The sequence below is a fragment of the Syngnathus acus genome, chromosome 13, assembly GCF_901709675.1.
Source record: "Syngnathus acus chromosome 13, fSynAcu1.2, whole genome shotgun sequence".
Classification (NCBI taxonomy): domain Eukaryota; kingdom Metazoa; phylum Chordata; class Actinopteri; order Syngnathiformes; family Syngnathidae; genus Syngnathus; species Syngnathus acus.
Window position 1 is genome coordinate 7,834,520 of NC_051098.1, and position 72,089 is coordinate 7,906,608.

Genomic DNA, 72,089 nt, shown 5'->3' on the forward strand with positions numbered 1-72,089 from the left:
TGGTCTGTATTTCATTCTTTGTTGCAGTCTACAAAGGGATAAAAGTTCACAAAAATAAAAAAATCGACCCAAAAAGCAGAGCAATGTTATCTTTGTAAAGTCAGATTTTTTTTCTCTCTTCTGTGGGGATCCCATTAGGTGCACAGCGGGTAGTAAAGTGGAAAGGAGTTCCCTACAAATTCCAAAAGGCATCTATCATTTTGAAGTTGGGCCTTTTTAAAGTTGAACTGATAAGAATGTTAAGCTAAGAAAATCAGTGTTGTTCCATGAAAAGATCTGACATGGGGGGAGGAGGGTCTGGCCTTCTCTGGTGCCATGCTGCCATTTGCTCCCTCCCCGAGGAACAAAAAGAGGGCTGGGACGGCCTGGATCTCCATCTCTGGAACATCTATGGTAGCCCCTTAAACTAAATAAATAATTCATTACAGTTCAGGGTGAGGGGCTTCATTTACACCATGCGATGTAATCGCAAAAATGTCTGCGTAAGTTGCCCAAATCATCTCAAAATAAGTTTTGGATGGAGTCCCAGGAGGAGCAGTTCTGAAGTGTTAGCATGCATGGAGAAAAGAATGGCAACGGAATGCGTGATGGAAGTTTCTTTAGCAACATTTAGTCTGGATGCAAAAACACCTCGCAGCCACGTCAAAGTTCTTCAAAAATATAGCCTCAGACAGTATTTAATAGCCTTAATGGAGGAACCAGACATGCAAGGAATTTGCAAATATTCTTCTTTTCCACCCTCTGTACGAAAAGCAGGGTTGCCACAATCAGGCTGAACAACCAAGCTTGAAGTAATCACAGCGGGTCATTTGGACAACCTCCTTATGGCTAACCATTAATCATCATTCAGACTTGAGGTTAAAGCAGGTCACTAAAGGGTGAGATGACCTGGAGTGTAAATTGAGGAGAAGTTTGTACATGGATAAACTTTTGGGAAAGTCATGGTAGCAAACAACATATCGTGCACTGCTTTGATTAACACATTTTATTTCTAGAACTGTTGACCGATCATTCAAACTTAATGCCTGTAAGGCGCCTCTATAATTCCATTTTTTTTCCAATTCCAAATTTCATCGTCGTAAGTGATCGCTGCACACAAGCATATCAAGCCCTCTTTTGACGAAATGAACGTATTGCCATGGCAAAATCATCCAACAACAGCAATCCATGTCAAGTCTCATATGGATGGCTTTTTTCCCTGCTCATTCCAAAGTTGGGTCAGAAAACGGCAGCGTGATGTGATGCCAGTGTCTTGCCTCCGATGTCTTCTTTTTTTGAGGCATAACAGCAAGCAGTGTCTGACTAAAGGAACTCATTTCTGTCACAGCATTTTATCTTCAGAACTCCTCTCATAGTTGGATGACATGATTCCAGCATCGTGCCTCATTATTTGCAAATTTGGGTTAATTTTGGTCCCACACCTTGTCTTGTCAGCAAGCAGCATTTCATGCACTGTCTTGACTATCCAAGAACCGCAACAGCCGAGAATTACGAGGATTGATATGATTTAAAGGTTAAAATATTAACATGAATTACAAAAACATTCATGAATGGAGTATTTATATCAGCAGTAAAATATCATATGTACATCACGTATTTATCATACAGCAATTTTGCCATCTTTAAGGAATTCGTCGGTTGTCGTTCAAATGTGCTAGAAAACTCGTGATACAATATCCTGAGGAAGGCAACACAGTAGGATCATGAATGCCATTTTTCACTGAAACGGATGTTGGGATTTCCGTCCATTGTTTGACACTGGGAACAATATTATTGACGCTGTTGTTCCTAATCACTGCGCTAGGAAATGCTGCGACAAACAGCGAGTGATGAAAGCAAACCTTTATACCAGATGACCTCTCTTTGAGGGAAAAATACATGCAGTCGATTGACTAGTGTTGGTTTTTACATTAGCAAGTATGGACATTTTTTCCCCAGCTAAAATCGAGCCTGGAGAGTGAGAATGACTTATTGAATTTCAAAGACATCCTGTGCAGTTTGATAAAATCACAAATGAACACACACTAGGAAAAAGTCACAAAGTGAGCTGCCTGTTTCCCGCCGATTGCCCGGCGTGAAATAGCGACCTTGACGGGCCAATAAAAAGGCTACGCATGGGTAAGCGGCCTTACGTGGATTGCAACCAACACCCCTTTGGTGGAGCTCTTTTCTTGGAAGATACGAGCAGTGTGAAGGAAATGAAGTTAGTGAGCTGAGTGGTTGCGGGTTATGAAGTTTGTGTGTGTGTGTGTGTAGAGGGGGGGGGTCATATAAGCAGGAAAAGGGCAAGAAGGGGGGAGGGGTGCTGATAAACTTGTGTCAATGTTTTTGGAATCCCGTAGGAAATGTCACCAAGGGGACAGACAAATACAATAAACTACATATGGATTCCTAATGATGATCTGCTTGCATTCAGCCAATGAGCTTTTAGATGGTTGTCACATACTGTTGGAAGATTTGCATGGGTGTTGCTATGATACATCATGATGTATTAACAGGCAGGCAGTTACTATATTGCTGGGACCTTTAATATGGCCTTCTTATCTATGGCACTCTTGGCACAATTACTAGTTGAATTAAATAATAATGAATTAGTGGATGTTTATTGTTTATATATTTTTACGTTAAGAATCTCAGGCATTGCTGTTTTCAGTTGCTTTCGTGTGGACCACATGGAATTTTCTCTCTTATCCTCATAATTATGGAATCCAGTTGCAGGCCGGATTGGACGGTTCGGCGAGCCAGATTCGGCCCGTGGGCAGCCAGTTGATGATCAGTGATATAATGACTTCTGATAGTTAATGTTCGTATCGCATTGCACAAAGAATTGAAGTTTGGCGTAAGGTCCTCAAAAGTAAAGCAAAAAAATCTGGAACACCTAGAATACCTAAACCTTATCTGGAGTTAATCAGAAGCACACAGGGGTGGCAAGTGTGGGGGACTCTCGTTTGATCTCATATAATGTATTAGAAGTTATTATTTAATTCTGGAAACTGCTGCAGGTGTATTATTATTATTATTATTATTATTATTTTGAATTTGTTTGTTATTTAATGGCAATTGTATTTTTTATTTTGAAGGTGCCAACCAACAAAAGGACAAAAATTTAAGTATGTTAATACACTTATTTTAACATTAAGAAGAGTTTTTACATAACACGTATAGCACAATTATGTCGCTGTTTGAGTGGGTGCATGTGAGTGCGTGTGTGTGCGTGCTTATTTCACGCTCGGTGGCCTCACGGTGCAGACGAGGGGAGGTTTTTCTCTCGCTGCTCATTGGCCGCAGCCCTCTTTCTCATTTCGCAAACATTTCCATTCATACAACTGCTGCGCGACTCTGAACAAAATAACTCGCAAAGAAAAAACAAACGGACAGCTTCTCGTGGACAGGAACTAATTATTTAAAAGTGTGTAAACGAGGTGGAGCAGCGGGAGGAGGAGGAGGAGTGACACCTCCTGCACCGGCGCGCATTAAACGCATCGAGAACAGGTGAGTAGACAAATTCTCTGTTGGAAATGCTGCAGGGTGCACAACGATTTGAAACCATAAATACATGCACTTTCTATTTTAATGATACAGCTCATCATTTCTGTTATAAATCTCAATCATTTTGCACCTTTGAATCGCTTTGTGGGGTGTGAAGCAACACGGAATGTGTATTAGCTGAGAGTCATGATGGATAACAGCAAAAGTAAGATGCTTAAAATGTAACACTAGAGGGGTCCCGGCCCACGGGCCCACGGGGCTGTCTCAGTGGAAGGTTCACGCCGTTATTCACCAGCGCTGCCCTGCCTAATTGGGTGCAGATGCCCAGCTCCAGTGCGCCTTTTTTTTTTACCGCGCAGAAATTGGATGCATTTGCAGGGGAAGGGGGGAAACTCTCTGTCTTCGCCAACAAAAATGTATTTAAAGCAGGGGCTTGTAACCTCCGGCTCGTGGGCCACAGACTGTGCAACTCTGAGTTTCGAGGAAACCTCAATATATGTTTGATACATGCATCATATTTGTCATACTGCCCTTGAAGGACGATAGAAAATGGCCAATGATCAGAAAATGTTTTGGATTTAGCACACAGCAACACCTCATCAGATTGGGGAAATTGGGCTGTAAAAGAAGGAAAAGTGTATTGCCACTACCCACTGCATGATCACTGGTCAAGCATCATAAATAGTCCTGTTTTAGTGTTGTGAGTGCGGGCTTCATTTCACATTATTAGTTCTAATTGCAACAAATCCCCCATCCATTGCATGTCCTAATTGAGTTTATAGTTGCATTAATTATACACTTTTTAATTTAAGAGATCCAATCATCAGGCAATTTAAAGGATAAATGTGTCTTCCTAACTGTTGCCAAAAAGAGGACTCAAATGCACCGTCCTCCGAGTGCCCTTTCACCCCCAGACTTTGTAAGCTGCACTTATTAAAGTGAAAAGTGTTTCAATATGTGGTAAGCTTCAGGCTCGGAGGGGGAAGGGGGTCAGGATGCAAGATGGGGCCCCGGGTCGTCTAACCCCCCTCTTCCATGGGCCACCACAAATAATTCATCCATGTTGATGACATTAAAAAAAAGGGAACAAAACATGTACCGGCACCACGTTGCATTAGGAATGCCAGTGATGCAATGAATTCTCTTTTACCCCTTTAACATCAGGACTCGCTGTTGGACACGTTGCTGCACCCCTGGTCAGGTATACAGTCATGTTCCAAACTGTCCCTGACACGTCGTCTTACGTCAAGGTAAGACTGCACCGCCTCCTATGTCTCTCTCCATGTGTTTAATCACATTTGAAACAACAACAGCAACAAAGAAAAAATATTTACATAGGCCTACACTAAACTGATATATTTTTGTCAAAATTAATCTGATGAAATAATTTGAAGTATGAATTTGTAAAGCAAAAACTAAGCCCTTTTAAAAAATGAAATAAAATTAGCAAGAGGGGTTAAATAAATAACCTCAGCTTGTCTGTGTGTTTGCGAGCGGGCTCTCATCACAATTGTAGTGCGGCCAATTAAAGACAACAATCACAAGCATTCACATGAAACAAAGACAACAACTGCTCAAGTATTTTTCTTTTCCAACCCAAAAAATATTTTTGAATAAGACCTCCTTTCATGCTGCCAAGGTTAAAGAGGATTCTGAACCATTCCGGGTTTGTTTTTAAAGAAATGAAAAGGTAGGAATGTTTGGTGAGAAAATACGCTTCGAATGAGTCTTTTTTTCATCTTGAATGACAGAGGATGGAAACTTCTTTTTGTTTTAAAATAAACATTAGATTCCATGGTGAATCTGTTTTATTTGTAAAAATACAAACTGGAAAGGCACTTTGCTTGCTGAATGCCAAGTTCACATTTTTTGCTTTGCACACTCACAGTCAGATTTTACTCAGAATGTGGCAGAACTATAAGATATAGTATGTCCCCCTCCCTCTTTCCCCTCCTCCTTCAAAAGACTCCACGGTCCAAGCATTTGGTTTTGTTTGGTTAAGGCCAGGCGAGACTGGAACTCTCCAATAAAAATAAATCTCAAATTAATTATGGCCTGGAGCAAGGGGGGCCAGACAGTTCGTGCACATACGTGCTGCCGACGCCACTCTTTGGGGCCCTTTGGTATTTGGACTCGGGCTTCCAGACGGGACGCGGCCACAATATGAGTGTGCATGCAGTCAAATGAATGGCATCCACACCCACTGTACAGTATGCTATGCTAGACCGTTATGATTTGAGTAGGATCAAATACAAATAGTGGTGATGTTAAATAAAAAAGAAATATCAAATTGTTATTTTTATTCTGTCATTTCATTATTAGTTGTGTTCTTTTTATGTGGTAGGTCTTAATAAAAAATACTAATTATTTAACATATAAATAATACAAACATGGGTTTTATCTGCTGTATTCTTTTTACGTGATTGTTTTGAGGAAAAAGGTAACAATTATTTTTAATTTCATTCATACTTTTTTTACTTTTATCATCCACAAGCTGATAAAATAAAGTAGTGACATCATACTACAAATGCAACACAACAAGAAAGTAACACATTTGTGTTTTCTTAATAAATGTTTCATTGCTATTATTTTTTGCAAGCATTCCATATTTGCATTAATACTCATAGGTTCCTCTAATGTTTTTTTTGTTTTATTGTCATTATTATTTTTGTATTCAATCCACCTCTTGAAGAAAATGTTCTCTTGTTTGGCCTTCCGGCTTCACATCCAGGGGTCCTCAGCCACTGCTGGCCCACACCTCGCTATACTTCACCATAGATCATTTGCTCTAGCTGAAGAGATTTATGTTTTTTAATCATGATTTCAGTTGGGATTTATCAGCAGACTAGATTATCTTGAAGAACGACCCTTTCTTAGGACCATATTTTCAAAATCCACTGGGGAGCTTCTTTGGTGTTAGTGGTTCAGAAAAAAAAAAAAGAAAAAGTTGCGGACCCCTGATCTTTACGCCTGAAACAGATGTAAAAGCAAGACCCCCTTCTACAGCAGAGGGTCCATGTGACCCCTACCCAACTCTGACATACATGGCCCATACAGTGGAAGGCCCCCTGTAAGCAGGAGCACCACAGCATGCATGTCTGGTGGCATGTGTGCAGAGGAAAAAATGTCTGCTGGCTGACTCTTTTCAGCGTCAATCCAGATGTTCTGTGGTTGACTGAGTAAACCAACTTGCATCTGTTTATTGGCCTTGCAAAATGTTTGTTACCACTGTATTCATTATGGTATTGGGATAGTGCCCGGACCCCCTGTAACCCTAATAGGCTTCATGGAGAGGAAATCGGTTTTTGGTATAAGATGTTATCTTGTCTACTTGGAGAAATCCCTTTTCTTGCTATTCTATCAGTGGTCACTTTATTAAGCACAGACTCTGGTGGTCCAAGGGCTGTAACCACAATTCCTCAATTGATGGACAATAACAGGTTAAGAAATATTTTTGTTTTAGTGCAATACATATGTTGTTTCCTAAACTATGTCATTAGCTTTATTTACTCCAGCAATTGACTGTGAAATATACAGACAGCAAATATGAATCAGTGCTCTAAAAAGGGCCTCTGTACCAAATAATGTACAGTATTCTAGTGGTGGCTACTGACAGGTGTTTACTGACAGGTGTTTCTGATATTTTGACCCCCTTATGTATCCAAATAAGCTAACCCAAATATTAGAAATAGCTAACAATGATGCAGTGGAGTTCCACACCACTGCAAATGCAACAATAAAGATGTTGATCTGACCTTTAATCGCTTACAAAGGCATAAACTTACTGCTCTTGGATTGTACAGGTTTATTGAATGTGGTTAAATTATTATTATTGTACATACAAAATAAATGTTTTTCGTGCAGGTTTCAGGTCACCTTTTTAATGAAGGTTTCAAACAACAACCATGGGATGACATGGGACATCACTAACTCTAAACAGCTAAAACATATGATTAAAAAAATAGCTACATACGATTATTGAGACTTAAAAGGGGGGGGGGTGGTATCAAACTGGTCAGTGAAGAGTTAAACAAGGTGTCTCCCTTAATTATACAAGTCTGAGCTGGCCTCAGGCAGGAGAAGCCTTGACCCTTAGCAGGATCCAGATGTGGCGGTCCCAAGGGTGGGGCCGTCAGCCTCGCCAGACCCCCAAGAGGGGAGCAGACAGACCGGCCCTGCTGCCAGTGGCACGGTCTCAACTTTGAGCTGGCTGCAAAGAGTATTCATCAACAAGCTGACATTGAATTTAAAGTGTAGTGGATAAACTTCTAAAAAAATAATGATAATAACAGCACGATGAGAGGTTGAGAACCAACAGCATGTGGGCAATGTATTATACTCGAGAGCATTTGATATGGCCCACCATGTAATTATGAAAACCTTCATACATTTAGTATGGCCCTCATGAATGGCCCTTGATTGGAGAAATACTCCTATAGAATATGAACTGGCTTAAAAGTAACAAGTGTAATATGTTTTCATCTCAAAGACCATTGAAAAAATCACAAGCAGAATTCCATTGAGAAAATGTAACATCTTTTGGCCAAGAGGTTAGTGTAACATGGCAAAAAGAATACATTTGAAAACAAAATCTAAATGGTTGTATTTTCTGCAGGGCCACACACGTGTAGAGCAGATTTTTCTTGAGCTTTTGTGGGTGTTGATAGCATGGATGTGATTTATGACCTATCTGGGAAGTCTTCACCTTGACGTGGAGGCTTGTAAGGCAGAGAAATATTGCAACAACCACTCTGATTCGTCATCTTTTAGGTGATTTAAAGCCCAGCCATCTCTCTATCACGCATGCTCACATTTTAATTTAACAGATGTTGCCGATATGATGTGTTAATAGATTTGATATATGTTAAAAATGTTGAGTAAATATGTGGAATTATAATTAAGGTTGACCATTTATTATTATTATTATTATTATTATTATTATTATCATAGCCACACCACCGCCAATTTGTGACATTTTTTGGAAAGAAAAAAAAACCACGTCAAATTGTTCCACAGCAGGCCGCCATCCTGTAAATATTTCCCAGCTTAAACAAATAAAACATAACGGAGTGAACACTCAATTGTTTTGCCCGCTTATCTCCTCGGGACAGTATCCTGCTTTTTTTTTTTCTTTTTTTTTTTGAAGGCAGGGCTTTTGGGTGACACACAGCTTCCTTCTCTCAACCTTCCTTTGCAACAACAGCAGCAGCAGCAGCAAGCGAGCAAGCAAGCGGCGGTGGTGACTTCACTTCCCAAATTTAGGAGGAAAGAAAAAAAAAAGGGGAAAAAACGTGTCTTTCTCCGCGCCACACATACCTGGGCTGGAATTAATTCAAGAGCGTGTCATGTTTGGGATACTGTTGGAGTCCATTGAAAGTTGCGCAAAATGGACGGAACTATTAAGGTAAGGGTGGAGAGTGGGGTGTACGGGATTGTGGGGACCGCTGTTCGCTCCCAAAGTTGCGCCTCCTTTTTTTTTTTTTTTTTAGCGTGAGTTGGAACCTCTAAACTGAGGACAGTTTTCTCTTGCTGTTCCCTTCAAACCATCCCCCTTCGTCTTGTTTTTTTTTTTTTTAAATCATAATTTCCGAGCGGTGTGAGGATGTGCGTCGACGCTTGACTCGCACGTTGGATTTCTCAGCAGCGAGCGCGCAAATTACGCACATCTGGAGCGGCCTTATTTTACCCTGCAACACACTTTTCTGAATAAGAAAAAGTTGTGTTTTCATGTAGGTAAGGTCTTCTCTTTGACTCGAATCTTGGTTTTAAGTGTGATCGGCCGCGCAATGTGAGTGGATTGTACGCGCCGGAGAGGAGTCGCGCAACGGCGGCGGCTCCGGTGGCGGCGTCTCCGGTGACGGGTTCATAAACGGAGCCTGTCATTGGTGGCAATAGTGTGATGGTTCGGTGATGTCGAAGGCACTCGCAGTTTATGTAGCCTCATGGTTTTTTTTCTTCTTCTTTTTTTTTCTGAAGGGGGTGTTGTGTGTTGTTTAAGGAAAGCTGCTGTTTGGCAACTTGAAACCTTGCAACACTTTGAAACCACACTTCACAAAGTGTTCTCTTTGTCAGTATTACACAACTAGTGCTACCCTTATGGAGTGTTTATAAATGAGTTAACAACTACTTGGTTAATGCGTGACAACAGTCATACAAGTGTGGCAGTATATGACATGCATGCTGTTAAAATAGATTAACGTATTCACAAATCTTAAAACTGTGTAACATCATTATTAAGATATCATCATTAGAATTGGAAAGTAGTATTTGGTGAAATTGGTAGTCATCAGGAGTACTGCTGGGCTGAATTAACATTGGCTACTGCACCCCCCTCCTCCTCTTCCCTTCTAGACAGTCACATTCCAGATGGCTGCTGATGCTTCCAGATGTTTGAATGGCAAGTCCCTCTCTTGGCTCACTTTCTAACAAGTGTCAGCTCCAAAAAATGCACCAAAATCAAGCACATCTCACTGAAAAGTGCTGTTGTATTTTGAGGGGACATTTTAAGTAGTGGCGTTGTGGCAGTTGGGTGTGGTTTGTGTGTGTGTGTGTGTGTGTGTGTGTGTGTGTGTGTGTGTGTGTGTGTGTGTGTGTGTGTGTGTGCGTGTGTGTGTGTGTATTGAAGGGGTTTTAACGTTGGCGGCACCCCACCACCAAAAAAAGCCATCCATGCACATTTAGGATGGAGGGTGGATGCAAACACCATTGAGATGTTTGTCTCAAAAACCTAAGAATGAAACAAAGTTATAATTGAAGTGTGGGTGTGAATGGCTGGGCTGACGGGTGCACTCTTAAAGAAAAAACATGCTCTTGAGCCATGAGAGCTTCCTGTTCTACACAATCTTTTCCTGACAGGTTTCCTTTTCCTACTTAAACAAAAGACAGGAATGGAGCACCTTCCTCATTCTCCACTCCACCGCCTTCATGGTGGACGACTGTTGTGTTGTGTGTGCCAAATAGACACACGTGTAGACTACATGTGGAGAACGTGTTGTGATGCATTTAGAGGCCTGATGTAAACAAAAGCAAGGCGGTGGCTGCAGGCAGGTGTTTGACTCATGTGAAGCATTGTGTCCTTTTGGATGACCTTTAAAGTTGTAGCAGAAAAATGAAGCAACCAACAAACTAAATAAACGTCATGTAAAAACACTTTAACTATGTGAGGGTGTAAAGGATTAAAGTAGAAGTCAAGTAAAAAAAAAAATCTCTAGAATAAGTCACTCTATTCGCTTCCAATAGTCTAAACACAGGAACATGAATTTAACAACAGTTTTTTTTATATATCTCGATATACTGAGAAAGTATTTAAAAAAAAATTGTTTCTGGAATGTGTTTTCTGATCAACTGTAATGTCAATATCAGTCGACCGGAAGATGCAAAATGGCAGCCCTCTGAGATGGGTAAAAATGGGTGGATTATCTGCTTAATTTGTATTCCACAAATGCAATAGTATTCAGAATGCATTGTTTAGACTAAATGGAGCACAAAGAACTTATTGTAAAGAAAAATTCTGACTTGAATTGCCTTTAACTCAAATTTTTAGCTTTTTCTTTAGCTTTTGTGGGGTCTTTTTTATGGTCATGACACCACAAATGGGTAGTGATGGCAATGAGAGAAAATATGATAGTCATGGAAACAGAAATGGAACATCGGCGCATCGGACACCAGTACATGTTTATATTGTGGCTGCTTTCAGCTAAACTAAAACAGTATAACAAAACAAAATATGGGGGAGCCTTAGAAAGCTGACCAATTTTTGGGAAGAAGACAACTTTAAAGCCCTGCAAGATTTGAAGCCATGCACCTGGAGTCTAAAACACTTCTGGCCTTCTTTGCCACGCTTTCATGCACTCCTAAAAGAATTCTCTCAGGATCCTCTGCAGCTCCATCGTCCATCATGATGTCACCCACTTCTTTAAAACGGGTCCCTTTACTGATTGCCGTGAACTTGGGAAAAAGGAGAAAAAATTAAACAGAGGTGAGTATGAAGGTTCCTCCAGCATGGGGAAGTTCTTCTTGGCCGGGACCTGTCAGATGCTCAGGGGATTCTGAGCAAGCGCGTTGTCACGATCAAGCAGCCATGAGTTGTCCTGCACAACCCTCGCCCCTTCTTGTGTACTTCCTATTGGAAAAAAAAATCCTCCAAATCAGAGGTCAACCAACATCCAGGAACAGATTGTGTTTGACCAGACGGGTTCTACTATACATACTAGTTGTATTTGTAGAGGAACTTTTTTAGAGGGAGAGATTAACTGAATGATCTATTACTTATTCAAGATCCATTCCACACAACACATTCAAGACAATTGAAGAGTCCTTGAGCAAGGTCCATACCTTGAGAATAAATGTACTGTCATTATTTAGGTAGTTAGCACTGGAAAAGTTCATTTGAAATTGAATAAGTAAGTTTACAACATACATTGGGGTAGATTATACCTTGGGTCCCGGTATTTTTCTACTTTACCATTTTTGCTTACAGTACTGTAAGTTATAGTAAGTAAGATCTAAGTAACACTTTAAAAGGATGTTTTATAGTAAGGGACAACAAAAGAGAAACCATACTGGATCCTTTTTTGGTGTACATATGTTTGTCTGGGTGGCTATGTTCTATTATTTTATCAGTAGTTGAAGATGAAATTGAATGAAGGTGCTTTTCACAAGTCGAGTAGAAGTCGAGTAGAAGTCTGACGCGTTCATTGGTGTTTCCTACTGATAGGAAAGAGAAAACGCTGCAGATTTCTCCTCAGCAGAGAGGAGCTTGCTCCTATTTATAAACACCCTTCTCTTTTCTGCCATCTTGATGGGCACACGCCACTTGCCAATCATGGTTTCCACATGACAGGCTGATATGTCACTCGGAATGTAACTTGCAACAGTCGCAATAGTCGCGTGCGGCCTTATCGGGCCGAAACGAGACGTTCCCTCGCTTCTTGGCGCTTTATCCGTGGTGCACTAGCTGCTGTGTCCTGCTTAGATAGCAAGGAATACTGCCAAGGCTCACACTATATGATGGATCAACTGATTAAATCCCTGGAAAATCTAATTCTGGGAGGGAGGTTAAACGTTCTCGCCAGCTAGCTTTTATATGACCGTTTACTTTACCTGTGGGGGTGCATTTTATTCCGTATTCCCCTCCTATATATGCTTTTTCTCTTGGCGTCTGGCACAGCACTAAGGGTAATGACAGCGAGCTTTGTTTAGCACAACTTATGGAGTTTAATATTAGCAAAAGCATATGCATTACATATATCATCTTAAGTGTATGACTTGAAGTTGTGTGAATAATAGCAATGTTTAGTCTGTTTTTAAAGAGCAGTTAGTGCAGATCCACATAATATTGATTATATTCTGACATTTCTAAGTAAATGAGTTTGGCATCTAACCCTATCTTCAGTTTGGTAGTCTCTGTGGTTGTATTGGAGTATCTTTGGAATAGCAGTGATGTTTGAAATATTGATGTCTTTTTATTCACAAACATATGTGGCATTTCAGAATGATATAAATTCCGTCCTTTGAGGATTAGACGCGTCTCCGTCTAAATCGTGCCATCAGATCCCATCAGATCCAGATGTGTTTCAATCCCGAGTCAAAAGGAGAGACACATGATGAGAATGCCTAATATTCAGACTTATTTTCCTCCAGACATTTGGCTGATTTTAAATGACGATGGCTGGAAAGGCAGTGGCTTACCAAAAAATGATTGTCACGGAGTCTTTTTAACAAACTAACTATGTCTGGAATGTTGACATTTTAAGCATGCAAAAAGAGGAGACCAAATCTAAAACAATTCCATGGCATTTCAAGAGTAACCCGCTGAAATTGTGCAATATGTCGTCCAGTCAAGAGTTGCTTTTGTTTTCTTTAATAAACTTACATTGCTTACATTGCTGAGCCACAGCAGTTAGGTCAGTGTTGCAGTGACCCCCTGTGTGCTTCTGTGAAGTCTTCAGACAGAAGACAAACAATAATTATCTATGGATGAAGCAATCATTTACCATTCAAATTGCTGCCGAGAACTGAAGACATGTAAGAATTGCCATTTGTTTGCACCCTAACTGCACTATGAGCATGATTGAAGTCATCTAACGTCAACAGGAAGCAACAGTAGCTACAGGGGCTGTTTAGCCAAACTACTTAGGATGCCAGACTGTGATATGACCCATAACTGCACGTAATTACAGCTCAAGAAGCTCCCCAAGAGAGTGAATATTTGACATCACAAGTTTCTGTGTAGTTTTAAAAGTCAATTCTGATGTTCTCAGTACCAATGCTTATCGCTGTCATTACCTGACAATGTTGTCCCAATTTTAAAGAAATAATTCAACATTTTGTGTCCTTTATTTGCACTCTTGGTCCGTAGAGTGTTGACAAGATTGATGCCATTCTCATGTGTTGGTAGGAAACGTTGGAGGTGAACATCTGCCAACCAGCCCCCCGAATCGCACTTCCTTGCTTTAGCTTGCGCTTGTTTTTGTAGATAAATTTGCACAATGATATATGCATGTCAAGCATTTTAAACTGCTCCAAAATTAGCCCAACACTAACCTTGCCGCAAAGTACAAATTAGCAACATACGTAAGTCTTTGGTACAATGTTCTATACAGCTAATCATGGCCACTTAATAGTGCAGACCTGACAAAGTGCTTGTCTATCTGTTTGTTAGTACATCAGATGGACATTCCATCTCGACTGTCAGATGAACAAGGATTCCTTTGCCACATCTGTGCATCAAATAATGAAAATACATATCTGTACCCCCGAGGAGTCTGTGAATCCAAAATAATGGGATAATTATCCTCAAATGTGTTAACATAATCTTAAAAAATGGTGATCGAATATTACGCCCATAGAATTCGCTCCTACTGATTTAGAGAATGAAAGGTTGACCAAAGTACCCTTGAAAAGGTCTCAAATAGTCCTTGCAAATCAATTTTGTATTTTTCATCCCTCTAGTGTTTGTTTTGTTACCATGTCAAAAATGACAGCTGTGATTATCATCACCAAAATACAAACGTTAGCTGAAATTTGATCCCTCATGATAAATGTTATTCACCGTGTGAGAGCTGGTTGCTTTTAAAGACAGAGCTTTGCCAGCTTTAAATCCTAAAACATTAATGAACTACTCATGGTGTTAGAAGAAAGACCCGCCACCTCATTGTTGCTTCTCCTTACAGGAGGCGCTATCAGTGGTGAGTGAAGACCAGTCTTTATTTGAGCCTCCGTACGCTGCTGCTGCCCCTCTCCCCAAGACAGACATGACTGCATCTGGCGCGCAGGACTACGGCCAGACTCACAAAATCAACCCATTACCCCCACAGCAGGAGTGGATCAACCAACCAGTGCGGGTCAACGTCAAGCGAGAATATGAGCATATGAACGGATCACGGTAAGAAAAAGAACGGAAAGTTGTTCATGCTAAGGGTAATTACTTTGGGGTGTGATTCTTAATTGGTTGAAGCAGTTTTCCAGGCATTTATTGAGCCTAGGCTCACATTTTACACGTAATCTCGGGGCACAGCACAAAACCAACATGTCTAAAAAAAGGTTTATGTAATATACTGAAATATTGTTGATGAATTTCTTTACTCTTACTCCTTGCAACAAGACAGAGGTTAATTGTTCATTTTGATATGTATAGAGAAGAGTATTTAATTGCTCTTCCTGTCACGAAAGGTCACAAGCATAAATAAATTATAATGAAAAAAATGAAAAAAGATACATTTTCCATTTATCCATCTTCTGAACCGCTTATCCTCACGAGGGTTGCAGGTTTATAGTGAATAATATATAGTTTGGTAAAAACTCAATAAAAAAAAGTTCAATTGGATAATTTGCCACAGCATGCACACAGCACACTTGTTTGCCACAGCTCAGTTTTTCGGAAGCGCTTCTTTGTTCTATCTATCTTAAGTGTATATTCTTATGTTTTTTTTGTACTATTGTGACACGGACTAACGGCTTCAAACATACTACAAACATAATTGGCAATGCTCACGGCAATGACAAACAGCATTTATTCAAGTGGAGGTCTCTATTAAAAGAAATATTGTATTTTACTCAAGAAACAGTGCAGATCGGTCATACGTTCAAAATTTCGCCATCATTTTGCGGAATAATTTACTGTTCAGAAATTCTTTGCTCGATGCGCAAAGTAACCCAAATGCATGCGAGATTACAGCATTCAAGTTTTTGTAGACACATCCAACAAAAGTTCTCATCCAATAGAATAGCAAAAACATTATTTCCAAGTTGTAAGATGTTCCACTAGAAACAGGCGCAAACAGAATCCTGATGACTCAAACACATGGTGGACATTTTGCACTGAAAAAGTAAGATTTAACCTATCCAATGTCTAAACAATATAATGATTTGTCATTTTTTCTCGTTAAAAAAATCCTCAAGTCCTAATTGTTCTGCACATTTCCATCATTTATCATTTGGAAACCTACCAATTTCCCTTGAGAACGACCTTGTTTCAAGTAAAACAGTCCTTCACTTTGGCCAAACAACCATTTCACAATATGTCATAATATTTTTTTGCAATATACTTTGTGTGTGCTTAGCAGGGAGTCTCCAGTGGACTGCAGCGTGGGTAAATGTAATAAGCTGGTGGGGAGTAACGAGACGTCCCAGATGAACTATGGAAACTACATGGATGAGAAAAATGCCCCGCCCCCTAACATGACCACCAATGAACGGAGAGTCATTGTACCAGCTGGTAAGTCTTCGAAACATAACTACTTCTGAAATATGCTGTACGAAGCTGATCAGTGTCAGATTCGGCAGCAATGACTTCTCAATATTTTCTTCTGTAGTCCTCCTGTTTTGACAGTGCTTCGCCAAAGCAGCCCTATTTTCATTTAGCTGGGTGCCAGCGTTTCATCTCTGCCATGAGTGTGGCCGAGCTTGTGCAAGTAGAAATATCTCTTGGTCTGCCAGAGCTATATTTCTTTAACAGCTCTGGTTTCACCAAGTTAATCATTAAATATGTGAAATGGCACAATTCGTGTAGCTACAAGTGCATGTTCAGCACTGTAACGCTGAAGAAATGTCACGTTGCCAGAATTATTCATTAAAGCCGCAAAGATGAGGAGGGGTTACATTTTTCCTGAAAGCAATCACAGCAAATTGCTTTTATTTAAAAACAAGAAAAAAGATGGAGTCTTGGAGAAGTGTTACAGGTTGATTTTGAATTGATACAGACAGATACAAGTTCAACACCGTTACGGTACACGGAGGCTACACTTTGACTACTATCAGTCTGGCTCCCAGATTGTCTTCGCAGTATATGCAACAGAAACTATAATTTGTCAAGTAAGTCTCTCCAGATGTAACTCTATGTAAGAAATGTTGAACAATGACAGAAAGGGATTTGAAAATGAAGACTCCCCGGTGAAAGACGATTTACCTGAAACATTATCCTACTCTGATGAAACCTCCTTTGGTTTAAGGAGGACAAAGAATTATTTATGTATATCTAAAAACCGAGCCATATCCACCGCTGATAAATCATTCTCTTTTCAACTTGTTCATTTTTTCCTACTCCTTTATGCCATGAGATGCTAGACGTTCAACTCCCTCACTCCTGGTCCAGATGCAATTTCACGTCGTATGTGTAGGCAATATACAACTACTTCTCTTCCTTTTCGCAGATCCTTCATTGTGGTCGCAGGACCACGTGCGCCAGTGGCTAGAGTGGGCCATCAAGGAGTACGGCCTGTTGGAGATTGACACATCCATGTTTCAAAACACGGACGGCAAAGAATTGTGCAAGATGAGCAAGGATGACTTCCTCCGTCTTACCTCTATGTACAACGCTGAAGTTCTTCTCTCTCATCTCAATTACCTCAGGGAAAGTAAGTGTGCTTTCCAAAAATGAACAAGTAAATGTAAACAGCCATTTGATTTAATGATTGATATATCCAGAGTCAGTAGAAGAACGGTTCTTTCCCAGATGGAATTGTGAAGCAATCCATAGAAAGTGGTGGTAGAAAAGACTTGGAAAAAGAAAGGTGCTTTCCAGCAAATCTGGAAGGGACTTTGGATTACATTGTATCATTTCACTGTATTCAGTGAAAATGAAACTGCAGACAAGAAAGAAGCGAATCACAGGATTGATCACTGGTGACTATTTATAAGTTTTCACTTTTGATTTTGCTTATACCACAATGCCTTTGATGCCATTAGTGGTGCTCCTCTCTATCAAGACATCATGTCTTGCTACACTTCTTCTGTGCTATACACCACATGGACTTTGGAAAGAAGTCCAGGTGCATTGCCTCAGGAAGCAGGCTAGACCAGTGTGTCCAGGCAACTAAATTCGAGCTTATTACCTTTGAAGAGGCTCTCAGTGGAATCCCTCTTCATAAGTTTCAGCTGGGAACCCAAAGCAATTTGCTGAGGCAGTATGCAAATGCCTTAGAAATATAAAATGTAACATCTGGCGGGGCTAAGATTTTTAAGTGTAGCAGTTTGGTCTCAGTGATTATCACAGAAACCTGTTGGGATGATTATCAAATACTTTGCATTCTAAGCGAGAGCTGCTTTCACTGCAGCAGAATATCAAGAAACCGCACTGAGTGGAGTGATTGATGTCTCTACTAAATTTAAAATGACTCCCCAAATGTTGTGATGGGCCTCAGGGTGATGTAATGGGAACTGTACTTTGTGGGTGTCAACAGTTTTCCCCGTGCATGTTGTCAGGGCAGAGAGGGATGCTTGTCATGAGTATAACAGTCTCATTGTGCAATGCTTCAGCGGGTGGATCTGTCTGACCGCCACTAGGCACAGCAGTTTTCATTATGGCCGTCGGCTGCAAGACTTAGCAACGGCTTACATGCTGTACCGTGACTTTGCCCAATGCTGCCCTGTCTTTTGATTTAGACCGTGTGTGCTGTGGAATCCTCTCCGCTTGCCCGTTGAAATTGCTTTGGATCCATTCCCGACAAACAAAGCAACGAATGCTCCCTTCCCGTGCTTGGGCTGACCTGCTTTAGAGCAGCTGTCTGGGAAGCACAGCATATTATTGACACTGGAAGCCTACGGGCAAGACGAAGTGCGTTAGCACCAAATGTCTGAGAGAGACAGAGTAGGAAGATGGAGGGTTGAGGCAGACCCTGCAGGGACAATGATTTGGTAACTAAATCCATTCGCTCCTCTCCTGCACATAGTCAAAAGTAAAACTGTCCAGATAATAGACCTCTGGTTCCAATCGCGAGTGTTGGAGGCAGGCCGAGCACGTCAAGTGCCCCAAAAAAAAATGATTGAGGGGACGGTTGAGCCAAGCCCTGTAGGTATTAGTGATATGAGGTCACGTGCTGTCTAATGGACGTCTCCTTAATTTATTATCCCCCACCCACCTCCTGTCATTGATTTAAATGGGCACTGCAATCATTTCATAGACATCTGTGTGCATCATGCGTGAGTGTGTTTATTGAACCTCTGATTAACATTCCACTTCGTCATTAAGGTATGAATGTACACTGGGCAAAGGAGTGGGACACACTTCCCCACCCTGCGGCCATAGTGTAGCCAAACATAGCCGCCATGTCCCGTGCAGATATATCATTCAGGTAGCCACACCGCTGCCTCTGCCAGCACAATGGGAACATGTGTCTGGCCAAGCAGCTGCTTGTAACTACAAGGGTAGTTGCCAGTGCAATATTTTGGCTTTGTCACTTACCCAGATTTTTATAAATGATTGCTGTCCGCAACTCAATGTGCTTTCAATTTGGGCTGCAATTGGAGAATTTGTTCAAATTAGTCTGTCGGGGAGGAACCGTGGACTGTTTGCTTTATCGCACTCCGTCGGTCGGTTTGATACCACACGTGCAGGGAACCGAGCGAGCACTTAGGGGGATAAAAGCCAGGTTAGGAGATATTATAATATATAAAATAATATAAAATATATGTATGTATGTGTATATATATATATATATATATATATATATATATATATATATATATATGCGCATTTATCATACTCAAAACCAAATATATATATATATTAGAGTGTCAGTTCAATACTTTGGGGGAAAGTGCATGAAAACAGGCCAGGCTTGTAATGAGCGAGTCCCATTAGAAAACAGCAACAGTCCTGTTTCTCCACTGTCGCTGTTTCTTTTGTATCTGGATAGATTACAATGGGAGTCGAGTCAAAATGGGCAAGTGGAAGGAAAAAAAACGAGCGATAAGTCTGGGCTTCTACACCGCACGGTTGCTGAGTGGGGGACATTCTCTTACCCTCAATAGTTTATACAGACCATAAACATCTGGCCTTAAAGGCTGAGTAGGGAAAATGTTTCTCTCTTTCTTTCTACCCTCGCAACATTTTTATTGAGCTTCTTGCGCATTAGTTCCTTCTATTGGCAGGTTATCATTGGTGTGCAGGGGCTGGCTGGCCTGGCTCTGCGCCCCGTACTGTTAGCCGTCTGCTGCTAGCAGCCAAACTAAGTTAGTATGCAGCTGCTCAATTTAACGTGGGACTTCAGACACTGAGCGCTACAAGAATATATATCGCTTTGAAATAAGTGAAGATGCAGATGGCTCCTGCTATATAGGAATGCTGATATTGAACAACTGGATAATCAGTTGGACAGACATTATGATGGGCGACTGTTTTATAAATATGATTCACTCCCTTTTCTCTGAACCTACATCCATTCATCCTTTTTCAATAATGTTTATCCCGTATTGGTTCAAAGGGTTGCTGAATTTAATCCCAGGTGACTTAATGGTGAAGTACTGTTTCTTGTTATTTGGTCAAGCAAGCCTTACTGTTTGTTGTTCCAATAACTTCAAATCAATGCAAACATGTGGAAATAGCATCAAATCATTGTGGGGCTGATCTTTAATTTTACTAGCAATTGCGCCGGTTATATCTGCGATTGGCTGGCAACCAGTTCAGGGTGTACTTCACCTACCGTCCAAAGTCAGCTGGGATATCATGCCCGTGACCCTTGTGAGGATAAGCGGTTCAGATAATGAATCAATCAATCTCTTCTACGCTTATATGAGAGCTAGGATCGTTAGAATGAAAAACAAATGAACTGTAACAAACTTTATAAAGGAAAAGATTAATTTGATTCCTGCTTCCTAAAAGGAAAATCTGATTCTACATTATCTACTACATTATCACATAAAATGACGTTATTTCGACAGTGGCCTTATTGTCTCCCTTTAGAAAGTTCAGTACTCTCAAGCGAGTTACTTGAAAGTTTCATTTGTTGACAAAGTCTATGCGGCATGTTTGGGTGATGATATCCTGTGGTTCCACAGAATAAACAACCTGAGTTGACGGAGGTCCATCAAGATGCTTGAAACCGAACTCTGTTAGTATTAGGCCCTGCCTTACTGGGGGAACTTCGTTTTTGCATCAGTGACATTACGTAATCTAGAGCAAGAAAGATGGATTTTTTTTTCTTGTGGGCCACGTACAGATTAGTAAATTGTGTTTGTTTTTGAAGAGAGGAAGAGGCCGTCCAAATAAATATGCAGCATAGTCAAAATTCCCTGTCATTTGCCTCGATCGCTCGCTCTCAGCCCTCCTTGCTCTCCCTCTCCAACATTACAGCAATCCTGGATTTCTCTGCGGGATGGTTTGAGGTTTTTCTCAGCAATGCTGCCTGTTTGCCTGTCTGGGTCAGCCCACATATGTGGCGCACAGTAGGAAAAGGGTTAAACAGCCCTTTTCCTTCTCCCCTCAGTCGCCCTCATTTTTTTGTTCATCTTTTCCCTTGTACACGTTCTCCCTTATTCCAAACACTCTTGTATTGGTGGCTCGCTTGCCTCTTGCGTGCCTGCACTCAGCATGAGGAATTATTTTTGTATGAGGAGCTGCGTTTGATTGCCGTGCAGGGACCCTGCCTCATACAATGGTTCCCCTGTTCGGAGGCCCCAGGTCTCTAAACGAGACCCAGAGCCTCGGGGGTGCTGTGGAATAGGTAGAACCAGAAGGGGTGGGGTGTTGGGAGGCTAGCGTACATTTGTGGAGCCCCCTTTAGCTCTACCCCCTAAAATAACAGAGCCTGAGTTAGCTACTCCAACCCCCTCAACACTAACAGGCACAGAGGTTCTGAATCAAATCATACACAAACTTTTCTCCGCCGTTATTCATTTTGTCCAATTCAGAAAAAAAAAAACTTTCCCCCCAACTCAGCAGCTGTCTGTGTGCTAAATCTTAACACGCTCCACGTAGTAGCAGCTCTTGTGTTTTCCCTGTGCATTTTTTTGGGTCTGTTTTTCCACTCGCTGATTTATGCCTGGGGCAGCTAAAATTAAGAGAGCATTTTGGTGCCGCCCAGGGTGCCTGTGTGAGTGCAGGAATGCAGCGTTGGGTTCTGCTACATAAGGTGAAATAACTAGGCAGCCTTTATTATTCAAGACTAGACTTTGCTATTAAAACGCTGACTGACTTCAAGAGTTGTTCCTATATTTTAGGAGCATCGACTGTGTTGCACCTTATTGCGTTTAGTTTGTTCAGTGTTTCTTACAATATATGAACGTCACTGATTATAGTTGATTATGTCCAAAATGAGATCTGGTTCAGAAAATATTGTGAGAGGCCTAAATGCTAATGGGATTTTCTACCGCCACCTGCTGGTTGTGTACTCAACTCATTGGACAGTAGCAGTCATTTAAACTTGTTTAGGGCAAGGTATCGGCACATTTTTCTTACATGTCCATCCTGCCATCCATTATCCATACCTCTTGTCCCCACGGGGGTTGCGGGCATGCTGGAGCCTATCTCAGCAGTCATCGGGCACGAGGCAGGAGATACCCTGAATTGGTTGCCAACCAATCGCAGGGCACACAGAGACGAACAACCATTCGCTCTCACACCTATGGGAAATTTGGAGTGTTCAATATGCCTACCATGTATGTTTTTGGGATGTGGGAGGAAACCAGAGTACCCGGAGAAAACCCACGCAAGCACAGGGAGAGCATGCCAATGCCACACAGGGAGGCCAAAGGTGAAATCGAACCTGCAATATCTGAACCGTGAGGCGGACGTGCTAACCAGTGCCCTACCGTGCCGTTTCCTTACACGTCATTATTCAAATTTTTATAAAATCTTCCGTGTTAAACAATTTTTTGAAAGCCTATGTCAAAATGCTCAAACCAGATACGAGTGTTCATGAATTGCTTTCAAAAATTCATGATGGACTGAATTTAAATGCTGCCAGCGGTAGCTGCAGGCCCTCATCATAGAAATTTCCCAGTTTAATTGTAAATTCAATCTTTAAAAACTTTTAAAACTTGTTAATTTTCAGTTTTTATAAGCTTTTAATGCCATTAAAATGTGGTCTCCTTGCAGGTAGCTCGTCATTATCCTACACCACCGCATCACACACAGACCCGTCCCCACGTCTGGCTGCCAAAGAGGGTAAGAGCAATTCATGTTCCTGTTTCTGTTTGAAATGCATGTTTCTAATTATAAATGGAAAAGTGACGTGAGCTACAAATAGAAAAAAGAGAAAAAGTAGGAGAATAGGGGAAGTCGATGTCAGCAAATTGCATGTGGGAGTCCAAAGCACTTTTCATGCTCGCTTTTGTAACAAGCTCAGGCGGCAGGTGTAGCTTTTGTGTGTCAAAATGAGACAAGCCATCTTGGAGAGAATAGGAGCATATTAACAAGGAGCTAAAAAGTGGCCTGCTGATGAGTTCCATCCACAGCAGGCAGGGTGAAGACAGACTGTGAATGCAGCGATTGTGGAAACGAGGCGAGTGGCATGAGGTGGATATGCATCAGTGACAGGTGCTGAGGCAACAATGTGTACCGTCAAGAAGAATGATTGGCTACATGTGATGGTTTAAAACGGATGTTTTGCATCTTTTTGGAAACATTAGGCCCAGTGGATATAAAAAGTCTGCACTGTTTAAATTTACTATCAACACTATGTGACCTGGGATGGTCAACATTCAATTTATATGCCTCTTAAAAACTGTTGGCGTCATAAAACCTTGGGGACATTAGCGTACGCTTTGAACTATTGTTTTTGCAAAAACACAAAAAAAGCACCATCTCCGGCTTTCTTTCCTGCTGCAGATGTGTGTTATTGCGTCATATTTGTCCTTAATTCCCATGCAAATTATAATAAGATAAGGAGAAAACACAGCTGATGCTTACTGCTCTAAATGCAAGTAACTTATCTTATCTTCTCTGCACACTGCTTGTTGGACATGCTACTTAAAGTATCGTCACAAAAATCCAAGAAAAAAATCTTTCTTAGCAGATTAAACTGATGTTTTTTGTGGTATGCATGACAACTGTGTTCGACGCCAGAGGCAATTTTCTGAAAAAATTTCAAAATGAACCGAGTTGAACCATCTTTCCAACAAAATCATAGCGAGAAGCTGAACTAAGCCTTTTAGGACAACGCCCAGAGCGACTTCCTACGGATACCTTTTCACTCTACAAACATTACTGTGCTGACACAACGCAAACATGGCCGAAACTCCCATTTCGAAAAGAAAGCTACATATCCTTTACATCAACTATATATGGTGTCACCACCAGAGGAGCAAAAGCACACTGCAATAACAATGATAGCGCGACAAGCAGGATGAGAGGCCCATCCAGGCAGGAAAAGAGGAAACTCTGCGTCTGATAAGTGTCCGAGAATGCCCTCGGACACGTTATCTGCCCCAGGCGGCGAGCGCTAGCCGGCTAATGTCGCAAGGGTTCTATACAGTACATTGGGAAGGCCAGATAAGATTCTGCTCGGTCACCCCTCGACCCCGGCCTTCCTGCTTCTCAGCACCAGGTATTTGGACTGGCACGAATAGCGGGTCACTCCCTTCGAGAGCATTTCCCTTTCACAAGAGGTGACTATTATGAGCCGCCCGACTCTGAATATACATACATGTGATCCATTCTTTAGCCAATGCTCAGCCTCCACCCAGCGAAAAAATTGTGGCTGCAAATGTGTAATATGCTCGAACCCTAATGACCCTGAAATAATGCGACCTACGTAGAACTACCCATGCTCTAGCTTGCTGTTTTTAAATTTTGTGAGTATGGGGACAGATTCTAGTCCAATGATCAAGTGTGCAATTAAGGCAATTTGGGAACGCTTACAGATGCTTGAAGACTTTTTTATTGGATTTGTAAAAAATAGTTTGAGGGGCAAAATGAAGCGTCCAGCAGCCAGTGTGCCTTTTTGTTTGTAATATTGTAATAATTTTCTATAGTAGACAATTACAAAGTTTTGCTTCAATATGTCATAAAAATGTGAGGCAAACAAAGTTAGCTCCAGGATCAGGCTTTACCGGACAGTTTCACAGATCAGCGCTGCCAGATGTTCATGTTCATATTGCCATTCGAGAGGAGCCAAATACTTTGCAGACTCTTTGGGGTTGAGTAAGCACGAGCATCCCGCTGGAGACAACCCTTAATCTGGCCCAGACACTGCGGTGTAAAATGCAATGTTATGAATAAAAGACAGTGTATGAAACGCGGAATGTAGCAGCAAGGAAAGGGTGTGTCTGTGCGTCAGTGCTATTGCGTCTGAGTGTGTGTTTAAAATCCGTCTCCTTGTGGATTGGCATGCGTGTGCACGTGTGGCTTACTGCATGCCTCCTTTTAACAAGCTACATTGCTTTTGACCAGCTTTTCCTAAACTTAGTATCATGATCCAAAACGTGTAATGTTGTGTGTGTGTGTGTGTGTGTGTGTGCGTGCGCGTGTGTGTGTGTGTATGTGTGTATATATACATTAAAAATCAATTAAAATCAAAATTAATTATTAATAATAGTTAGATGTGACCTTAATTTACATGTGTAGTTTACATAAGTTATCACTGAGAAGAATTTTAGTCCGTTTTTAATCATTAATATTTTTAAACATGATAGAAATAGTCCATCCAGGCATTTTCTATGCCACTTATTCTCACAGTTTTCAAACTTGCTGGAGTTTATCTCAGCTGATTTTGTGAACTGGCCAGCAGCCAATTGCAGAGCAGACATGTACCTGTAGACCGGAGGTCAACAACTTGAGACTTGAGCAATGTAGGTTGCACTTTCACCTGTCTGCTGTAGCTTTCTGTGACTTTGGAAAATATATTGGGTTTAATTTTGAATATAATTCAAATATAATTCTAAATTTGACTATTATGTTAAACACCTGATGCCAAGCTTTATTGAACTATTTTAATCGAATAAATCCAAGAAAATATTTTGAATAGAACAAACACTTTATTCCTACACCCAACATGAATTACGTATATTAAGATCAAACATTGCTCACGCCAAGATGAAGGTTTTGTCTATTGCCCTGATTCAGAAACATAAAAATCCCTGAATATTTTAGGTTGTATCGTGAGCTCGTACTTTTCATTTCAGTTGACAGGTGACTTCATCCTCCGCATACAATAAAACGATGGCGGAACACAGACGACAAATGGCATTTTCGGTTTACTACATGTGGATAATTTAAATTTGGCTTTAATTTCGAAAATAGAAAGAGGACTTAAATGGACGTATTTTTAAGTAACCTACAAGTAGGTGAAATAAAATGTTCACTGTAGCAATTTACTGATGTGCAATAGACTACAACACAGAGGAGGGTGAATGTTAGTGGGTAGCACAATGATGTCTCTCTCTCTCTCTCTCTCTCTCTCTCTCTCTTTTGCTCTCTCTCTCTCTCGTCTCTCTCATATCAAGTCTTTCCACCACCTTTCTCGCCTTCTCCGTCTAGCACTCTGGCCTTGTTTTGACTAACTGGTCGCACAGTCCAAAGTCTCCCAGGAGCGCGCACCACACCCCAGACATGAGTGGAAACTGGCTCGAGTCACAGTCAGAGCAATGCCTGGAAAAATGAGGGAGGTGGGAGAGAGTGGGGGAGGCAATTTTGGGGTTGCGCTCTTGGGTCGACGTCTGCCTGGCTGGCTCGCTCTGCATTGCCCCCACATCATTTTTGTGTGTGTGTGCTCTACATCTGCTGCTTCTCCTTCTGTGCTTTCGCTCCCCTCTCGCAACCTCTCGATGTGGTGAACTCCACAGAAACAAGAGTTACAAAAGTAGATTGCGGTGTCACACTTTCTGAAGTGTCGCTACTTCTTTCTTTAGTCTCACTGTTTTGTTGGTGAAGGCAACAACTTTAAATATAATAACCCTCCAAAGTATGTATGAGTTCGGCCTGTCCTAACCAGGAAGTTCATTATTATTGTTTTCCTTCTAAATTCCAAACAGTTAGTCCTCTTTTCCAATATTTGCTTCTCATTGAAGATTTATTTCTTCCCGTCTCTTATTTCTATCGGCCATCTTCTTTGCATGTAGATGGAGCAGACCTTGCGAGGTTCCTTTCAAGGTGCTGTCGAGTGTGTTGCTGCTTTTTTTTGGGGGGGGGGGGGGGGTCGCCTGTGGTGGTTAGAGTGAAGAGGTGGGGAGGGAGGAGAAAGGGCCAGTAAAACAAAGAGAGGTTGTCTACAGGCGAGGTAGGCAGGAAACACAAGTCTCCGAGGACTCGCTGCTCCTCAGCCTGCACCAGATTGGACCTGACAACCTCTCAGCCACGGCAGGCTGCTTGTTCTTTGTCCCGTTTCGCCCCCCCGCCCCAACTTTTCATCATTCTAATGACTTTTTGCAAGTTAATATCCATTGCCTTCATGCTTATATCTGCGCTCTCAATTTCCATTTTACTACACTTTGAATATCACCCCCTGAAATGGGCCCTTTGGTGGAATATTTTAGGGTTTTAAATGTTTAATATGTGGAAAATAATTGATGAGATGAAAAGATTACTCTGCAGCATATATTTTCCCATTTAGAGGCCTCAACAATATATATAATAAAATATCCTTCTTAAAAGGTTTTTGAACTTGTGAATGAAACTTTCGGAGTTGAGGATGATATCAAAGAGAAGTTTGGCTTGCATTTTATTTATTACAGTTGGCTGCAGTTGTAAGAAGATGCTGGTTTGTTTGTCGAGCTCTCAATATATTTTTGTCCACAAGAGGGCAATACCGCACAGTAGTTGCGGGTCTGAGAAGAATGGCATGAGGATGAAAATGAGGATGATGATCTTCACTGGTGCGGGCTAAATGATTTTCAATGCTTATGTTCGTAATAAAATAACTATAAACCCTGGTTATAAACATATTCATATACTGTAATAATACTTTATTCTTACATCATTTCTGGTTTTGGGGTCTTTTGAACTTTATACACACACACACACACACACACACACACACGCACACACACACACACACACACACACACATACATATAAAGTTTAGCCACGTCAACTTGAGAGCTTTTTAAACATTCTGCTTCACTAATGGGAAAAGGGATTGCCTCTTGACCTTGAAAACAGCGTGCGGATCCCAGTCGCGACCTCTGTCATCACACTTACACCTCTATTGCCTTGTGGGAGAAGCACAACTGATTTGAATTGGAAATAGAAATAAAAAGAAGAAAAAATGTGAGGCTGCCAAACACTTTAGAATTCTGTGTGTTCTGGCAACTGTTTGAGCTGCGAGAATAATAGCCATCAAAAGTGCTGGCCAGTTGCACTACGAGTATAGCAGTGTGTCTTTGAGACTCAGCCATGGGGATCATCACATCCTCTGTTTTACCTGTTTGTGTCAGAGTGACTGATTGTTCTTGGAGGCCCTCCAGATACACAGCAAAATCCACGCAAAAATGAGCCAGAGTTGGCCATTTGTCAAACTTTCATGAAGGGAGGAAGTGAACGCGCCACACGTGGAACTGTGAACTTTGGCCGTTAATTTGCTTTTTATTTGTGGTGAGGGCCGTCGCAAGGTGCCCGGTAGTCTGTAATCGTTGTCTAACAGTGTGCCACAATCATCCCTGTGTGCCAAAAACAACAACACTGCCACGGCCAGATATCCTGTCAAGAGCCACTTTAGCCGCATTCGCAACGATTGATTAATGTGCTGTTGGTACTGGATAAATAATCTGGTACACGGCAATGATATACTGTATTGTCACTACGTACAAGGAGGATAAAGCATTGTGAATGTTGACAATGGAATTATAATATGACTATAGAGCGAGCATTGATTCTCAAAGTGTAGTACACATACCAGTAACAATCACTGAATTATGTACTAAATGTTCAAAGTGAGCATAATGTTACATTGTTTTAAAGAAAATGTGTTCAATTGTATTTATCTTTTAAGTAAAATACTTTTGAATTTTATCCTGAAGAATTTCTGAGGGCCCCCAGGATGTTGGGGCCTCTGTGAACTTCATTTTTAAAAAGGGAAAAAAACAGCCTTAAGCAAACATTTGCTTTGATGAATACTGCATTTAGGGCCAAGTTTCCTTTTTTTTCCCTGTGATTCATTAATATATTTCTCTTTGTCGGATCAACTCTGGCACCCTTGCAGAGGAGTTGGCACACACAAAAGTCTATAAATACAGTAAATAAAACTCACACTGTAGCAGGCTAGCACATTGCAAAGAAATAGACATTCCCGTTATTAATGCATTTTAGACATGGTTTAAATGTTGCCCTCCATTTTTTTTTAGACCCTTCATATGATGCTGTACGACGGACGGGATGGTCAAACAACATGCACAGTGCCAAAGGTGAGGACTAAAAGCACTGCAAAACTCAGTTCATAGATGTCAGAGAGTCTAGCCGATAGCTGCTGCCGCCTTCTCCAAGGCAGAAAGTCAATGTGTTGCCAGTAAAGATTTCTTTGTCAATCCCTCCTTCTATCTCCAGGCTCTCCAGTGGTAACTCAGAATGTGACCAAGACTGCTGAGCAGCCCAGAGCTCAACCAGGTATCATTTGTTAATCTCTTTTTTTGGCCATCACTGTAGCAACCCCTATAAATTAGTAGATTGTTTTTGAAGTGAGCCAAGTTTGAGCCAAGTAAAGTGAGCCAAATTTGAGGTTTTTTTTCATCTGTGGCAGAATCCTTTATATGTGTTTTCCTTAATTTTCTTATCTTCAAACACCTCCCTCAAATTGACAAGTAATTTTGCATTTAATTAAAAAAAGGGTTGTTCTGGATCTGGAGCTATCTCTGTCTATCTTTCACATATGGGCATGAAAATAGATTTAGATAACATTTTCTTTTGGGGATATGCTCTTTCTGTGTATAACACAGGGGATTGTTAACCCCGGCTACTCAATGTATCTATTGCAACGACTTTTGGCACCTTGCCGTTGACTAGAAAATACCAGAAGAACCTCTTTTGTACTAATAAAGCCGTCCCTCTTCACAGTTACTTGGCAATGTGAAATTATTGGGGGGAGAATTTATTTTCATGGTGGAATCTACCTTGGAAGGAAAATATCTCTCCTGCTTTCAGTCCAATATCTGTTAAGAGTCTGTTATCCTCCCACGTGTATTATTTCACTCCCTCTGTTCTATGCCAACTAGTACAGGTCAGAGTCCCTTTCATGAGCATAAGGTGTCTGCTTCTGTTCACAGATCCTTACCAAATACTTGGTCCCACCAGTAGTCGCTTAGCCAATCCTGGTAAGAATGTTGCTTAACACGTTTTAAAACATTTTTAGTGCCTCTCTCATTCAACAATGCCTCCTCTTCTTCTGCTCGTCAGGTTCAGGTCAGATCCAACTTTGGCAGTTCCTCTTGGAGCTCTTGTCGGACAGCGCCAACGCCGGCTGCATCACCTGGGAGGGCACCAACGGCGAGTTCAAGATGACGGACCCGGACGAGGTGGCGCGACGCTGGGGCGAGCGCAAGAGCAAACCCAATATGAACTACGACAAACTGAGCCGGGCGCTACGCTACTACTACGATAAAAACATCATGACCAAAGTGCACGGCAAGCGCTACGCTTATAAGTTTGACTTCCACGGCATCGCCCAGGCGCTGCAGCCACATCCCACCGAGTCGTCCATGTACAAGTACCCCTCGGACCTAGCCTACGTCCCTTCTTACCACAGCCACCAGCAGAAGGTCAACTTCGTATCCCCTCACCCTCCGTCCATGCCGGTTACCTCCTCCAACTTCTTCGGACCAACTGCTCCATACTGGAGCTCGCCCACCGCCGGCATCTACCCCAACCCTAACGTCCCCCGCCACCCGAATACGCACGTGCCTTCCCATCTGGGCAGTTACTATTAAACACCTCTATCTAACCACCCACTAGCCATACCCGCCATTGCTGACCTGTACTCCCAATGACGCTATACCCAAAGAAGGCAATGAAGAGGAAATCGAAAAAGATGATTTTATATTTGTTAAGATTTTTGAAACAACTGGATGCTATGGTCCAAAATGGAATACTACTTATCTTAAGAAGACTTGATCTTTTGGACATGTGCCTTGATCTTCCGCATCCTCCTAAAAGCTGCACCGAGTTCTTCTCCAAAACGTTTGCCAAGCCAAAGCCTGAGAACAGAAGAGCAATCATGTCTGCCTCCTCAGCCCAGACATGGCCCTTTATTTACGGGTCTCAATCTCCATCCTCCCGAGTACATTACCGCCATTACGCTTGAAAGCATCTGCTCTTTCCACCATCTACAACCTTGTCGGGGTTTGTTATTCCCACCACATCGAAGCCTTCATCTTTTTTCCCAGCGCCTCTGCTCGTCCACCTGCATCATTTTATGTGTGTGTAGAGAGTCTACTGGAATTTGCTGGAAAAGATGGAGCCCCCCCACACACACCACCACCACCAAACTCAACACACACACAATATGGACCTTTCTCTCCTACGAATGAAAGTTGGCAACTGGAATATGCCATTCACAATTTAATTTATCCTCCAAACTGGAAGGCAAGAGAGGAGTCCAATAGCGAGGAAGCAAGCGCTGTATGTCTGCTGAACTGTCAGTTGTACTTTAAATGCTTTCTGCATTGCGTGCGGAGTTGATGACAGGCCATGTGTACAGCTCTCTTGTGCTGAGGAAGCTGAGTCAACGCGTAATTGAAACAATTTTGCAACAAGTCAACCCAGTCCGACACACTCGGCTATTAAAAGTTTACTGCGTTGTCGCCTCGAAGCCATGTTTTGTCTCTCCACCGTGTCAGTATTAATGTGAATGTTGTTCAGTTTGTGTCTTAAAAGAGGATTTCAAATCAAAGATTGTCAGGTGGTTTCATTTTGTAAACAAGGAAACAAACAAGTAATGACCAAGGCCATTAATTTGAATAGTTTTTGTCATTCTAAAATATGTAAAGGTTTCATCGTGGTGATAAAGTCCAACAAGACAGTAAATCTAGAATAATGCATTCCAGTAAAATGAGCACATCCAGTTTACTGTGATGACATGAATTGAACTCCAAAAGTGTTTGCATCATTCTTTAACTGCTGTCCTGCCTAGTTTTCATTCGACTCAAAACATTCCCTGATGAAAAATCTGACAATTTTTGATTTGTTTAATGACTGCCACTGCGTCTCTTCTCTTTTTTGGGCAAGTCAGGATCCTGTAGGTCACACTGCGAAATGGCTTTCTCAATTTTTTGTGTTAGTCAACAGTGTCAAGTTGCATATTACCAGGGCTGGATCCTAGTTTGAGAGCAGCATGTATGCTTGAATGTTAGTTTCTCACTGATCTAAAGGCCAGATAAACATGCACATGGACTTCCTCCTCATGTAATTGCATCATATCATCACATGTTCATCTTCAGGTGCATAGGCGCTAAAGAGCAAATGCACTCCATGACCAGTAAGTGAAGCAGACACTTGAAAGTAAATGACGTTGGACTAAGGTTATCGGAGAACAAAACCAATTTAAAATATGACGAGTTGAAACAAGGAATTCCTCAGATTCGCAAACGCTGTGCGTTTGTCAGACCTATTTTTTATTATTTTATATGCATCAGTCAACTAGGCATTAAAGCAACTTACTGTATAAATTATGCAGAGTTATTTTCATATGTGACACAGTATTAAAAAGAGACAAGAGAATTAATACGAGTTGACCTCGGTCAAAAAAAAAAACACAAATCTTTGAAGTCCATTTCTGCTCAGTAGTTTTTTCAGCATTTTAAGCGTTTTTATATTTGTACATTTGGGCAATACATTTTTAGCTTTTTTATTATTATTTCTTATTGTAATTATTTTGTATGAGATTGTGTAACATCCCAAGTGCCTTTGTGTACACAAGCTAAGCCTTCTCCCAAACACAAGTGACTGCTTGAATCCAATAACAGGGACCATTTAACGCTGTCTGCAACATGTGATTAGGACAGTTCTTTAATCACCGCTGAAGTCGAATAGTCCGAAAAAATTGGTGGATATTAAGATATTGTATGTAAATGAATGAAAATGGCATTAACATCCATCAGCTTCCACCTGAAATAAAAAGGGAAATTTCTAATGCACCCTGAACATGCCTCTATACTACTTCATGTACTACTATATGTGTGTGTGTGTGTGTGTGTGTGTGTGTGTGTGTGTGTGTGTGTGTGTGTGTGTGTGTGTGTAGGTGTGTGTGTATAATTGTACAATTAATCAATTATAATTATTGTTATTATTATTATTATTATATTATTGTTATTATTGTCATTCCAGCATGTATGAAGTCGTACCTTTTCAAAAATGTTGTATAGGAAAAAGGGCTTATGTATAGGAAAATGTGAGAAATAAATGTTTTTACCTCTCGTGATACCTATAAGTGCATTTAGCCTGTTTCCATGGCAACACAGCCACTTTTCATTTTGAGAACAATTGGCCTCAAGTTTGTGAAACTTTTTTCCAGATGGACCAAGGTGACTATTTTATTAATACTTGTTGTTTATTTTTCAAAAACATAAAACAGCCATTAGGCTTTGTAGCCTTCGTCTTGCTCAATGATGATCGAGTCTTATCTGACAAGGCATTTTAAAAGTACATGCACAAACAGATTATGGAAAGACACTAGTGAAATTCTACACAACATATACACATTTAGCAACTCTTATATCAGTGGGTACGTCTAATGCATTCTTAGGCGATGTTCTTGCAATCAAACTTCACAACAATGTTTTAATACTGAGATCAAGCGGACTGTATTCGGCCCATTATGCTCTAGATATGTATCTATATGTACATAAGAAAGTTCCCATGCTTTTCTTGATGAATAAAAACATAATACTATGATTGCAAATCCTAAGACATGCTCAAACCTCTAAACATTATTGTTATTGCAAATATTAGCTGAATGGTTGTGAATGGTTGATTGTCTGTGTGTGCCTTGCAAATGACGTTCAAGAAAGCGTTCAAGAAAGTCCTATGCTCAAATTATATAAATACATCAAACTATTTAATTCTGTTGTAAGATTTGTATGCAGTATACACTACATGTTTCAATTCTCATCAGGTTAACTTCAAAAGTCAGATATTATTCCTTTTATTTAAAAAAGATTAATACTATTCAGTTTTCATCATGTGGTTGAGCTCACAGTGGTTGAAGAATAAGAGCATAAATGTATGATCATTCTCCAAATCAAATCAAAAACCATCTATCCATCCGTTTTCCGAACCGCTTAGTCCCCACGGGGGTCGCGGGCGTGCTGGAGCCTATCCCAGCCGTCATCGGGCAGTAGGCGGGGGACACCCTGAACCGGTTGCCAGCCAATCGCAGGGCACACAGAGACAAAACCATTTGCACTCGCACTCACACCTAAGGACAATTTGGAGTCTTCAATCGGCCTACCAAGCATGTTTTTGGGATGTGGGAGGAAACCGGAGTGCCCGGAGAAAACCCACGAGGGCCCAGGGAGAACATGCAAACTCCGCACAGGGAGGGCCGGAGGTGGAATTGAACCCGCACCCTCCTAACTGTGAGGCGGACGTGCTACCCAGTGCTCCACCGAGCCGCCTAAATCAAAAACCAGATTATTGTAATTTTGAAAATTTAATGATTCAAGATTACCGCTGTCACGACTCGTCCCCGATCGTGTCATAGTTTCTGTCCGTGTGCTCACCCCTCCCCTCCTGTGTGCCCATGATCAGTGTTAATCATCCTCACTTGCCTCTCATTAGCTGTCTTGTATTTAAGTCCTGTCTGCCCCTCACTCCCCTTTCGGACCGTTGATGTCTTCTTGTCTGACGTCTTTGTTGGTCAGTTCCGTTTCTGTTAGCCCGTCTGTCGATCAGTCCAGTTGTTGGTTTGGTTAGGTCGTTATGTTAGTTTGTGCGCTGTCTGTTTCTCTTCATTCTCCATTCGAATTCCCTTTTCCTTCAATTAACCCATGTCCAAGCTGCATTTGGTCGCCCTGCACCATTCCGATCCTGACAAGAGCTCAGTGTTGAAAAAGGTAAATTTATCTCATCACCTATCACCTATTGGCAGTTTTTTTAATGTGATACTCATTTTTTGTATTTTGTATTTTGAACCATATTGGTGAAAGTCATTTTGTGGCACTCTACTAAAACAAATGTAGAAGAGCAAATAAATGCTGCCATCAGCGCATGTTATCCAGTTCTGTGGTGAGAAGATATGCCAAACAAATGTTGTGTGAATGTGTGTGTGTGTTTTGAATGGTGACCTTATACAACATGACAATATGACACCACTATTATAACCACATGTGTATATACTCATAGAGCACTCAGAGTACTCCAACCTTACAATCACCATGGTAAGCATGAGTGCTTGGAGTGGAATGATACTATAGTGTCATATTTTTTTAAATATTTTTTAATTACAAATGCATGCATTTATGCATTTTATTATTACATTTTTAACCCACCGGTAGATACCTTTATATCTCTCTTGATAAAAGACGAAAGGACATCACATGACCACAATGGGTCAGCCGTGATTACCTGAGTCCTTAGCATAAGTGATGTTATTTTAATTCAGTCGACAGCAGGTGACAAAATGTCTTTTTAATTGTATTTAAATGCATATGAGAAATTAACAAATTAATTTTGTTTTATTAACAAATTAATTATTTTCTTTAAATTTATTAATTTTACTGCCCAGAATGGCTAAGTACACTATCCCTTTTTTTAAAAATCTGGTTTTGGCCGATTCTACAGGAAAAGTACTTTTTGTGTCATCGAGGCTTCACAATGAGCCACTGGAGAAGCGACATTACCAGCATGTTTTGCTGCATTTCTAATTAGCTCTTGTGACTGAGTTTATTCATACAGTATGCGTTATTTTGTGCAAGCAGCGTTTAATATACTAGTCACAAGGGTGTTGTTTCTCGTCGTGTATTAAATTGTTGCTACTTTTATTAAATTATTGTCACTTTTGCTGATACCCTAAGTCACAAAGTGTGCACTCATTGCTCGCTATATTTCATTGGCCTCCTCCAATTACATGAAGAGAAGTGAAGGGGACAGTAAGTGTGGCGCTCTCTCTGTTGACATGTTGGCTCATCTGTTTGCTCTCACAACTTCATTTTGTTTGGATGAAAATCCGTAATAGGGGTTGTTGGCTGGCACTGACGTTTTTTGGTTATGTTAATTTCAGGTGGAGAACAATGCGAGGCAAACGTTATTGAGTGTAAAAATAATTTTATTTCACTTTCCCCCCTGAGATAAAATACAAAAAAAACATAAACAAATTTGATTTCATTCAATAGGTCAGACTGCATGCAGTCATATTTTTAAGTGTTTCAGGAGAACTTGGTTCCACCATCACTCGAAGGTTCCACACTAAACCTGTGCCAGTGCTGGAATAGATTAATGTTTCTAACAAAGAGCCCAAATGTCTTTTTGTGAATGGCAGATATGAATTATTAAACAACCACTAATATTGTTTTGTCATCCACAAGGCACCCAAAACAAGTTCTTCAAGTAAGATCCATACAGATTCATACAGAATAATACAGTCTTCGTGATCCTCAGTAAATCCGATGTGCAGGACCTGAGGTAAAATTATCATCCTTGTGCGAGGACTTATAATCATCTTTTTCAACCAAGTAATTTCCATGACATGGCAACCCTTTGGAAAACATGTTCTTTGGTCGATAGCCAGTGATAGATGTGGCAATTACAATTGTTCAATACATTTCCGAAAGATAATGAGGTTTCCTTCACTTAACATTTTCTGTACATGCGGTTTTCCCAAATAAACTTTGGGATGCTTAAGGGGTTCAACAGTGGGCGGTAGGAGGCATCTACCAGAGTGTCTTGTTCACTGCCTCTGTGCTTTTACATCTTGGTGATACTTGCAGGATCATGGATATCAATCACCTCAAAACCTTGGTTGTCAAGTCCATCTTTGGAGTGGTGGTGGTGCCCTTTGATGTTGTGGAAACAGTAGGCGCAATGCGCAGTGGCCACAGGTACCACCTTGGAAAAGTTGGAGAAATCCACCCGGTATTTACCTTCTTTGCTTCGGGAGATGATGGGCAGGAAATTGTAGCCCCACATGATCTCCTGGGGAATGAAGGAAGTCCGGACTTGACAGGAGGAGCTGGTGGACTCTGCGGTACCGTCCAAGAAGACGACCAGCTCAAACTCTTGCTTGTGGAGTGTGTCCACTGCCATCTCAAAGAAGGGGCTTCCCTTGCAGATGACGTGACGAAGTGTGAGCGGACACACAAAGAACAGGTTGTCCTTTCCGGCGTCTACCATGAATTCAATGTTCACCTGGTCCATGATTATTGTCTCGCCATCTGCTGTATGGGTGGTTCGCAGCAGTTTGCCATAGATCTGACTTCCTATCATGAGGGTCTTTCGAAGATTGGCCACTCGTATTGACAAGCAGAGCGCGCCGTTCTTTGGGCTGATTACAGCCATGTCACTGAATGAGATGGTCTTCGCTCTCTTTTTAGGTGAAGAGATTTTAGATAAAATGATTCCACACATGAAGCAGTTGATGACTGCGCCAAGGAGAGACTGGATGATGATAAGGGCCACAGCACCGGGGCAAACCGGAGTCAGGGCTCGGCCACCGTACCCAATGGTTGTTTGGGTTTCAAGGGAGTACAGGAAAGCTGTGGTGAGTCCGACAACATTATCAACACAAGGCGCATGGTCCTCGGGGGGCTCCTGCCACGTCAGGTCTCCATTACTACGAGCAATCCAGTACCAGAGCAGGCCGAAGATGAACCAGCTCAGGGTGAAAGTTGCAATGAAGACTAAAAGCACAAAACGCCAGCGGATCTCCACGAATGTGGTCCAGTAGTCGGCCAGGAAAGCAAAATGTTTGCTGTACTTGATGTTTCCGTATTCGATGTTGCAGTGGCCGTCTTTGGTCACCAGCCTGGCCCGGCGACGCTTTCGCTCAGCCAGATAGTCCTGAAGACGTTTGCTGAAAGGGCCAAACATTTTCTACGAGTCCACAACCTTGAAAACAGCAAATAAGATATTATCAACACATGGGTCATTTCATTCATAAAACAGTTTGGCAACATGGACCGATAGTCCTAGTTGGCATTAAGGATCGCATAAATCTAATAGTATCTTTAAAACATTATCCAGCCTAATGAGCCAGATAAATCAACCAATGAAGGAACACTTGAGAAAAGTTCAACATCAAGCAGAAAAACCCACATTCGAATGAATATGTAAACCTTGGTAGAAAACAAACTGTTCAGATAAGATATGACTTCGTCCTCTATTAGCTGACAAAACCTTCCAAACAACTTTGTGCTGTTTTTTGCTGAGGCATGCCTCCACAGAAATGTGATCATGCGCCTATCGGTGAGCCTTAATTGGTACAAAACAGACTGTACAGTCAGTTGAGTTTTTGTTTTTATCAACCTTCAAAGCTATTTTTTTTTTTTTTTTTTTTTTGCCCTCTGCAGCCTTTTTTCTCATTTGCAATTATACAGGAAAACAACTCAGTCACTTGAGGTTGATAATCATCCATGTTTCACATCAGGATTAAAAAAAAAAGTTTATAGGTTTTCTTATTAGTATCCTGCAGTATTGTGCTCAGTTGCAGTTTTATGATGCTGAATATTAAGAGGCTATTTTGGTCTTAGTCAAACGGAACAACAATTAGGATTATTAAATAACAGATATTCCAGAATATTTTATGATTGTGTCCTTGGTGTCTAATTTTGAACAGTACAAATAATCGTTTGCAAGTCTTTGCAAATCCACTTTGAATTAAATGCAGGGGTGAATAAACAAAAAAACATACTCAATAATTTATTAGCAATACATATGCAGATTTCACTAATGTGCTATATGACAGTTCGATGAGGAAATGTGGATTACAGTCTATTTCGAACTCATAGTTCCTAAAAAAACGAATGCGGAATTTAGTTAAAATATGTATATATCTAAAGTGGAAAGAAAATGCCAAGTCAACTAAGCAACAGCTTGTGGCAATAGTTCACACAAAAAATGTTAACTTGGTGGTATCCTTATGTTAAATAAAGACAAATCCAACATGCTCATTGGAAAAAAATATATAAAAGCATTAATCTGATAAATATAAGTCTAACATTGATTTTGGTTGTAGAGTATAGAATTTTGAGCAGTGGGCAGTATGCCCTGAGAATGTTGAGATTTCATTGAAATCTTCACAAATTCAAGACTCCCTGTGCTGGATGCAGCAAAACAGCACAAGAACATAAGAGTGCCTCTTTGGGGTAATCATAAATAAAGGAACTCTGGAAGGACTGAAACATGTGGTCTGAAGAAGATACCCTTCAAATTTGAGACATCTGGTGAAATTTCACAAGGAGGGGAAAAAAATATCCATCGACAGATTCTCATTGAGAGTTACAGAAATCATTTGTTTGCAGTGATTGCCTGAAAGTTTTGGGCATATTTTGTATGGGTCAGTTTTATGAAAATCTGTATCTGACCATAAAACAGTGCCTGACTTTCATTCGATAACGTTCAGTAAAATATTATGTATAAATTACTTGTATTAGTTTCAATTTATTTCCGTAACCTGAGAGTTTCTCTCTCTTTGAATAAATTGGTACAATTTTGGGATGAACATTAAAATTATTATTATATAACATTTTCAATATAAGGTCACACAAATCCTAGGAAACTATTCAGAGAGGGTTCAAGTTGGTCTAAAATTAACATTTGTAGTCAATTCATATTTTGACGTTTAAAGCGAATTTTGTCAAAATTGTGTGCTTTAAATAAATGATTCATAATAAGGCTCACCTGTATGGATGTAAAACAGCTTCCAGCACATCCAGCTAAGTGTTGAGCTCCAGCTCCACCTCTTTGGTCCTCTTCACAGTTGAATGGCAGAGTTTTATAGGCGTGTCCTCTTATGCCTGCTCTACTGCACCTGCGTACATTTATACTGTCCTCTCCCGGTGGAGCGACCAGGTAGTGTTTACGCCCACAGAGAGAATCAAGTAAGCCCCCACCCCACCTACAAACAGACGCACATTGCATGGATACTCTTCCCCCGGCTTCAATAAGATGTGTTTACCCCACAGACGCCTGGCACCAAGAGCCAAGCTGACCTCAATCCACTCCCCGTGCTGGTTGCTTTCCCTTTCTAGTTTGATACGATTCATTTCTGGATAAGGGACAAGTCAATATTTTGAATATAAATGGAAAAGCATCAAGTTACACATTAATGTGTCTGAGTAACAAAGAATGTCCACTATTACTTACTATGGATATTAGAACTGCTACCTCAGTAGAAACATTTAAGACACGTTTAAAGACACATTTCTATGATATGGCCTTTAATTAACCTGTAGTGGCCGATTCGGCTGGAGTTTGTTTTCGCTCCCTCTCCCCCCCACCCCTCCCCGGCTGGGGAGGTGGTAAGGTGGCACCCAAGCTGACAGCGGCTATCTGGATTCTCGTGGACCAATTCAGGATGGGGGAACTGCAGCGCAACCTCCTCGAAGACACTGCCAGGACAATTGAGGGCTCCTCCGGCAGCTCTTCGCTTTGACTTGGACATCCACTTTTTCATTGATTTTCATATTATGTATTATTTGTGCCCTCTCTGCATCCATTGTAGCCTGGTGATCCTAAAAGGGGGATCCTTCCATCCTTCTCAAGGTTTCTCATTTTCCCCTGGTAGGGTTTTTTTGAGTTTTTCCTTGCCCTTTTGGGAGCTTAAGATCAGGGGATGCTTTGAGAATAATTGTCAATTTTTGTCTATGTGAAGCCCTTTGAGACTGCTTGTGATTTAGGGCTATACAAATAAACTTGACTTGACTTGATGGACCCAAACATAGCTTGTCGACCTCTTGTTTTCATCTTCTCTTGTGGAATTTATACTAAAGTGTGTTTCTATAGCTATATTATATTCTGATCAAGGCCAAATAGAATATTTTTTAAATGTTAGCATTTTCAGGGCATGTCTGATTGGAACTACAGTATGTATATCACGTCGCAAAATGACAGTTATTTTCACATGAAATGCATCAAAATAGAGTTGTCGCTGTCACAAAAATCAGTACAATCCATTAACCACAATCAAAAGATCTGTTTTGTTGTGATAATACAAGCAACAAGAAAAAATAGCTGAGGAAATGGGAAAAGAAAGAAAGATGCTCCAGATCCTAATACCTACCTGGAGGTATGCTAAATGTTGATCGGTGGAAATTTTTAAATCATAGCCAGAGTTATTTTTCTGCATTATTGTTGCTAGTCAAATTCCCCTAAAGTGTCACAGTCTTACTTTGCGAGTTTTTTCTTTACGAGCAGTTTTCTTTACGAGTAGAACACATACATGTTCCGCACCCAGAGGGCTGCATTGTTTGTACACAGTTCTATTAAGCTTTGTGTTAATCCATGCCCTTGTAAAAGGATGCTAAGCATTAGGCATTCAAAGCACTTTTATTATTTTATTGTTTGATCAACTCTGTCATTTGTGATGCCTTTTATTGAGCCCAATGGGCCTGCAAATAGCCAACTTCACCGCATTGATCGCCGGGCTGGTTTGGCAACTTTGAAAGTAACTTTTGACTGCTAGTTATTCAGGAGAATGGTCAGTCAGTGAATTACAATGAATAATAATAATGCACCACCCCGCCACCCCACAAATGAAAAAAATAACGTTAAGGACATTTACAACCTACACTGCAATCAAACTGAGAAGAAATAGTTATCAAAAAGCAGCAGTCGTCATGCTCTTTATTAGTTGTGAATATTGTGCAAGTGTGAAAAGAAGTCTAATACTAGCTTTCGTTATTTTTTTTAATAAGTAACCTCATTACTTAACTAAGCCCTCATTGATTAGACACATGACAACGCTAGTATGCCCCCTCCCATCTGCCCCCCCTCCACCAATTGGCAAGGGGACTTAGAACAATAGCAGTTTCTGTATCAGTTTCTGTCAGTCAGTTTTATGGCTGCTACTGTATTTTTCCATGCATAATATACTACCTTTGTTTTCTAGTAAAGTACACTCAAAATAATTTGATTTGTATACACTTGGGTCAAAGGATTTCAATTAATTCTGTGACCTATGAATTAGAGAAACTTAAATATGGCCCTTTAAAGTGGTATTTAGTTATTTATTTACCATTTTCATGTTTTAAATATGCTCAAAATAAAGACATATCAATCAATCAATAAAAAAAAGGATCATATTCAGTGATCAGTTGGGCAGACTTTAGACTGGTTACATGGGCGTGCGCGTGCGTGTGTGCGTGGTGAGAGATGGGGGTGATGTTCACTGAGGACAGTCATTTTGCTGGGTCATCATGTCACTGAGCATTTATATTCCATATCCATCATTCACAGTGTAAAAGTGGCATCGTGCTAAATGTCACTCGTTTGCAACGCCATGTAGAGGAAATGTGCTTATGCAGCATTTTCCCCACTTGTGGTAGATGCAAGCAGTGAATCATTTCTTTAATGCATACTGTATCTTCATCCCTTTTCTACCTTGTTTGTTACTTTAGGTCGGATGACTTGTGTCTGCAATATTCAGGGGAGGAGTTGTTGAAGTCACATTATTGTAGGATCTGTGAACCAAGTATTGACGCCTTTGGCTGCAATGTGCATATCAATGGGAGCCTGTAGGCTGCCATGCCTGTATGAGCATACGGCCGAGAATATAAGCCTGCAGGGTTTGTGGGGATTTTCCACTTGCTGGTCCACTCAGTGAAGTCTCCTGGGTGATAATATAGCAATATGTAACCTCAGTTACCCTCCAAATGAGTGTGTTTACTGTTGTTGGTAGAAATATGTGGTTTTTAATGAAAACGATGCAGGGTAATGAAATGGCCCAGGAAGAACACATTAGTAATAATACAGCTTTAAATTGTTGTGCTTACATATACTGTGCATATTTTGTTGTGGGGGAACCAGATATTTTCTGAACATTTCTATTGATTCAAACTGTCTTGGTAAGTGCAAAGGGAAATAATTATTGCGGGCAATGCAACAGGAGCTGTCTATAGACTGTATTTCTTTCCTCCGGCACCAGGTCCCAATTAGTCAACAGTTTTGACAACCACTTGAGAAAAAAAATTAAGACCCCCCCCTCCAAAAAATGGGTAAAACTATAACTGTTTTTTACTCCATTTGTAGATTCTATTGTTCACACACTCATATTAGTTGACTACTTAGCCCATTTGAAGTATTTACTGTATGTGGATACCAAAATATGGGCACCTGCTGGAAAATAAATAAGGTAACCTCTCACAAGAATTAAAGTTGCCTTACCAGTACTTTTCCATTGCCGTGGCAGACGTCTTTGTGGTTACCTTACCATGATGTGTGGCCATGTTTCTGTTTTTGTTTTCTAAGGATTTCCCTCAGCCTTCAGTCTTTAAACTCCCATTGTCACAAAATGATCAAATGTGTAATTTTGTTGCCACTCAATATTCTGGACTCATGTTGTGATTCTATTTTCTGTCACAAATCCCCCACTCAAAGGACTTCAGCTTGATTAGGCTGCTCCATCACTGGAATAAGCAAGTCAATGAAAGAGAAAGGGAATAAAGCGCCACTTCAAATCACTTCTTTCATTCATATCTTACTGTCTACTTGGCCAGTGGCATGTGTGAGATGGTAACCGGATTGAGGAGAAAGGAGCTAAGTGACATCGATTGACAATGCAGAGCTATTTTCCCGCTTGAAGGACAACGACACAGCCATCATCTCATAGTTCACTCATTCTTAGTTTCATTTTTACGACTAGGTCATTATTTTCATTTCCATCTTTTTTTGTCTCAAAGTAATTTTCTTCAAAGGGCATAAAAATGGCACGACGTGTTCAGAAGCAGCTTCTCGGCTTTGCACTGTTTAAAATGACAGTGCTCTGGAGAGAAGAGCAAACTGCTGCTGCGGGGTTACCTCCTATCATGCTTGACTCACTGCAGGAAGGTTCCCAGAGACCTCCAAAATCTTTCTGCCCAGAGGGATACTGTAGGTAGCTTTGGGATTTTTGTCTCTACAAAACCATCACGGCAAATAATGAAATAAAAGAAAATTATTCTAAGCAAAGATTAGATTAGTGTAGTGTGTCGCAATGGCACATATTGCACACCACTAAAACGCATCATAAAAAAATATATACTGAAATTATTTTCCTCTCATCTCAATTGACTCACACTGTTAAGTCTGAAGTCTGGGCCTGTTAGTTAAACACCAAGCTGATGCACAGTGGCTAGTCTATACGTCCATGTTGAAGTTCCAGGTTTTTGTAAAAAATGTATTTGCAGTTTTTAGCTCATCTTTTGATCAATTTTAGAGAGATGTCCTGTTTGTAGTAGATGTCCAGTTATTTTTCTGCACTTGATGATGGCTGTTTACATTGTGTTCCATGGTGCTTTGGAAAATCTTTTGAGCCCTTCTCCTGACTGATGCCTTAAACACTGAAACCCTCCTGATCCTGTGGAAACTCTATGTGAACCAGAGACAACCTCTATGTTGTGGCTACAAAAATGTTAGAAAAGCATACTTGAACCCTGACCAGAGACACTTTAAATGGTGGCAAATCCTGTTTAACATGGGTTTGAATATGATTTGTTTATTCTGAAAAGCCACACCCCCACATATAAGAAGAAGGTGCATACTTGTGCAATGACATCATTCATTTATTTTTGCTTACCCTCATTTTCATTTGAGTTCCACAGGTTATACTCTGGGTCATATTAATGGTGGCAACTGTTTTGAAATGCTTCATCTTGGTGTGTTTTTTCCCCCACAATAAAACATTTCAACATGGAAGTGTACATTTATCTGCAACGTATCCTAGGAATTTAACACACTAAGATCTTAAATGATGGTTTTGGACCAAGTCAACATTTTCTTTACAACATCATCTATGGGTCACCACTAGCCTTAACACAGCATTCTGATTGATATTGATTTTGTGGAATATGTATCTATTTAGCAGAAAAATCCATCAGCGTTTATACATCTCAGGATGCAGCTATTTTGACACTTGATGTCCACTAAAAATTCCATCACAGTTGCTCAAGACCCAAACACAAATTTGTGACCACATCCATAACCAAGCTGTATATACTGTAACTTTATTTCCATATCATGCGGAGAAATCGATACCCACAATGATAGATTGCTTCACATTGCTATGCTTGCCCGCTCCATGTTTAGGGGCTCCATACTGACACCATCTACTTAATTGTATGCCGACAATTTACTATGTATGCACTGTAAGAAAGAGAGACAATCTTGTTGTAGCTCTGCTTCATCACTCATAAGGATGAGTGTTTAATATAACCACTCGATGATCATCTCAAGAGCACAAATCACGGCGTCAAAGACAGCACAAGCACCATTTTTAGGGCAAATAGAAATGAAATGTTGTCATTGCAAATCCTACAAGTAAATAGCAACTGAATTGCAGTTTCAATGTTAAAGGCCAAGAGGCAGGGAGGTTAATGGTGATGCTGCAGCAACAACGCGGCCGTGCCAGATCGTGCTGCGACATACAGTGACTGTAATTGTGTTTGGTTTTGTTTGTTGTCTTTGCAGAGAGAGGAACCAAGTTCATTCAGTGTCCCACTTCCACTCGCATACGTTGAAATTCTGTGCATAAGAGACACAATGTACAGCATCCCTAAATTATGTAACACCGCACTGCTCTGTTGAGCCACACACTCATTTCAATTCATAATTTAAAGCCTAATAGATGTACTCATTCTCTTAACCCTCTTTATGATGATAGAACTATAAGATGGTCCATTGTTTTTGTTTTGCTTGTAGTCCTGCTTCTCCCACCCTGCAATAATAATCATGTTGTACCAATATGTTGTTATTGGAGAGATGTTCTGTTTTAAAAGCAATTGGAGATTTTTAATAATTCACATATTTTTCGGAACTAGAATTTACCCTTGGTGCGAGCTGTTTTAATGCTGCCCAGCATCACCCACCCACCCTTGACTCTCAGCACAAAATGCAAAATGTCCGTTTGGTTAACTAGCTAAATATTCTGCATGCAACAACTCAGCAGTATGTGTGGACCCACGCATTTGTTTCGACAAGTAAATGTTCATGACTGGGCTGATAAGCTTATTGAGGTTGTCCTTCCATATCTATTTAACAGCTTTGCACATTTTTTTGGAGGGTGGTGGGGAAGGGGGTGCGACAAGGCTGCTCACTCCGGTTCCAAAGCCTCCGACAAGAGGTTCAATCAGAGATAATGAATCCTACAAGGAGGTTGAGAACAAGTGATGATGAAAGAAAAAGACCCAGAGCCTTGGCTAGTGAGGTTTAAGGATGACCCAATATTCTCAGTTATGACCTATGAAATGATTGCTTGAGGACCACAGCTTGTCAAACGCTATGGACTGTAAACGAGTCAGTACTGCTAGTCTCAGCACGTCTCCAGCACCCAACCGAGTCTATGAACCGTTTCAAAAAAATGGGGAGGAGGAATTGATGAAATGTTGATACTTTTAATCCACATCCACTGAAGGGTGAAGTGGACATGATCTAACTTTGAAAATTAGAACTTTTACTTATAATAATTTCTTCATCAAAGAGGGTCATACATTAATCACTGATTGTTTCTTTTTTTTTTATTTGGTTTTGGCGAATGCAAAAGCGTCGTCGAGGAAGAAGTCAATAATTGATGTAAAAAGATTTGAACCTTGCCATACACTAATGTAACCAAGCAGATCATTGACTTGAAAGATGGTCAAAGGCAATTTTGGATATGGAAGCTAAAAATGTCTGAGGATGAAAACATGCCTACCATGAATGTCAAAATGTGCTTTTGGATCAGGACTAATTACTCAAGTTTGAACACGGCCGAAGATCCCAGCCTTTGTGACAATATCTGGGATCACGCAGTAGCACTATGAAGGTCTATAATTTGGTGCTGGTCCAAATTAGGATTGTTCATTCCTGGAGGAGTATGATTATGACTCCATATGCAAGTCTGCACTGGTGGATATCGAATTACACTGTAGACACACTGTGGTGTGTATCTTCCTCCAGCAGGGCAGCCAGAGTTTGATCTTTCTAATAGGTTGCCTATTACAAGACTAATAGACCCTATTATAAAGTGATATCCAGTCCTATTATGCAAATACCGCTGAACCGTACACAGGTTTCCTCAGTAATGAATGTGTCAGCAATTTGTCATTGCAAGATATGTGATTAATGTCAGGCAGTACAGTTAAATAGATGAATTTCTCCACAGGGTGAGCATGCAAGATGGGGTATAATTGTAGATACTTGGGGGCTCTTGAACAACAGATCAATAAAGCAGATGAAGGAAGACTTTATTCATTACAATGAAAATGATCAGCGCTTGAGGGAAGGGTGCACATATGACCCAGAACTTGCATCCTTCTGGCAGATCCCAAGCTCCTCATTATTGCAGAGACTTTACTTGATTTCCTATAATCCTGTAATTAGCTCCCTGGCCGTTCGCTGCCGGTACCACAAGCAGAATCTGACAGTTTTCTTCCATTTTCGTTGTGGCAGGGCAATTCCATGGGGTGAGTTTGGGGGGATGGGGCTGTCAGTGGGATACAAAGGCCAAGACGGAGTCATAAATCTTCACCTAAACTCAAAGCGAGAAGTACATGAGGAGACTTTACGATGACAAGCGGCGTCAAAGCGCTTCCCATCCTTTATTCTTTCTCCATCTCCTTCTCCTTTAAACGCGGAACATGAAACCTACTCCACGGTATGGCAATAAAATCTTGACATCCCGAATGTGTGACATCTTTATGGGTTGGGGTATGTGTGTGCGTGTGTGTGCATTCATGTGGACACATATCTCAGTCATAAAGCAAAAATGAGCGTACATTTTGCTACAAGTTATTTAAAAGTATTGGACACATGTATGAGCATACAGTGGTAAGCATGACTTATGTTAGATTTACATTGTGCTCGATCCAACATAGTTGTATTCAAGTGACCCATACCTGCAAAGATAGCACTGAACACCAGAAACAAAGGACAATAGCAACACAGTAGTAAGCAAATAATATAATATATATGGATGTCCAGCTAACGTTCTGATTTTCATTTGATGTGGATCCAAAGATATATTTTCCTCTTCCATTGAACTTGGAATTAAAATCTGTCACTCAAGCCATGGGTGTAAATGTCCTGGCATATGTTCCTACAACATCATGGCATATTATTAGACAATATCAAGGGGAGGAGGGGGGGGGGAAGTAATGGTGGTTCACTGGCCGAGTAGATTCGTTATTCGTAAAATAAGATGATAAATGGCTAGCATTAAAAAAAATGTATGCACAAATGTTATTGTACTCTGTTACTGAGCATTAGTTATGGATGTTGCAATATCTCCTCATCTTTGCTCCAGCCAATCGTATTGTTGCTGCTCTCTCTTCTCAAATAAAACTCTCCTTTCCATTTTTGTTAATTCTAGGTGACAAGGGTTCCGTTTACCACGGTGCAATTTTAAAATGAAAAAACAAGTGCCCCAAACTCTCCCCAAAGAGATGAGCCTTAATTAAGCAGTGGCGATGATATATTAGTGTCTGTCAAGAACAGACTTTTTTTGTTGAGTTGTGGGCAGAGTAGTGAGTATGATACAACACTTTTTGTGTACTTCTCATGAGGAAATCTGGGTCAATATGACCTCTTGCACTTTTAAAGTGTAGGCTACTTGGCTACTCTTCACCTTTCTACTCCCTATGGTCCCACTGTCTTCCCTGTCTATTTTTTTCAAAAAACGTTTTTTTCTTCTTGCATCTCATTCAAACCTTCAAGGCATTTTCTGGCAAATGATTACGCCACACTCCCCCACACTCTGGCACTGCTTTGTCTGCATGTTCAATGCTAAACACACAAACATATCCTTTTCTAACCTCTCCCTGCAAAACTGTATTTGACTTTTCACAACACAAGCAAGCACACGTATATATATATATATATACACGTAAGGGACAAATCCAAAGGGAAATGTGTGTGCGTGGAAGTGGCAAGAGAGAAGCAATCAAGACGCCAGGCGCATATTTACATCCCCTTGTCTTGTCCTCTCTCTCCCACTCTGAGTCTGCCTCTATCTCCCCCACCCATGCCTCTCTACCGGAGACACAGAGCCCTTGCTCACACTTGATACAGAGCTGTGAGGAACAGAAGGAGCAGGGTGACTATAGAGGAGAGGCAGAAGCCGGGGAAAAAAAAGGAGGCACAGTTTTGGAGAGGGGAGTAGTTGTGAAATGCCTCGAAGGGACAACTACTCCCACAAAGACCGGAAGGTAAGCCTGATACATATGACTGATGATAGCAGTAGCATTGTATCGATGGATGGCATCTGTTTTGCATGATGGCTTGCGTTGCATAGCCAACATCCCCATCCGGAGTCGCTTGCTAAATGAAAAGTATACATCACTTTGGGAACAAATTGTACAGATGAGGTGGCATGAGTAGAAGAAGAGTAGAGGGAGGAATTAAAGCCACAAATTTGGATGAAAGCAAGGAAACATCTGACACCTCAAGGGAAAAGGAAAAGTGTTGATGGGGAAAGTGACTGGATGAGCCTCCTCCATCAGCCTGCAATCTCATCACATCATCACATCTTGCTCTTCTCATCTTTTATCACCAGTGTGACTGCGGTGATGCGTATATCAGCCAGCGCCGTGCATCTGGGGTGTCTGTGACGCAAAAACGGAGAGAGAAGCCCCCCTCGTGTAACGCGCGCTGCCTCGTAGTTGCTCTCAGTGCAATGCAGGAGTTTACGGCGTGAATGTACATCTGCGTTACTGGAAGCACAGGAGGAGGAGGAGGAGGAGGAGGAAAAGAAGGAGGAGTGTAGGGACCACAGACACACAGCATGTTTTTTTCCTTTTAGCTATTCAACGGGAGCAGAAGATGAAAGAGTGGACACGGGGATATTGCTACTGGTTGTGCTTTCATGAATATTGTAGGCTACACCAAATCATTGACTAAAAATGATGTACCTTGATTCCCTCGGAACAAGCATCTCAACCACCAAACCCTCGGTACTCACTTGAACACACATCCGGAAAGTAGTCGCTGTAAAACTTTTATGGCAAGGCAGTGGGCTGAGCGGCCGTATTAATCAAGTACAGCTCCCCCGAAGCCTCAGTCCGCCCGTTATTGTCTCAACGGGGAATTTAAAGCCGGTCGTCGTTCCGAATCACTCATTATTTTTTAATGGATTAAAGAAAAACATGAAAAGTGAGGCATCACTGCTCTCTTACTTAAACAGAGGAAAGGCAAGGTATGTTCAAACAGCAAGATTTCAAAATACAGCAACAAAAGCCTTAGACACTTCTCACAAGCTTCTTTCACCAGCATAATCTTTAATGAGCCTGCTCACAGCTGCTTGCGCCATTACTGGCTATTTCAAGTGCGCTGGGGGAAGTGTGAACAGCAAACACATAACTGTTTCTGATAGAAGGCCTTTTGACCTTATTATCTGCATCATCATTGTAGCTGCGACTCAGCGCACCTCTCCCACGAGGCTGGCCAGATCTTCAACCCCAATAAACGGGCAATGGAGGGCAAAGGTTTATTCATTAGGAGACTCTCCAAAGTCATTGTGACAACTGGATCTGTTTATAAATTCAGGGCATATGTCACAAGGGGACATGGGGGCAACGCCAACCTCAAAGGAAGACTACTACATTTGCTTCCACAGCACCCACTCATTTATATCTCGAGCCTAAGAAAAGGAATGGAGACAGCCGTACATGTCCAATTCTTAGATATGCGTTGTAGTTCTTAAAGAAGTTATTTTTTATTTATGTTGTTCAGTATTTCGTCACATATTAGTTAGTCGCTGGGTGTTTCGTCCATGGAAAACAAATTAACAGCCACTCAAATAGATGCATTAGTTTTCACATCAAAGAAAAGAACAGGTAGCAACTGTAATTACCCTAGCTCGCTATTGTTCACAAATAAGTTACTTCTGGGCCCATTTGAACTCAATTGCTAACCAAAACAGCAGCGCGAAAGCACAGCCTGTCATATGAAAAAGATGATTGTGTGGAGCTGTTGTAAATGAATTGATGAATTCCATGATTTGAATGAAATGAAATGATTTAAATAGCATTGCATGTCGTGTTGAGACAGCACCTTCAATGACAACAGATTCAGTTTCTACCAGGACATAAATATGGACTATGTTAAGAAGTCAAAACCATTATAAATTGACTATCAAGTTGCCATCAGATGGTGACGATATACTGCATGTTTCTATGTAACAGTCCAGAATAATAACATGATTAAAATTTAGTTCCTGGGTATTATTGCAAACTTGGTGCTTGACATTGCATGAATATATTAAGCAGTCTAAAATTGCTTATGTAATCCGATCACACCATAAAAAAAAACATTCATAAATCAACCAATGCAAATTTAACTGCGCCCACGATGCCAAGCAAGATTTATAGAACAGCCCACTACTGAGTCGCCAAAAGCCTCACTAAGCTTACGTATATATTTCTGCATAGGTACAGTACAGCATGTGCGAAGCTTCCTTTACCTTTTGACTGATATTTCAGCTTTACTTTCCGTTTTGTCTTTTGACCTCACACGCACACACTGGAGATGCACACTCACAGCAGGACACTGTATTTTCAAAATACTACAATGAGAACAAATGGGTTCAGGTCACCTTTCATACTGCAGCTACTTAACAATGCAGCAATATTCGTGGTTTTCAAGGCTCACGTGCAAAAAAGGCAGAGGTAGTAGGTTGACCGTAAAGATTATAGCCTACACTTATTTGGTTTTCTATGACATGGTCATTGTGGTTATGGACACATTTCTTGGGCATGGCACATTTCTTTATTATTATTAGTATTGGGATTCTGCAGGTTCAAATCCAGCTAGTGATCTTTGTAGATTATTTAAACTCGCACTCAATCCTGCCATGCACCATAGCTGTTGTCATGGTAATGTGTTGTCTGCAAGGGCTAAAGTAATAGTTGATTTTCTTTTCAGCGCTGTCACAATGAGTGGCATGAAGAATTTGTTGAATTGTATTGTCTTGACCACAATGTGTTTGTGTGGAAATTGGAAGGGCAAAAACAGCAGAGAAGTTTACCGCAGCTATGAAGACAGAGCATCTCAAATGGAGGAGAGTCTATTTGAGTGATATGCAGTGCAAAAGTGGCTAATGACACTGAAAGAGAGTCCACTCTTCATTAATTGATTTTACTCTTATCTGCGAGCAGCAGGTTACTGTATGTGTGATGAAATACTATGAGAACATTTAGTCCTGCGGTCAATGAGGATAAGACTCCTTTTATCTGACTTGAATCTTATAATAGTGGTGAATTCTTTGTGTAATTAAAGAGTAGTCTTTTTGTTAAGGTAGGCAGACAATAGCAGAGATGCTTCGGATGTCTAGATGATAAACAATCAGGTTGTGCCAGTTTAGCTAAACCCAGTTGAGAATTCCTGCATCTACACAGTGTCTGCATTACTACATTTCTAATTGTGGGTGCAGGAAGAGTGTAAGACTCACATGTGATCAACAATGCAGAACACTATCGAAATAATTAACTGCAAACAAACATAGCTCTATATATGAGTTGTTGTTAAATTTCCTTATTTTGCATCCAGATTATTGTAGAATGACGATAAATCAGCATAACTAATAAAGGAAGACTAATTTATGCAGATTGTAGATCATTTAAGCAAAATAAAAGACTGCTAATCACTGCAGTGCCATTAAGACGTGAGAAGAGAGCACATACAGTGCTTTCTACACATGGGAAGGTTTTCTTTCACCCCCCACCCCCCTTTTTTTTACAGGTTTATGTAAGCATCGAGTGAGCGTGAGCATATTTTACCCCTGGTGAAATACATTCACATACATTTGCAGCTCATTAACACAGATAAAAGGGAGGAATAGGGGATGGGAAATAGGCGACATCATCTTTTTGATATTTTATAATCTTTTGCTGATTGAACCAAGGGACATTTGGGTATCTTCTTAGCTCAACTTGTATTACAGCTACACCCACTGGTGTAAAATTGCAGTTAAAATAGATTTTAGTGCAATTCATATGCTGACTGTAGAGAAGTAGGCAAGTAAAAAAATATTTTCAAATGCTATTACTGCCCAAATCTACAATCACTTTCTTAAAAATGGATGCACATGGACAGCAAAAACATTCACTTTCTTCGCTAGCATTTAAAATAAACGTATTTAAAATAAAATAAGTTCACACTGATGCCATTACTTACGGACATGCACACGCACCCACACACACACGCACACACACACGCGCACACACATACGTTTTTTTATTCTCCTACATTCCTTTGCTCTCCAGCTATGAGGTGCTGATAGAAACTGAGACATATGCCTCTGGATCACCGTGTCTGACACTAGTAGCAGATTAGAACTTTTGGTGGTTTGAAGAGGGTTTCAGTCTGTGAGAGAGAGATTGAGACAGTTTGACATATCATTAGAGAAATTGTTCTCCAGTCAGAGTGAGAGGGACGTCTCAATGCAGCAGTGTCACTCCGTAGAAGGTCAACCACGAGAAGGGTAAAACTTGATACAGTGGCTCGCTATCGGACATAATGGGAAAACGAAGAGGGAGGGTTGGTGTGAAGTTTGTATATGCGAGTCTATGACCGTATCAGTGTTAGTCCGGCCTGGAGCCAAACTTGCTGGGGACATTTTTAGTCATTTGACCCGCCCGACCTCAAAGTGTCACAAGTGAACAAAGATAGGGATGAAGTCCTTGTCATTTTATGGGCCCATCAAGGCTAGAGACATAATCGTGACGCTACAAGTAACAACTCATTGCTGTTACTTCAAGGAAAGCAGCCTCCACGACTACGATGCTGAGACGCAAGATAAGCGTTGGCATTTAGTTGTGGTGTCTTCTTGTGGTTTGCAGATCAATACTGAAATATCATTCCTTCTGATACCAGATTTTCATGCTCTAAAATCACTACTGAAATCTAAACATTGATATTTTTGATAATGAATCATCTGATAATGTATTATCATGCGGTGGAAAGTAAATAAGACTTTGAGATATTGTCTGAGTGATATGATGTTGAATGTTGAAGGGAACTACTTTTTCGTCTGCGTAGGAGCATGGCACATTGCTCCGTCAGTCACTCAGTCTCACTTTGAGTCTGTACAATGGCATTATGACAGAGTGTAAACTAAGTCATGTGTGGTGATATTTAGGATGAGGGAGACTGAAAGGCACACTGTAAACTGTGCTGAACATAGCGATTGGAGTTGTTCAAATGAATAAAGACAGTAATGTAAAAAGCAACAAAACGATTATTCAATGGCAATTTTAATTTGAGTAATCCAGGAAAACACCATATGACATCATTCTGAGGTTATGTACTCTTTCTGAAGCTCTGTTTCTTTTTTAGATCATCAGAAGCATGATGTTTATTTGTGCAAAATATAATTATCCCATCATTATCACTAATACTAGCTTGAGCATTTTTTTTGTCTTTACAGGCTCCACTTGCTTACTTCCTATAGTTGTTTGACTTATTATTTTAATACTCATTCTGCACGTTCGTTTGTTTTTTAATGACTTTTGTATATTTTTTTGTCTGTGACAACAGTCAACTGTAAATTATGACTCTTAATGTATACAGATGAGCAACCAGTAATGCCGCAGTTACATTCCGATTTAAAACTATTGGAAGTGATATTGCTGACTTTGCAACATACCACAGCTATTTGTATTCATTATTTTTTTCTCCCTATACATTCACAAACACTGCTCTCAATGACTATGAAATATTCTGCACAACATGTTCTTTATCTGAATGCAAGCTCTCTGCTTTAAAAGTGCCCACTCCATGGAAGTAAAGTAAAAAGCCATGTTTGAATTTGATATAACAGCTTCAACATCATTGTTGATGGTGTGCTCAATCGTATTGAAAAGAATTAAGTCAGTGTCAGGACAAAATTCCAATTGGCTTATTTTGTGGCTCTCAAATGATGATGGACTGGCCTGGATGACACTTGTGGGCATTCTGACCTTGCTCATAGAGTTGTGTTAACTTTGCAACATGGTCTACATCAAAGTATTGCCAGCGTTTAGCAGTTATATTTATAGGCTGGCCTATTTTTCCTATTTTGTTTTTAACTTTACTGCTGTTGATGTTTATCCGCCACAGTGTGTGTCGCCGACAATGTTAAAGGCTTGGCATGCCATTCTTTCCTGTTCCTTAGAATCACAACAGATACAATCATCCTGTTATCAACACAAACACGAAAGCATTGGCGAAAGCATCCAGTCACCCTCCTGGTAACAAGATAAAAGCTTGTTACCCTCTTAAAACACTAAAACAAAACAAGATTGTTGAGTCTACTGTGAGGCCCATCAGTCTCTGTGACAATTTGTAAGAGCTTGAATTTCATGAAGCACCATGGAGAGATGCTAAATTCATGGGAAAAGCAAACATAATTCTGCAAAACAGCATATTTTTCATGTATTCAGTGAGAATCATTGTGTGTTTCCCGCACATGCTCTGTCTCCCCTGCTTGGATGCCTGTCACGTCACTCTGCCCTTTGCTTTGGACCATCACTGTAAACACTACATTCCTGTGTGGGCCAGATTTGTGATGTGTTCCTCTCACTTTTACTCTCCCGCCTTCTGGTTGCTTCTCCTTTGCTGGTCAGTGATCAGATTGATTGATGCTAGCAACCGATGACAAGGAAATGTCAGCCAGAATACGTCATTTATCCATGTTTCTTTTAGCACTGTTGATTACCGAGCACTAGGAAATCCCTTGCTCCTTTGGTGAATTAACAGTCGCTGATTTTTAAACAACACCTTGGGGCTCTCTAAATTAATTGCCCCGTGAAGCTTGAAAGGTTTAACAGGATTAGTACCAAAAAATAGGGCTTCTAATATGATCTTTTGTTATGTCCCCACAACTTTAGACAAGGGACAAACAAGCAAATGCCTGTTCGCTTGCAGAAATGCTACCAGTGAGCATAATTCATACATTTTGCCATTCCCAAAAATCAATGTGAAAAACAGATCCTTTGGCAACTGCATAGCATGTTTTCTCAAAAAGTGACCTCTAAAGATAATGTGCCTCAATTAAAAAATAAAAAGCCACTCTTCTAATACAGTAGATGCGTCCCGTTTTAAAAATACTGTACTTCACGTTCCTGTAAAGCACAGTTCGGTTGTGCAATAAATAAATAAATGAATGAATGAATGAATAAAAAAAATAAATAAATAAATAAATAAAATAAAATAAATAAATACTATGGGTGAGCAGCCTACATCAGTATACTTTATTATTATATTTTTACTTCCTAAATGATCACCTCATAATACATATTGTTGATGTCAGGCTGAGTCTTGTCCTTCCACTTTTGATGAGACTCCCAAATGTCATGTTTGTTCAATCATTAACGTTTCATCATCAAAAAGAGCAAGCCATTGTCAAATTTGAGATTAATTTGTAAACATTACACTCCCATGTCTTTAATATAGATTATAATTTATAATATAAAATAAAAAAATCTATATAATAATATAGATTAGTGAAAAAACAATAATATAGATTTGTGGAAAAATATTCCAAATGATGACATATGAGATTCTGTCCCACAGCTATTGATTTGGTACACATCTGCAATTGTGGCCATTTGTCCAACAAGTAACCTTTTAAACCCTGTAACTCAAAGAAGTGTGGTAGTTTTGTGTTTTGTCTAATAGTCATTGACAAAGTGGGGAAATTTACAATAAATAATTTAAATAGTTGTAATTTCATCTCACAAAGAACCTTATTGCTTTTTGTTTTGAATGCAAGTCATGTCTGGGCTATAATGGCAACACTTTCCTATCTTCTGTAGGTGTTGAGCTTCAGTTGAGGATGGCGGGAGATTCCAGAATCCTCATGGACCACAACATGCAGATAGGTGTTACACCTGCACAGGTAAAACTAAAGAGCCAAACCTATTATTCATGTACTACATCAGAGAGAAGCTGGTATGAAGCGAGGTGAGCAAGAAGAGAGAGGAGATAAAAAATACATACATGGATGAGAACCCCGACTGGGAGGAATGCGGACAAATGGTTATGTAGATTACAGATTAGAAAGAGTAATTGAAGCCGTTTCTCTAATGAGCATTTTACTCTCATTCAAATGGGTGGCGTTAGCTTTGCAGTGGAGGATGGCCGTGATGGCAACTTGTCCTTCCTTCCCGAGTGTGGTCAGGAAAGCTCAATAAGAGAAAGCATCACCCACTTACCACTGTAATATAGAGAGGACTAATGAATTTGTGTTAAGGACGTCACCCGCAGGAACCATATTGACTACGAAGGCCAAAGATTGGGTGGCGCTATTTGTGACAGCTTCATTAATCACTCTGTTAGCTCAAGCCTGATGGGCTTTTTATTTGGTCTATCGTTTAAAGATTTGTAAAAACTATAAAAACAAATCCATCCATCCATCCATCCATCCATCCATTTTCTTAACTGCTTATCTAACTAAAAATCTGTGTAGCCTAAATTCAGCACTCCACGATTTTATTTGATATTCTAAAATCTATTTATAAATGGGTTTTTCGGCTCCTCTATGTATTTGTCATGAACCCCATTAGCCCCAGGATGAAAAGAAATGCTGGACCTGTGCCTGACATCCAGTGAATGCATTGTCATCAAACCACTAATTGCAAAGTCAATCAATAAGCATGGTCTTTCAATAATTCTTTGTCTAAATGTTTCTTAAACAAAATTCACCTGGACTTGATAGCAGAAAACTCAATACCCGCTTGGGTAAGTGAATTTATGTTTATCCAGAGGCGCTCAAGTGAGTACCGCACAACTCAATGAAACTTGCAAGTCTTGAATAAAACATCGGGCGTATGCTACAAAAAAAAGTACTATACAATCAAAGTATCTTCAAGGATGTCATTTACTATAGATCAGTGGTTCTTAACCTGGGTTCGATCGAATCCTAGCGGTTCGGTGAGTCGGTCTCAGGGTTCGGCAGAGCCTCCACTTCGGAGGTCAGAACATACCTGATTTATTGTGTAAATTCGGGATGAAGCATATCTGAGTTGGTCTCGCAAAGGCAACAGCAGAAGTCACACTGATCTGCAGGTATGTAATTTGTTTTGAGGTCATGCATTCTGTTGTTTTTTTTTCTTTGAACAAGGTGATGTTCATGCACGGCTCATTTTGTGCCCCCAGTAATAAACATTGATGTCTTGAATTTGAAGAAAAAGAAAAATGTCACTAAAGAGGGGTTCGGTCAATGCGCATATGATACTGGTGGGGTTCGGTACCTCCAACAAGGTTAAGAACCACTGCTATAGATACAGTGTCGTCACTTTACTGCGGCTTTAGAGAGCGATGGATTGCATACATGCCTGGCTAAGGGCTGACTACATAAAGGGGGCAGGAGCTGTTTTCTTGACTCAACACAACATATTCAATTTGTCAATTCATATTGGAAGTGTCAGTGGGTTGCCAGCATGTCCTTGGTCTGTTTGAAAGATGCCGCCATCCTCCATTAGTGTCATCTCGTGTGCACACGTCCAAAAATAGTGGCAAGAATTTGGATTTTGACAGTCACTGATTTCATTCTCCGGAATGTTATAAATAAGACAATGATTGAGGGGAGATGAGTTGCAAGCAGGTCATCTTCATCAGACAGCTATAAAGTGGATAACCCTTTGTGGAAGATGCAATCAGTATCTTTGGGAGAGCTGGAGGATGTTCAATTGTTCCGATGCAGGCTTGCCAAGATCCAAGGTGTGAAGATAGAGGACACAGGGGAAAGAGAGGGAGGCGGAGGCATTGGAGCCAGATCGTTCATTGGAATTGGGCCAACAGAGTCAATGTCCTTGGGTTTTTTTCTTTAACCTGTTCTCCCCCTTGCTCCCCGTATACTGTACACTGATCTAATATATCCACACCAATCATGCAACAAGAAACACAATTTAGCTACTGGGTTCAACCTATTGTTGGAACGTGCGGCCCCACACACCTAATAAACTCAGTGGGGTATGTACAATTTTGACACATAATTAGTCTTAAAAAAGCTACAGTCAGAAGCTGAATTGGCTGATTTGACTCTACAGTGTTGCACACAACTCGAATGATTTGTCACCTTGTAGAGTATGAAAAAAAAGTGCTGTTGGGTCACCATAACAATGACAAGCTTTGATGTAATAATGGACGTGAACATTTTTTAATTTTGTAGCTATTAGTACACATTCGCGGTGGGTTTACTTAAGTGGTATAAGCACTCTGGCTTCTCACATTGCAAAAAACGTTTCTTTGTGTTTGTCAGTGTCTTGCTATTAGTTTACTGCTTCTATTCCAAACATCAGCTGGGACAAGCTCCAGCTCCATGATCGTCAAGGTGGTTAACATTTAGTTACTGAAAAGCAGACAAATACTGTTATACTCTCTGACATTGCTTTTTCATCTGCTTTCTCCATATAGGTGAAGAAGCTTCCGAAACACTTACGGGAGGCACAGATCTCAACAGAGCGAACACACCTGATATCTGACCCCGCCAAGAAGCCACGTCAGCGATATGTGCAAAAGGATGGCAAATGTAACGTTCATCATGGGAACGTGCAAGAGACCTACCGTTACCTCAGTGACTTGTTCACAACATTAGTCGACCTTCGTTGGCGTCTCAGTCTCTTTATTTTCACGCTAGTCTATGTCGTCAACTGGCTCTTCTTCGGCTTTCTTTGGTGGTTGATTGCACTCATCCGCGGGGATCTCCTGCATGCCGATGAAGAAGGATGGACCCCCTGTGTGGAGAACCTCAACAGTTTTGTCTCTGCTTTCCTCTTCTCCATTGAAACTGAGACCACAATTGGGTACGGCTATCGTGTTATCACAGAAAAATGCCCTGAAGGTATCATACTGCTTTTGGTGCAGGCCATACTGGGTTCTATTGTGAACGCCATGATGGTCGGCTGCATGTTTGTCAAGATCTCTCAGCCAAAGAACCGCGCCGAGACCCTCATGTTCTCACACAAGGCCGTCATATCGGTGCGAGACAATAAGATGTGCCTGATGTTTCGGGTAGGGGACCTGAGGAATTCACACATTGTGGAGGCCTCGATCCGAGCAAAGCTTATCCGCTCGCAGCAGACCAAGGAAGGGGAGTTCATCCCGCTCAACCAAACTGACATAAACATCGGCTTTGACACGGGAGACGATCGCCTGTTCCTGGTGTCGCCACTCATCATCTCCCACGAGATTAACGAAAAGAGCCCATTCTGGGAGATGTCCATGGCGCAAATGGAGAAGGAGGAATTCGAGATAGTGGTCATCCTCGAGGGCATGGTGGAAGCCACAGGTATGAAACAAACACAATTTGGTGGGGTTGTAATAAATTACTCAATAGATACCGCAAAATTCCTGGTGAAAAAGGGTGGGTGCCGTTGCAATAGTAAAAATGTAATAGTTGAGTTTTTCTCAAAGCTGAGCGAGTTCGGCAGAGGTGTTGATGTTTATATTTTCTATGATGCAACATTTTATCGGAAATGTCACTTAAGGATAAAAATCTCCCATACCCTCTTGCACGCGTAGACACACATTTCCACTGTTGCTACTTCGAGGTTTTCTTTGACGTATATATGAAGTTAAACCACCCACACCGCTGGTCTTTGTTTTGGGTAAACGCTAAGCCCTTCCAAACTGCTTAAGGCTTGTTCTTTTTAAAAGACAGACAACACCGGGTTGTTCTGTAAAATTCCAAAAATCGAATTTCCAGGCACAAACTCAGAATTTACAACATCTTACTGAAAAAGAGTAAAAATTGTGTAAATTAAGTAACAAAATTGTCTCTGCACCAATTCCCAAACTCTTTCCGTATTTTCCTGGACTATAAGTCGCAGTTTTTTTTGGCCGGGGATGCAACGTGTACTCAGGAGTGACTAATGTGTGAAATTATTAACACATTATTATAACATTTCACATGTTATATTCACACTAAATCGCAAGAGGGCACTCTGGGCCTGTGTGTCAGGATTCAGAAAGGCTGGAATAATTGGAACTGCAACTGACGTTGAGTCTGACGTAAGTGACGTAGAAGAGGAAGCGCCGCTTCTTCTACCTCCGGAGTTAGCGGAGTTGTTTAACAATGACAGAGGATGAAGATTACATTGGATTTAGTGATTTGGAGTGACACGGATGGTTTGGTAATTTTGTTAGCATGTTATTTATGCTATAGTTATCGGAATAACTCTTAATATCTTATGTTAACATACCAAGCACGTTCTCAGTTTGTTGTTTATGCGTCATGTAACGTTAGCATACCGTACAATTATTCAGCCTATTGTTGCTTCTATTCTATTTTTATTTTAAATTGCCTTTCAAGATGACATGTCTGTTCTTGGTGTTGGATTTTATCAAATAAATTTCCCCCCAAAAATGCGACATATACTCCATTGCGACTTATATGTCTTTTCCTTCTTTATTATGCATTCAATAGCTGGTGCGACTGGTACTCCGGAGCGATTTATAGTCTGGAAAATACGGTATAAACATATTAATGATGTGATTACAGTAAAAAGGCCCATAGTGTGCTGTTAATCGTCGGCTTTAATAGGTTTTCTGTCTGCTTTGGCAAAAAGCAGGTATTGTGATTTGTGTGTAATTACAATTTATTTTTAAGAAATGCATAGTATTATACGTACATACGTATTAGTAATTATGAGATTATTAAACAAAAGAGACACATGGACTGATTAGAAGGGTTTACACTCTTAGACAAATATGTACAAAGCACAACGCTCCCTGGTGCGATCAGGCATGTCTTTGCATGCATCTGAACATTTCTGCTCTATTTCACATTTGATTTTTATATTTATTTTCTCTCCCAAAGCACCAGTAGTCATCATGCTTCCTGATCACACTACTGGATACTTGACCCAGGCATTAAATCACCCCTCACTTCGCTTGCACAAACCGCTGCGGCGTTCAGGGGTTAGTGTCATCACTGTCCTTCTCCACTGGGCAATGTGCAAATCTGGCCATTGCCTTTAACCCCCCCCCCCCCCCCCCCCCCACGCACACACACACTCACATGCACGGTCCCTCATGAGACTCTTGTTGCAAGCCTATGCCTGACAAATGTTAGCTTACTTTAATGATCACATATATAATAATCAGACCCTAGTAATAGTGTTCATGCCCAAACTCGGGTTTGGTTTGACTTGCGAAACATCAAATACCAGTTTGGGTTTTATATAGGCAGAGCACTAACCCAAAGCTATGTGACGACATCTTCAATACTGTATATCATCCCAGTGACACTGTACATCTTTATTGTTCGCTGGCTCTTTGCTATAATAAAGGCAGGTGAACATACGCACCAGGGACATGTGGCCACAGCTCAAAGGTGCTGACACAATAATGGACCAGTAAAGAGTTGGTGCCAGTCTGACACAAGTTTTGCTAGATCCAATCTTCAACCGAAGACAATGAAAGCCTTATCAAACACAGACAGGTCCCTTTTGCCAGCAGGGAAAATATGGATAGTAACTGTAGACGGCCCATTTTTCATTAGTCAAGTCAAGTCAAGTCAAGTTTATTTGTATAGCCCTAAATCACAAGCAGTCTCAAAGGGCTTCACATAGACAAAAAATTGACAATTATTCTCAAAGCATCCCCTGATCTTAAGCTCCCAAAAGGACAAGGAAAAACTCAAAACCCCTGCCAGGGGAAAATGAGAAACCTTGAGAAGGGACCACAGATGGAAGGATCCCCCTTTCAGGATCACCAGGTTGTAATGGATGCAGAGAGGGCACAAATAATACATAATATGAAAATCAAAAAAGTGGATGTCCAAGTCAGAGCGAAGGGCTGCCGGAGGAGCCCTCTACTATCCCCATTAGAAAGCCCATTTGTATTCTGTTACGAACCAAAAGAGCAACACATCATCAATGCACGTAAAAATTCTTTCACGTTAATAAAAATGTGCATAGTTATCTGTTACTATCAAAAATGAAGAAATGTTTTTCTTCTTCCATCAGATCCACTTGACATAAATTGCATATAATGACAATTTGATTGTTAAGCCCTAAATAGGTCTCTATATGAATAAAAGTAGATCAGGCTTCCACGGTGTGCAGTTGAGTAAATCAACAACTCCAGTCACTTTTTGCAGCAATGTAGCTAAATAAGTCAATCATAAAAAAAATGTATTTTTAATGTCATTTCTACACTGTAAATGCTCAAAATTGTAATTACACTCTCACTTAATATTTGAAGAGATGAAACCCACGGTCAAATGTGGGAGTACTATAGCAAGGGAAAAGATATTACAGGGGGAAAATGAAAAAATGAATCAGATATTGCATCATCAATGAGTCAGAGTGAAGTTGCAAGTTCTTCAAAATGCTAATAAGTCTCATTGATGTCATTTTTTCCACACATCATTACGTTGCCAACCAATGCACATTCAAATACACTACGAAGCAATGTCCATAGTTCAGCCAGATAATAGCTGACTGCAGATAGCAGAAGAATCCACTCGTAACCTCTAAGCGTATGTGTTTGTTATAGATATATTCTGGTGATTGGTTTGGCAACTTCAAAGTCAGCAAACATCTTCATCACTATACTGCAGTGAATATACGTAATGTAGTTTCTGTGTCAGAGAGGCTCTGTCGCGTGTGCCTATGTTGCCGACAACAAACCTTTTGTTTTCATTATAGAACGGTCTCTGACAATCGTCCACATATGACAGTTTTGTTATCTTATATCCTTTCTAATATTTATATATCAAATAAGAAGTGTTTTGTGCAACACAATCTATTTTTTTATGATGTGCAAGATGTACTGTTTACTTGTAAACATTACAAGCTAGTCATGCTTTTTTGTCTTAGTCAATAAAGGAATCAATTTATTTATCACCATGCCTTCTATAACACTACATTTATGTGGTACGCAATTCATGTATGTATCTGCAGCCTACTCCCCTGAATATTTAGTAGTAGTTAAGTCTGAGTAAAAGTTAGCATTAAATATTTTTCTTTGGGTGAGTTTTAGGGAAATAAATTTACCAAATGTGATCATTTTTCTTTAAGGCACTTAAGGTGAAAAGAAGCGTCATTAAATGAGGAAAAATGGTACAGTAATCTTTAAAAAAATAAATGAATATTACTGCATATCAAAACAACCAATGAAAACATAAATAAATATTAATGTCTCGCTACTGGTCATTAGTACTGTCCATTAATTTGGCTTCAGTGTTCACAAAATATTCGGCTAACATAAGTGCGTAGGCAAAGTATACAGATGAGTACAATATTTCTTTCTAAATCCTCTTAGATGGTGAATCCTCTTATTTTTTTATTTTCCAACAACAAGCCCTAAACTGCAACAAATAGCCACATAGAAAACTTGGTAAGAACATGTCCTGACTACAAACGGTAAACCGTATATCCCCAGCATAGTCAAAATAAACACAAGGACAAATAATTCCACGAGTGATAAAGCTTAGTCAGCTCAAGACCTTGGTCGTACATAGAAAGCCTTGAGGGGAAACACAAAAGATCTAACAAAACAAACACGTGTCTAGTGACCTTGGCCCTTCCACACTGTATTAACACTTGACATGAAAACATGTGTTAAATACAGATTTGACGAATTATCAAGGGGACTTTATATGCGGGCAGCGTTGGCAATTAGCATTGACCTCCACACAATCACAGGTGGATGTCATGGGAGGAAAAGAAATACACAAGATGGCTTCATCCTATTAGTCGAGCCAGCACAATAATCAGGAAGTGGCTCACCTAAATGGAGCAGCCTTAATTATGGTATTAAGTGCTCTTTTATGTTTCTTCTTTAATGGGTTAAAAGGTCTGCCTTAAAAGGGTGCTTCTATACCACAATCCAGGATGAAGGCGGAGAACTCTAACATGGTTTAATTATTGTTGTTATTGATTTCATCCCGCTGACCTTGCACAGCCTTTAATAGACAGCCATGCACAAGACATTGTGGGATTCTGGTCAAGCTACAATTTGGAAAATATTTTACTCAGGAAATAATAGAAAGAGTCAATCCCTTCCAGGGTCAAATGTCAGAATCATAAAACCTTTTTTATACTACAGCTAATGTTTTAACAGCTGATGACAACATGCTTATGATTTTGATTTTGCTGAGCAGTCAGGACAGGACTGTCTAAGCATTCAATTTCGGATTCTATGGTTATCGAGACATTTTTAATGTGATGTATACAACAAAGCAAACACACTTGGGGAATATTACCTTTTTTGTTAGACTTTGAAAAAATCTGAATTATAACTTGGGATCCTTGACTTTAGACATTCTTATTTGTATTGTAAAGTTTGTGATGTTATGTGAATGTTTTTCTTAAAAGAGGTACACCCTATTTGCAAAAAATATCCCTTTATGGATTTTTTTGTGAAATTTAGCAGGGCACCTTTTTTTACCTACCAAAGGACAGGAAAACATTTGGACTTCAGTATGAACTAAGAAACCACATCCGCCCAGCAGTTAAGAAAAGCAACAAACATTATTTTGGAAAAACAAACAAAGGCTGCCTTTTATAATAAATTAAAAAAAGGCAAATATTTGACAAGTTGAAAATAGAAACGGGGCCATCGATTTCCAGAGGGAATTGAAAAAGAAAGGTTCATGAGCACCTTCTTGAGCAGCAACAAAAGACACTGCATCAGTCTGAATCAACTGTTCTTCTATTTTTAATCACATGGAATGGACTCACTCTATTTATCAAGGGCAGCAATAGACTGAGCAAATTGTGTTCAGTGTTTTTGGTTCAAAGGATTACTCCAGTGACAGCCCTTTCACCATTTGAAAAATAAAACAAACAGTCAGGGAAAATCGAAGCTCACAAAAAGCCAGCTCCGAAACTTGGGTTGGATATTTACTTCAATGTTACTTCTTAATTTTTCATAAAGCATCAATTGCTAGCACCTTTTGGGGAGCTACAGTAGTTTTAAAAATGTCACAGAGAGCATTGACAACATAAAAGCATTGGATAACATCCTAAATTCCAGTGGATTATTTGCATAAATGCATAATTATTGCACATTTTAACTTTGCAGGTGTGATCAGTAGAGCACTGAAAAATAACACAGAAAAATATTTTGGCTACCTTTCTCAATTGGTAATCTTGCTTACAGGAATATCTAAGTGATTTTGAATATTTAATACTAACAGAATTCCTACAGCTGTGGTTTGACTGATGCATGGCATTTCCTGTATGCAGTTTGAGCTTCCGCAAAAAAAAATGAACTGACTTGTCTCTCCCCTTTTCTTTTCATCTGTCTGTGTGTACATGTGTTTATTTTCCTGTCCATTTCGGATGTGTGTCTGTTCCTCCGTTCATACCTTTGATGTGTGTGTGGCTGTGTACGGCTGCCTGGACCTGGATTAGGGATGACGTGTCAAGCAAGGAGTTCCTATCTGGACACAGAGGTGCTTTGGGGTTACCGCTTTACCCCGGTTCTCTCCTTGGAGAAAGGCTTCTATGAGGTCGATTACAACAACTTCCACGACGTCTATGAGACCAACACCCCTGCGTGCAGCGCCAAGGAAATGGCGGCAAAGCTTCGAGATGGGCCCCTATTGCCTCAGCTGTCACTGCTGAGCCCAGAACCAAAAATGCACACTTTTGGCCTGTCTGACCTGGACCCACTAAGCCACGATGAGGACAAGGAGGAGAGAGAATCAGGAGGTGACAAAGGAGAGACAAATGGCTCAGCGGCTGCTTTGGAGGAGACGCCCTTTGCTGATGGACTGCCTGGCTGATTAACCATCAGAAAAAAAACCTCACCTGAGGGAACTGGACTGTGTTGTATTTAATTTAGTCAATGGCCATTGCAAGGCTTGGAGAAATAAAACACTGTTCTTCAATCACTGAACCACGCAATACTCCTCTGCAGTACTAGAGTGTCAATCTATAGAATAGATTGCTTTTTAGACACGTACTGTAAGTACCGGCACACATCTATATCTACACTTTAAAGTTGGTGGTACCCATTGTCTTTTTATAATCCAATAATTATACCCTATCACCACTATTGCAGTTTACAGCGGGCCACACAAAGTAGGCATGACAGGACAATATAGCATTGTATTGTTTGAATAGGGTGCCATCTGATAATAACATAGCACACCGCACCCTTAATCTGTCCTCTGACAATCACAAGTCTTGTCACCCAAACCAGAAGTCTCAAGCAAACATGACTTCACGTAGAATCCAGACTAAACTGTGAGAGGCGGAAATCTACAGGAGGGCATCCAGACTGCTGGAAAATCAAAACAAGCCGCAACAGCTCGGCTACCTGTGAGAATTTCTTGCCACGACATCTGCATCTTTTGTGGTAAGATTTGGATTACACTCAACTCAGTGAGTTGATCCCCCACTTCTGAAGCCCTCTCACTGTGAGCTTTGCATCTGTTGCCATAGCATTCGTTTATTATTTTACACTCACTTCATGATTGGCAAACATTTTGTCATACTTAATAGGCCCAGAATCAGATATCCTAGATTGCAACGCCGCACGACAATATTCTGTCACAAATATTAAACATAATGCGATTGGTGATCCCAATTGGGAAAACTAAAGTCACTCTTAACACTCCATTAACCACAGGATGAATGGTCACGGTAATCATCAGATGATTTGGTCTTTGCTGGCTTTGATCAGAAAGGTGAGAATCAGGATTATCACAGAGGATTATCTTTTATGTGTGCCCTACTTGAATTGTAAAATTGTATGAGAAAGTTGAACTGAAACATGGAGTCGAGACAGAGTGCACTCTGCTCTTATATGTACAGCTATGCTCTAATTTTAAAGAGTATTGATTCAGACACATGCTACTTTATGATGATGGAAGGAAATACTTTCCTCCATCTCGATCCTTCATTAGGATGGTATACAGTATGTAAGGCTAATAGTTTACTTGTAGGAAACTATACAAAGCGATCCAAATGCAATCTGTACTCAACCAATATGCAGTTATCTTTTCTGAAATTCGTCCTTTGTGTGTAGTTTCATATTCATGTGACTAATTCTCGCACACAGGAAGCTTTGCTCCAAAAGAAACCAGCTTTTACCTCATTCTATGCTCATTTTCAGGGTAATTAGCTGCAGCAGAGGTTGGTGAACGAAGACGCTATTGTGTAACTGATTGATTGGTAGTAAGACGCGGCACTCCACCTACAATTGTGGAGTGTCAATTAATTAAAAGCAGTGGTAAACATAAAATGCACAGCAGTTAACCTGCATTTGGAAGACATGGCAATAAGCCAAGTCGATTAGGGCACGACGAATGTTGTGATCAAGACCAAGACTGTCTTTAAGGACATGAGTCTACACCAAGGCATAGGCTGGCTAAAACCAAGATGGCTTATATTTAAATGTTTGCAGGAAAATGGTGTTCACTCATGGTGTAGTGGTTAACTTTCATGGAACCAGTGTGAAATCTAATCGAACGTCTGTGCCTTGCTGATGACCTCCAGGGTCAATCTAATACGGTCACTTTACCCAGTCACTTGCAGTTACAATTGACCCTGAACAGGATAACGTACAAAGCAAATAGATGGATGGTATTTTCAACATCTGAAAATCAGATAATGTATAATAATCCTGGTTACAGTCATTACTTTCAAAAACAAATTATACATTGTGTAGGTGAAGCACTGCTCTTCCTGCGGTTTTGGTCTTGAGAATAGAAATCTAGAGCCTTATTTTACCCAGTTTGACAGTCTAACCTGACCCAGCTAAAATGCAATTAATGACTCATAATTGATCTCTAAACCAGTCCTGAGACCAAGATGGTCTCTTAGCGCTACAACACCATTTTGAAATAATCATCATGATAATAAAAACTAATACTGTATTCCACAATACTGCACAAAAGTCTTAGTTCACCATTAGTTTTATGTATTGTTTTTTTCTATTTGTATCTGCATTTATATTAAGAAAACTAAAACACAAAAGGATTAAACTTTGGAGTATTTGATAAAACTTTGCTGAGACCAAGGAATAAGCCATACCATTTTAGCAATGATCGAGATCACAGTGAAGTAATTTATGCTATCAGAGGAACCATCCATCCCTGTGAAAGCATCACAAATCACATTGGCACCGCCCATCTTTTTGCCATCCTCAATTAACGATGAAGTAGCTTGTTGGTTGACAAACAGATGGATTCTTAACTTCACCTCTTAACTGAGTGACATTCAAGTCACATTTCGCCTTTATTAAATCTAGTGGTAGCCTTGACCTTTGTGCAGTAATGCAGGAAATGTTATCCCACCTAAAAGCAAATTGTCTATCAAATTAATACAATAATGTCCATTTATGACAAACTGTTCAATCCTTCTTCCTGCTGTTGTTAACAAAACAAATTAGATTTATTTATGTATTTATTTATTTATTTATGTAAGTACAGTATCACATTAAGAGGAGATGACGGTAGGTTTGATCGGCGTTGATCAAACTACTTTACAGGCTAATCTTACTGGCTGATGCATGTTGGTACTTGATCGAAATGGCTCTTGATTTTTATATGAAATGGTTTTTTTTTTATTAAAGGTTTATGAAATGTTCACTAAGTCACCTTATGAAAAGGAAAGATGTTTATGAAATTGATTATGCATAAGGGAGGCACTTGCCTACAGATGATAATGAGAGTAAAAGGCTTTCTGTCTAATCTCCATCATCCGGGGTATTTGCCTTCTTCATTATGACTCACTGGTCCCCACCTATTACTTGAAGTGTTCTTCAACCTTCTCCGTTTTCAGCCTCCACTTGTTTCCCAAACTGCCCTTTGTCTTCTGTTTAATGGCCCTTGCGAGCGGTTTTGGAAGCAGACATGTGCTTCCAAGTGGGCCATGGCGGACAGTAGTTAATTGACTTGCATGAGGTGACTCCTACGTTCTCTACTTCTAAATACATTAAATACAGTGATACGAATACAGGGTATTTTTTAGGCATGCAAATGATAAAATTTCTACAATATAAAGACATTTCAATAAAACTGTCATTGACAAAATTATAAATCCCTAATTGTTTAAAATGCTCAATTGTCTTGTTTCAAAGATGCTTTGATATATTTATTTTCACCGCATCTAACTATGTATCCCATTTGCTAAACAATAGGTTTGTTGTTAGAGAGCCATCATCGTTCATTGCAGGAATGTCATCTGTTTTATGTGTTCTCTCGGGAATAAACATACTACAGCCAAAAGAACAGAACGTGTTCTTGTGAATGTGTTCACGCATGAACGAGCGGGGCAGCATTATTTGCGTGTGATTTATTTTCGGTGCAGATAACTAAACAAGGAAAAGTAATGACCTCACTTCAGAAGAGTGTGACGTTACACTTTGCTGTAACAAATCGACAAAGCAGCGGGTTCAATATATACATAGATACGTGAAAAGTGGATTAGTTGTGCTTGGCACAATGAAAATAAGTATAAATTATCAGTACAGCACATCATGTGTACTGAAGCTTGAGGCAAAAGACTCATGCATGTTTTTAAGGAACCCTTTTGAGATAAATCAATAGGTAGCTTGCAGCTAGTGCAAGAGGCTCACGTTCTTTCTTATTAAACATCACAAAGGAACGACTCAAAATGCATAATACTCATAAAATTGTATGCTTACAGAGCACTGAACTAACAGGACTAGTAATCATAATTTTACTCAGTCACACAACCTCTGGTGGTCCAAGTAGCATGGCACCGAAACATTCTGGATGAAAGTGCGTGAACAGCGCCAAATTCTTTCAGCTTTAGATGACTCGAACTACTTTATGGTGAATTCCAGTATTTTTTCCTTTCTCATTGCCCTTCTTTAAAAGATGAAAGTGTAAAAAAAATCAAAACACAAAGGTAAAACACAGTACACCTATACATACAGACTTCATCATTTGATTTGACAGTTCAGTCCAAATTTGTGGGACATGGTCTTTTTGAAAATGACAGTTTGAAATTTTATGTGTGCTATTGTGTTTCAATTTGTTTGAAACAGTGGATACACTTCAGCAGGAGCATTTTCTGAAAACAGTCTGATGGACTCTCAAGGATTAAATAGGGAATGCAAAATGCAGCGTGATCACTGAGTCAGGTTTGTGCATGACAGCAAATACAAAAAAAAGTCTGATGCTGCCTAAGAACTATCGCCTAGCGACAAGATGCACAGGAAACACTACGCAAGGCAGATTTAACGAGCACATTACAGTAGTAAGAACAGGAACATGATGTTACATTCACGCGAGAAGGTGTAGGGGATGACTAGTCCAAATTCACAGAATCCCTGCAGAGTGGTGTCAAGGCTATTCTTGTCGGAGCTATTAAATTTTGGAACTCTGAATGTCAGCGCCTGATTCAAAATTGAATAATGTGCAAGATGATGAATAAATGTATAAGTAAATGTATAAATAAATGTAAATGTAAAAGTTGGGCTTGTACAGGACAATTGTATGTGTGCATGTTAGTGTGCTAGAGAGAGAGAGAGAGAGAGAGAGAGAGAGAGAGAGAGAGAGAGAAACCAGGCACAGAGATACATACTGTAGATTCTACAGTTCTACAGTGTAGAACCTCTGAGATGAAACATAACCTTCACATCTCCCAATTTTATCCATTTGAAAAAAATATAGACAGAAAAAAAAAGAATTCTGGAGTGACACTGTAGCGTAAAACCGTTCGTTATTAACTGTACGGACAATTTCTTAGTAACATGATGACATTACTGTCATGCAAGTAGTAAAAAGTAAACCACTGATAATATTTAAAAACAAGTTTTGATATGAAGACGGAGATTTATGTCATTTTATTAATATTCTGAAATCAAAATGAAGTGAACAGTAACAACACTGCGTCTCACTTAACACTTACTCACTGAAATGAGGTTTGCTCATGTCCTGTGTTGATACTGGAGCTTGTGTAACATAACACTTGATCGAGCACACAAATTTTGTTTCAACTTGCATTCTTTTTTTTTTTTTTTACTCCTAAAGCAGTGTACATCCATTTAAATGTATTGTACAATCAATTATCCAATCATCTAATCATACTAAGTTAGCCTTATTAAAGAGCAGTGAGTAATGACAAAAGTGACACAGTCTGTATATGTTGCTCATATAGGAAGACAGATTGTAGTTAGCAATGAACTTTAAGAAGAAGGTTTTGAGTTTGAGACAGTTAACTTAGGCCCTGATGTGGTCATTTGCGCTTTCAGACGATACCAACACTAATAGACAGTAAATACCTTTCAAAAGAAAAAATAGTAATTCTCTATTTGTAATAGTTTTGAAATCTAACCAGTTTGGGCAAATATTAGATTCATCATTCCGCTGTGTGATCTCAATAAATTGTCGCTTCGGCACCATGTTTGCATACATTTAAAAAACTGCTATGCTGAATTATTTTCTATT

General features: G+C 40.3%; 3 protein-coding genes across 7 annotated transcripts; 2 read left to right on the forward strand and 1 right to left on the reverse strand.

The window, feature by feature from the left end:
• The first annotated feature begins 3,312 nt into the window (after positions 1-3,312).
• Positions 3,313-33,531, forward strand: fli1 (Fli-1 proto-oncogene, ETS transcription factor). Of its 5 annotated transcripts, none has more exons than XM_037267468.1 (10): positions 3,313-3,492; positions 4,654-4,739; positions 14,664-14,875; positions 16,053-16,207; positions 17,142-17,345; positions 22,805-22,873; positions 28,987-29,046; positions 29,186-29,245; positions 29,902-29,949; positions 30,032-33,531. In XM_037267468.1, the coding sequence occupies exons 2-10, from the start codon at positions 4,701-4,703 to the stop codon at positions 30,559-30,561; spliced, it is 1,377 nt and encodes a 458-aa protein (XP_037123363.1). In that variant the 5' UTR covers positions 3,313-3,492; positions 4,654-4,700; the 3' UTR covers positions 30,562-33,531. The 5 variants fall into 5 exon arrangements, with proteins under 5 accessions (XP_037123363.1, XP_037123364.1, XP_037123365.1 ...); XM_037267469.1 differs by having other exon boundaries at positions 3,314-3,492; positions 16,056-16,207; XM_037267470.1 differs by lacking the exons at positions 3,313-3,492; positions 4,654-4,739 and adding an exon at positions 8,667-8,893.
• Positions 33,532-35,860: 2,329 nt separating this feature from the next.
• On the reverse strand, positions 35,861-39,601 carry kcnj1a.1 (potassium inwardly rectifying channel subfamily J member 1a, tandem duplicate 1). The gene is made up of 2 exons (XM_037268118.1): positions 39,464-39,601; positions 35,861-37,672 (listed from the first exon to the last, which is right to left on the reverse strand). The coding sequence occupies exon 2, from the start codon at positions 37,652-37,654 to the stop codon at positions 36,533-36,535; it is 1,122 nt and encodes a 373-aa protein (XP_037124013.1). The 5' UTR covers positions 37,655-37,672; positions 39,464-39,601; the 3' UTR covers positions 35,861-36,532.
• Positions 39,602-48,701: 9,100 nt separating this feature from the next.
• kcnj5 (potassium inwardly rectifying channel subfamily J member 5) lies at positions 48,702-69,902 on the forward strand. Its single transcript, XM_037268013.1, has 4 exons — positions 48,702-48,939; positions 56,524-56,606; positions 59,126-59,999; positions 66,076-69,902. The coding sequence occupies exons 2-4, from the start codon at positions 56,544-56,546 to the stop codon at positions 66,447-66,449; spliced, it is 1,311 nt and encodes a 436-aa protein (XP_037123908.1). The 5' UTR covers positions 48,702-48,939; positions 56,524-56,543; the 3' UTR covers positions 66,450-69,902.
• Positions 69,903-72,089: the final 2,187 nt, after the last annotated feature.

What these genes read in the sequence shown, in the direction of transcription:
- fli1 (XM_037267468.1), top strand. Translation starts at nt 4,701, where the DNA reads ATGTTCCAAACTGTCCCTGACACGTCGTCTTACGTCAAG. An exon ending in GAGAGTCATTGTACCAGCTG is followed by an intron (nt 16,208 to 17,141) that starts GTAAGTCTTCGA and finishes TCCTTTTCGCAG; the next exon opens with ATCCTTCATTGTGGTCGCAG. An exon ending in GCAGCCCAGAGCTCAACCAG is followed by an intron (nt 29,246 to 29,901) that starts GTATCATTTGTT and finishes TTCTGTTCACAG; the next exon opens with ATCCTTACCAAATACTTGGT.
- kcnj1a.1 (XM_037268118.1), bottom strand. Translation starts at nt 37,654, where the DNA reads ATGTTTGGCCCTTTCAGCAAACGTCTTCAGGACTATCTGGCTGAGCGA.
- kcnj5 (XM_037268013.1), top strand. Translation starts at nt 56,544, where the DNA reads ATGGCGGGAGATTCCAGAATCCTCATGGACCACAACATGCAGATAGGT. An exon ending in TAGGTGTTACACCTGCACAG is followed by an intron (nt 56,607 to 59,125) that starts GTAAAACTAAAG and finishes TTCTCCATATAG; the next exon opens with GTGAAGAAGCTTCCGAAACA. An exon ending in GGGCATGGTGGAAGCCACAG is followed by an intron (nt 60,000 to 66,075) that starts GTATGAAACAAA and finishes GACCTGGATTAG; the next exon opens with GGATGACGTGTCAAGCAAGG.